Source organism: Quercus robur, chromosome 12 (genome assembly GCF_932294415.1).
Source record: "Quercus robur chromosome 12, dhQueRobu3.1, whole genome shotgun sequence".
NCBI classification, from domain to species: domain Eukaryota; kingdom Viridiplantae; phylum Streptophyta; class Magnoliopsida; order Fagales; family Fagaceae; genus Quercus; species Quercus robur.
The window spans coordinates 3,397,995-3,470,083 of NC_065545.1; the positions used below are offsets into that span (position 1 = coordinate 3,397,995).

General features: G+C 35.3%; 5 protein-coding genes across 5 annotated transcripts; all 5 read right to left on the minus strand.

The window, feature by feature from the left end:
- Positions 1-405: 405 nt before the first annotated feature.
- LOC126708612 (E3 ubiquitin-protein ligase WAV3) lies at positions 406-3,901 on the minus strand. The gene is made up of 2 exons (XM_050408423.1): positions 3,049-3,901; positions 406-2,851 (listed from the first exon to the last, which is right to left on the minus strand). Exons 1-2 carry the CDS (start codon positions 3,424-3,426, stop codon positions 893-895), a joined length of 2,337 nt encoding a protein of 778 aa, XP_050264380.1. The 5' UTR covers positions 3,427-3,901; the 3' UTR covers positions 406-892.
- A 20,014-nt stretch (positions 3,902-23,915) lies between these two features.
- Positions 23,916-28,703, minus strand: LOC126710489 (auxin-responsive protein IAA9-like). The gene is made up of 7 exons (XM_050410965.1): positions 28,509-28,703; positions 27,084-27,530; positions 26,799-26,998; positions 26,493-26,719; positions 26,202-26,343; positions 25,112-25,173; positions 23,916-24,338 (listed from the first exon to the last, which is right to left on the minus strand). The coding sequence occupies exons 2-7, from the start codon at positions 27,492-27,494 to the stop codon at positions 24,301-24,303; spliced, it is 1,080 nt and encodes a 359-aa protein (XP_050266922.1). The 5' UTR covers positions 27,495-27,530; positions 28,509-28,703; the 3' UTR covers positions 23,916-24,300.
- A 16,537-nt stretch (positions 28,704-45,240) lies between these two features.
- On the minus strand, positions 45,241-46,327 carry LOC126709981 (uncharacterized protein At5g65660-like). The gene is made up of 2 exons (XM_050410362.1): positions 45,998-46,327; positions 45,241-45,617 (listed from the first exon to the last, which is right to left on the minus strand). The coding sequence occupies exons 1-2, from the start codon at positions 46,202-46,204 to the stop codon at positions 45,462-45,464; spliced, it is 363 nt and encodes a 120-aa protein (XP_050266319.1). The 5' UTR covers positions 46,205-46,327; the 3' UTR covers positions 45,241-45,461.
- A 16,056-nt stretch (positions 46,328-62,383) lies between these two features.
- On the minus strand, positions 62,384-63,250 carry LOC126710246 (uncharacterized). Its single transcript, XM_050410626.1, has one exon. It carries the CDS (start codon positions 63,248-63,250, stop codon positions 62,384-62,386), a length of 867 nt encoding a protein of 288 aa, XP_050266583.1.
- A 3,571-nt stretch (positions 63,251-66,821) lies between these two features.
- LOC126709888 (transcription factor bHLH93-like) lies at positions 66,822-68,708 on the minus strand. The gene is made up of 4 exons (XM_050410253.1): positions 67,958-68,708; positions 67,669-67,827; positions 67,394-67,561; positions 66,822-67,249 (listed from the first exon to the last, which is right to left on the minus strand). Exons 1-4 carry the CDS (start codon positions 68,522-68,524, stop codon positions 67,163-67,165), a joined length of 981 nt encoding a protein of 326 aa, XP_050266210.1. The 5' UTR covers positions 68,525-68,708; the 3' UTR covers positions 66,822-67,162.
- Between the last annotated feature and the right edge of the window lie 3,381 nt (positions 68,709-72,089).

The window sequence follows — 72,089 nt, forward strand, 5'->3', positions numbered from 1 at the left end:
CTAAATGATGACTCAAAATAGGGTCCACTTTATGTTCCATGACCATGAGAGTGCCAATTCAATTGGGAGGAAGAAAAGATGGGTAAAGGGGACACATCATTTTTGTGTGGCAAGGGTCTACTCTAATAAGGTTCTTCGAAGTTCTCAAATTCTAACAAAAGTTGTCACGTTAAAGAGATTAAATAGAATAACACAAAAAAAGGAAATGATTTGGTCATCATTCATCTCGTACCTACTCATCATTCTGTTCTACACTTTTTCCAAATTTTTAGTAAACAAATCCTAACTCGCCACGCTCATCCCTGCTATACTCCAAACTACACCACGCACCTATCAAACTACAAGTACTTGATAACTGAATCAAATTTTAACTCATCACACACAAAATAAAAGTGAAAGAAAATATACAATCGAACAGAGTCATTTTTTTTTTCAATTTTCATTCAGGCACAACAACTCCATTACATTACAATTAGAGGTACACTAGCTAGCATTTTGCTCCATTTTTTTTTTAACCTTTTGATGTTCATCATGAAATTCCCTACAGAAGTACCAAACGGAGTCTCTCAAAAAAAGAGAGATCATGTGGGATTAATATTCCCATATTAAAAAAGCACAAGACAAAAAGACAAGCTTTAAAACAAGCCACCCATTCTGATCCAAAATCCAATCAATCACTAACTCTGATCTCATCAGAAAGGGCCGCGCCGTCTGCTACCATCTTGTCCCTATTTTTCAATTCATATCATCCATCCCCCAAAAACCAATGCAACCCTATTTTCTCTCTTCTTCTTTTTTTTTTTTCTTCTTTGTTTTTTTTTTTGTTTTTTTTTTTTTTTTCCAAATAAACATTGCTTTTTTATATTTATTTATTTCCCAAAAGTCAGAATTATTAAAATCTAGCATTTTCAAAGCCGTGCAAATCACTGACTCGATTCATCGACTTCTTCATAATAGCTACCTTAGCCAATTTCTCAGCCGCTCTCCAAGCCGATGTCGGTGTAAGCGGCTCACCATTCTCATCAACCAATCCACCACCACCCATCACATCCCTCTCGTGCCCTCTCCTCCGTTGGATCATCATCACTTGCTGTTGCTGCTGCTGCTGCTCCAGCTGATTCTGTCTCCTCCAATGCAAATCCGCCAGCTCAGCTTCCAATCCCCGAACGTATTCCTCAGCTGAACTCGAACTCGAACTCGAACTCGACTGCACTAACAAAGCTCGAGCCGAAGCGAGCAAGTGGTGAGCACTAGACAGCTCGTTGTGTTCCATTAACCGCCTCGATTCGGCTATGGCTCGAGTGGTCACGAACAAGTTCCTCAACCGTTCGATCTTAGGAGCCGAGGATCGAACGGTGTGAGGACGAGGTACTTGGAGTGCTTGTTCCTTCCCATACACAACTTCTTGAGTGGCAGGATCCTTGTAAAGGCATCGAACAGACATCACGTGGTGGGACCCAATTGCCGACGTGGGAACCTTAACCTCCACGAGCAATTCCCTCTCTTCCTCGGCGTACAACTCACCGAGCCGCACCGAGCCAGAGCCGTGCACTGTGGGCCGTCCGTTGCATGAATAAATAGCCGAAATCTCAGCCGTTGATGGAGGAAACCCAAGCTGAACCCTCAAATCCTGAGCCACCACACTCAGTAACCCACCGACGCATTTGGCAAACGCATCCTCAGCTGGCTCGTGGCTGTAGCCACCGTTTTCACCAAACCCAAAAGAATGAACAGGGATCTCAATGTGAGAAAAACGAGTAGCTGACACGTGGCTTGAACCCTGCCGTTGATTAGCTTTGATTGTATTGGCTCGATCATCTTGACCGTCCGATAAGAGCATGATACTCGCAACTGGGTTTCTCTCCCTCCTATCTTCCAACACCTTTGTAGCTTTTCTCAAGGCATCACCTACACTAGTGCCTTGACCACACACGAGCCGGTCAACGATGCGCCGAGCCGCGCGCTGACCTTGGATTGTCATTCTTTTGAGAGGCAATAATCTTTTGGAAACGGCAGAGAATGCCACAATAGAGAGCCGATCGGCTGAGCCGAGTGAGGAAATGACTAAACGCATAGCGCGCTTAAGCATGTACAGCTTGGCACCAGTCATGCTTCCACTCACATCAAGCACCGTCACCAAATCAATCGGAGCACGGTGTGTGGGGTCTAAGAGAGCGGAAGCCGCCGTGTTGCGCGCCGGAGGTGGCGGAGCTTTAATCCTCAGGGCCACCACGTAGCTCTCGTGGGTCTTACATGTTGCTACTACTGCTGATTCGGGTAATAATCTAACCCGAACCATGTTCTTCGAAGAATCCCTGGGATCATCTGAGTATTTGATTGAAGAAGAAGAGTTTGGATTGACGAAGAAGCCTTGAAACTCTTCAACGTCGTCGGTTTCTTCGTCTTCTTCAACATTCTCGTCTGCCTCTGGGATTGGAATAATCCTTGAACCAGTTGTGGGAGAAAGAAGAGGCTCATCGTCATTGTAGGATCTCAAATCGGACGGCTTTGGTTGCTGTTGGTGTTGCTGTATCTCTTGCTTCGGATTGAGGAATCTAGGAGATGATTCTATGATTGCTTTTTCTTCAATCTTGGTGTTAGTGTGCTTGTAGTCACTGTCCACAGCAGCGACGACGTCGTTTTGGTCGGGAAATTGCGAGCCGAGATTCTTGTGTATAGCGAGCAAAGGTACTTCTTTCCAGTTAGCGTTGCAAACTGGGCAAACCAGTTTGCCATGTTTGCGTACGTGTGCGGCTATGCAAGGAAAATGAAATGCGTGACTACATTCCGCTGTGTAAATCGCCGTGCCCTGACCTGTCTTCACGCTATTCAAACAAATTCCACAGCTACTCTGTAATACAAAATACAAAATACCAAAAAAAAAAAAAAAAAAAAACAATTCTTAATGATTTTGATTTGCTATTGATTGGAAAGAAAGTTATAGCTCAATTGATTATATCTTTTGATATTTCCAACAGAAACGTTGAGGATTCAAATCTTTCGTGTACAAGTATTTGATTATAAAAAACATAAAAATAAGGTACTTACTCTGAATTTGAAACTGTTCTTGAAGAGGGACAACTTGAGAGGAGAACGAGGAGAAGTTTGGGTTGAGGCAAGTAGTGTTCTTGGGCTCTTGGAGGTCTTGGGAGTGCTGGTATTGCATTGAAGTCTCGGACTTTCATTGACAATTTGTGCTTGAGCTGCCTCTGATGTGGTGCGGCAACGAAGGCTTGGGCTTGACACTGGCTGAGACTGCAAACGAGGTGTGGAAGGGTTGCTACTACCAGAGAAAAATCCCAACCTGGTACAGCTTCTTGGGCTTGGACTGGAACTAGGGCTTCTCTGTTGCTTGTCAGAGAGTGAAGAAGAACCTGAGTCTCGAGGGATTGTAGTGCAAAAGGCTCTTCTCCAACCAGTACCCATTTCTCAGACTAAAAAAAAGATCAGAAATCTAGTAGATACTTTTTTGTGTTTCTTTTCCTCTTTTCTCTCTATCTTATTTAGTATATCTCTCCACCTTTGTTTATCTTTTCCAGAGACGAAGTTGTGAGTGAAAAAGAAGTTTTGTTTTGATCGATCTGATGCTGGCACGGAAGACAAAAAGGCAGGATTCTATTTTGCGAGAAGATCATAGGGATTAAATGAAACCAAAACTATGTGACCAAAAAAAAAAAAAAGCACTGAGATTTTAAGATAGAGAGCGAGAGAGAGAGAGAGTGAGAGAAACCCAGAACCAAAAACCAGACCTTTCACTCTCTTTTTTTCTTTGTACACACACTGTTTCTTTTATCCTTTGGTTCTCTTTCTTCTATAGTTAGCCCCTAAAAAGGATCTGTGCAACAGAAAAGGCTTGAGAAGTTGAGATCTTATCTACCATCTATATTTCTTTCTGTGAGATACGGAGGAAATGCTTTTTCTCTTGCATTCAATATTTATATTCATTGGAAAATGTAAATTAGGAATTTACAGTGTAACCGACACGTGTCCACTAATTTTTGGATAACCAGTCAACGTTTTTACCTTCTTTAGAGAATCAGATTACAGCCACCGACCTGTAACCTGGTGACTGTGCCTTATATGACCCATGCTCTTAATGAATTTCTTCAAAATTTTCATCCACACGCGCGTGAATGTAACTCTATCTAAATTCTTCAAGTCAATACAGCGTGGCTACCAGTCTCCATTCCCTGCGAGTTAATTCGAATTGCACTGTGGATGGTTCAGTCTAGAGTGGGGACATATATATATATATATATATATATATATAGAGAGAGGATTTTACTCACGTGTATATAAAGGCACACAATAATATATCATTTTTTAGAAAAAAATTTTATTAAAAATTGAAAAAGTTTTGATAGTTTTTTTTAATTTTAGATAAAAATTTTTTCAAAAACAAATTTCTTAATATGTACCTTAAGACATATATTAATAAATTTATTTTTTGAAAAATTTTATTAAAAATTGAAAAAATTGTCAAATTTTTTTTTTAATTTTCGACCAACTTTTTTTTCAAAATTAGTTTACTGTTAGATGCGCTTATCGCATACATTAATAAAATTCATATATATATATACTGTGCACTATAAAGTAGCACTTGGATTCATTTATTGAGGTATCATTAGCCGTTGATTAGGTGGGTACTGTGTGGTGATGATGATGATAATCCCAAACACATGCAAATTCACGTGAACTTTATTGTACAAAAAGTGGGGCCAATACATTGAAGCACAAGTTGTACGGTGTGCACAGGTTAAACGAGCACCCAAATTTTCATGCACTAAGCAAAGTTGAGCAGGGTAGGAACCTAGGATTGCAGGCATGCTAGTGTGTTAAATTTTTGCAGTAAAAACATTGGGTCAGAATCCAGCTTTGCATATCTTGGAGTGTTAATTACCGTATCAGCGTGGAAAAGTAAAGGCCACTAATATGGCAATTAGAGGTCCAGGATATCAGAGGCTGAGAGGCTCAGACACCCACATGACCCGTCCCCTCTAGGGTTGTGTCAGTGGTTCGGAGTCCACCATGCACAAGTCCTCTATGTACAACCCCCATATATCATGTCCATATCAAGTTATCAAGAGGTACATGAATGGTGCAATGTCGACTTTGGAACCCATATTGGAAGTTAGCTAAATAAGGAGCCTAAAAATGATGAACTTTTCCATGGATAAATATGCGTTTAAAGCATTTCTTGGTGAGGATGGAATGGTGGGCATCCATGACAATTAATTTGTACCCACATATTATTTGTGACAAAGGCAACGTGAATATATTGGTTGTGCTCGTCTGGAAATATACATATAGCCAAGTTGTTTACCAAAAGAAAAAAAAACAAACAAACAAAGTTTGACTCTAAACATTAATACAAAAATAACATTATTTTACATGACTCATTTGCCATCTACTTATTGGAGGTTGGAGATTTGGAGTCCAAGACTTCAAACATGGTAAGAGCCAACTTAAAAAAAAAAAAAAATGGCTAGGTTGTTTACTAAAAAGAGAAACATAATTAGCTAAGTCATTTATTTAATTACTAAAAAAAAAAAAAAAATTGGCTGGTGAGGCATCTACATAAGCACACATTAAATGGTGACTCACCTGCCCATTATATTATTAATATATTTTTTTTTATTAGAGTACCATTAAAATAGCAGTGTAATAATACACAATCAGCATACATTTCCAATTACATTAGTATCAATTTAAACTCTGAATGTTTTCATTTTAAACACTAATTAGTATTATATAAGGAAAAATTAACGGATACTTTAATGGTATCGGTTTAATTAAAAAATATTTTAAGAAAATTTTTATTAGAAAATAAAAAGTAATTTTTTTAATGTGGTTAACAAGTGTCGTAATGACATTTGTTAATAGACCAATTTTTAAAAAATTTAATACAATTTTCATGGAAAATATAAAAAGTTGTCCAAAAAATCAATTACTTTTTTTCTGTAAAAAATTTCCTAAATCAATGCTCTTAGAGCATTTGTTAACTTCTTTTTTTTTTTTTTTTTTTTTTTTTTTTACAGGATTTTATATTTCTCATAAAATGATATCAAAATTTTCTTTAAATAGTTTATTTACAAATGTCATATTTCGTTCCGCTTGTTTCGATGGAAAATTTTGTGTTAAAATAGTTTTCTGTATTTTCCAGTATTTGGTAGCATCACAAAAAATGGGTCAAAGGAAAATTATTTTCAGTCAATAGAAATGGAATATGTGGCTTAATTTTAGAGATTGTTTTCCACTTTTTTTTTTTTTGAAAACAACTTTATCTCACAACAACCTAAATAGGGAAAGTTAAGAGATTTTTTTCAATTCATTTAAAGTTGTTAACAAGTATAGGAAAATGAGATAGTTTTATAGAAAATACTTTGACTTTTTTTGATGGAAAACTTTGTATTAAGATAGTTTTCTATATTTTCTAGTGTTTTGTAGCATCATAAACAATAGGTCAAAGAAAACTATCTTCAGTCAACATAAAATGTATGTATGACTTATTTTTAGAGATTGTTTTCTTTTTGTGAAAACAACTCTATCTCACAGCAACCCAAATAAGAAAAGTTAGAAGATTTGTTTCAAGTCATTTAAGATTGCTATCAAACATAGAAAAATAAGATTTTGAAAATTCAGTCATTTTCTTAAAAAAATTACTGCCAAAACAAATAGAGCTTAAATAATATATATATATATATATATATATATATATATATATATTTTATACAATATATAAATTCTACTTTAAAATAATCTAAGTGTATATGTGTATAAAACTCCTTTGTCGAGACTTGAATCTCACCCTTTGTCCCCACCACCCACAAGAATTTTGTATTTATAGAGTGACCATCACGCCAAAAGTGCGTAATGGTCAAAGTGTAAATAATATTAGTTATTTATAGTGTGGGGCCAGAGAACTTATGACCCGGCCCACTTTCTACTAGGGCCCGTGCCGAGGAGAGTAGTTGCCGAGGACAAGTAGTGAAAGATCAAATAGCCTATAGATGCAGCCGAGGATAACCTTGGCCTCGGCATCCCAAGACTTCGAAAGGAAGAGCGACATGTCGTCAAAGGCAACCTCCAAGGCGCCCTCAGAAGAAAATGTGAGTAGAATGAGACTCGCATGGGGGTACAGAGTGGGAGTGGTTCAAGGAAAAGACGTCACCTCCGCATTGAATGTGCCCACAAATGTCCTAGCCGTATTAATGGGAAAAGACTCCTAAATAGTATGGTTTCGGTTATTGCAACTAACAGAAAGTAGGGGGAGGCGGCCGATGGGACAGGTACTCAAGTAGGTACCTACCTGACCAACAAATGGAGGGTCAGGATCAACTGAGAAGGGCTATATAATGTGAAAGCTTATGCGCCAAAAAAAGGGGCTGGGAAAAAAGGCCAAGAACAAGAGCCTCCCAGGCCATGCCGAGGAGAAAGACTTCTTGAGCAAACATCTAGGAACATTAAGCTACATGGACCAGATCCATGGACAACTTTAGCTCGTCTCTACGTAACCGCCATGAGTACCACGACTAGTCTCGGTCCGGTGACCAAGGCCTAGCCTTTTAAGCCCACGCTCTACAAATTATATTGTTTGGGCCCTTAACGTGTGAACCCAATATCATTTTGGGGTCAATACAAATTGAGTCCTTACATATAGTTATTACAAGCTTTATTTATTTATTAGTAATTAGTAAGATAGGGGTACTAATATTTTTAAGGGGATCAAAAATATGGTGCAAATTCCTGGACATGAGACCTAGCTGGGAGTAATTCTTAGGTATTATTTCTTAAGTATGGAAAATGGTTCTTCATCTTCTCACATTCATAATGAGGTCCACACATTAAATTTATGGTAGAGTTTACCATGAATATAAGAAGAAGTAACACCATTTTTTCGTACTCCAAAAATACCTAAGAATTTTCTCAAGCTGGGCCATATATGAGTTCTTTTAATTTATTAGTCATACTATTAAGTGCCCTTAGAGTATTGATTAACAATTTATTTTAAAAAAATTATGACATCACTTTTATGAAAAATAAAAAAATTATTAAAATATTAATTATTTTTTTCCATTAAAAATTTCTTTAAACAAATTATTAAGAATATTCGTTAGAATTTTTTTTTAATTTATTTATTACTTGGCCAACTCGGTTATTGAAAATCTAAACCCAAGCATCCGTAGTAAACGACTGAGAGTTATAATAGATTGAATTTAGCAACCCAATGCAACAGGAGGAATGGAGAGGTTCACACGGCTATGGTACCTTCCCGAAAAAGAGAATCACAGCGTGCATATGATTTTGACAGCAAACAAAGATCGAGGCCTTGAGTGAGTACTGTGACATCAACAGTCAATAATTCCGACACTCACGTGGGTCCCTGTTTTAGGTCTCTGATTCTAACGCCGTTAGCCTATCTCCCATGCATGCTGACGTTTTTTTTTTAATAAATTATTTTAAGAACAGCCACTGCCGAACTGGGTTTGTCAAATGTCAACTCCTTCCGGGAATAAAGTATGAGCAAAAATCTTACTCTAATCATTATTTAATTACTAGCTCCCTTATTTTTATTTTAAAGTTAGGCAGAGTAAAGCCACTTTAACTTGTTTTTCTATGCACTTTACTTGGTTTTCTTCTAGAGGAAGGTCAAAAATTTCTGAATAGAACGACTTTGATTTTGTTCCTTTGGAGGATGTGCTGGTAGAAGAAGAAGCCTACTACAAAGCTAGGTTTACTGCTGTTTCACCAATTTATTTTAATGCTTTTATGCTTTGGAAGACAACACTCAACCCCTTAAAAAAGACTCACGGGAAGGAACGAGTTTTTATGTAAATTGAAATTGGCCAAACAACTGGTCTATCACTCTTTCTCCATATTTTTCATTTTCGGGCTCATAACTGTCCTGTCTGTCCATATAATAAACTTGAATTTTCATTCAAAAGTGCATGTATTAAGAAAAATTTGTGCTTGCATTTTATTATATTTAGGACATTTAGTCCATCTCAACACAAGGACCGAAAACTCGTAAGTGTATTCTGAGTTTCCAAATAAGTTCCATGGTTGATGTCATGGGACATGGGCCATGATTATCGTTTAATTGTGGGCGATCTGTGAGAGCATGCATATCATTTGTTTGCAAGTTATGTCAGTTGCTTTGGGGATTAAACTCACGTGCTTTGGGAGTTGAGGTTCGCCTCATTAAAGTTAGTTCGTTCATCAATGGTGACTATGAACGAAAATACTTGACGATTCCTTGATCTTTAATCAACCATCTTTTTTAGGAGGGAGGAAAAAATAAACCCAATTGTGTTTTCCTTTTAAGTTTTAAGATAATTTTTTGGCTAGCTAAGTGTTCATGGTATCAACAATGCTACTACTTATCACCATTGGATTATGGCTCTCTACAAACGAATATAAGAAAACTTAAAAATTGATATATATAATCTTTAAGCGTTCATGATATATACAATTAGTCAATAATAAGATTGTGAATCTCTAGAAATGAATATAAGAAAACTTAAACTTATAGAAATTATAAAAGAATACTTACTTTAGTGTCATTCTATTCTATGCTATCAACAATGTTTTTGAAGAATTAGATACCCATTGTAGAGTACCGTTTAGAGAATGTTACATGAAGTTTCTATGTACGATTGTGATTTTCTTATTTTCTTTGTAAAATGGCCAAAAGAAAGAAGAAATTTAAAATAAAGAAACATAGAGTTATCATGTAACATGATAGAACGTATAATTTAATTTAAGGTAGATATTGTCTTTACTTAGCCCTATCACATTTTAATATGACAATAATACAATATTAAAATACAGTAAAGTTATATTGTGACAATGTGACTATCATCTGTTAAGAGAGAGAGAGAGGTAACCAAATATGGACTACTTTCTAAAATAAAATTCAGTAGGTATGAAGTATATATCTTATTTTGGATTGTTATAGAAGTGTAAAATTGTACTATAAGATTAAAATTATGGAGCCTTCTCCATTTGGGGCTTTTAAGCAATTGTTTAAATGACCAAAATTAAGAGTCCATCCTGAAAATTGGATTAACTCTTTTCTTCTAAAATAATTTGCATAATGATCCTCATAAAGGTAAACGTTCAACCTCAGCTAGTGATTTGTTTGATTCATCAAAATCCAAAAAATACAAGTGATTTATTTCCTCTTGTAGTTCAATTATATGTTTAAGATTTTGGATGTTGAAAATGAAATGGCTACCAATTAGATGTAGATTCGTAATCTCATGACTCATTTAAGATTGCGTGTGCTAAAGTAAGTTATAGAAAACTAATTAATGTATGAATGTATAAGAATCAAGGTTCATCTTTATATTCCCTCAAAAAAAAAAAGAAAAAAAAAAGAGATTCATCTTTATATGTGTGGGGCCCAATAGTTTGCGGCCCTGGCCCATTTATTCATTGAGGCCTAAAGGCCCGAGCCGAGAAGGGTTATAGCCCAAGATCGGTAATACAAGTACAAAATAGCTTTGGGACACAGCCGAGGATAATTCAGTCCTCGGCATGCCCGAGGTCTCACAAGAAGGAAGGGAAAAAATGGTATAGAAAAAGCTCGGGAAAAAATCTAAAATATCTGTGTCAATAGAAAAGGGTACGCTGGAAAGTATAACGACCAAGGAAAGCTGCCCTTACTGCCATTCAATACTCTGCACCTGACAAAACCATACTCTCCAGCTTTTACAACCACCCCCAACCACTCTGGGTATGGGCTGATGGGACAAGTATCAGTCTTGGAATGCCGATCCTACACGTGGACGAAGGATAAGGAACACAGGCTAGTATAAAAGGAAAAGTAAGCAATCCAGAGAAGGGGCTGGGAAAAATGGCCAAAAACCAGAGCCTCTCAGCCCGCCTCCAGGAGAAAGATTCCTAGGGCGAAAACGACTTAATCATGTATGAACACCACGAGAAACCCACCGTCTGATGATCGAGGCGTAGCCTTTCAAACCCACGTTCTACAAATGATATTGTTTGAGCCTTTTTACGTGCGAACCCAACACTGTTACGGTTCGTCACAAATCGTGTCCTTACAATATGTATAATTTTTTATATTTTATTATATTGAAAAATTGTAATTGAAATAATATCACTTTTACAAAAATTTATTATTTTTCACATATTTATTATACTTCATATATGATTGATAAAAAATTTGTAAAAAAAAAAAAAAAAAAATTATGAAGATTTTATGTCACAAAATTTATTTGGCATTTATTTCCCAATGTGGTGCTAACATTCCACTTGTGATGCCCAAGTTATCAAACATTACGTGGACCTACCACCACGTCGTTTAGTTAAAACATGTTGACTAAGGGGAAAAAAAAAATCTCCTAACCTTAAAATAATAATAATAATCTTATAAGAAATATAAACAGTTTGAATTTAAATATTTATTTTTAATAAGATTATCCAAAAGTTACTCAACATTTACTGCATGGGCGCAAGGGTTCATGAGAAAATCTTTTCGTTAGTGTTTAGCGGAAGCTTTTATAAGATTTTGATGTCTTATATATTGAAATCGAAATTCAAAGAAGATGGGCCACTTAAAAAGTTTCAAAAAAACGTACTCATGGTTTATTTTAATGATACCATATTTTTTATATAAAAAAAATACAAATTAAGAGAAATTACGTAATTGATTGTCTTGAATATAGAATGACATATAGTATTGGCTTTGACGTAAAATATGTTAGAAAGTGTTCAAATGAAAGTAGTGCCTCTCTATAGTCTATAGTCTATAGTCTATGGTCTATAGCACTCCTTCTATAATGAATGATGGCATCACACTCTATAGCCTCATGCGCATCCACGTGAACGATTTCCAAACTTCCCATCTCACTTCTGTTAATGTATGCGCATACATTAACAAATTTGTTTTCGATAAAAAAATTTTTTTCAATTTTTGATAAATTTTTTTCTAAAAATGGTATACTATTGTGTATCCTTAGGGCACATGTTAGTAAAATCCAATTTATTACAACTAATAAGTACCCAAAAAAAAAAAAAAAAACCCATCTCATAATATTTAATATCTGTGTAAATTTCTTCACAAAAAGGAAACGATCATATGAGGGACACCCACATTATGTAGCTAAAAAAATTCTTGATGGAAATCAATTTGACTTAAATAAAAAGCATGATTGCTGTTGATGTGGCACGAAGATGATTTTCAATGATTGAACTGAGGCAAGTTCCCATTATGATACAATGGGTAAGGCCCCATCTAATCAAAACTTCAAAGAGGCACACCCATATCACCCTAGGAGGACGTTAGGAAGCATGAATGATTGTCAATAATGGAGCGGTTTTATAAGCGGGACCCAATAAGTGAACATTAAAAAATCATAAATCATAGTGATTGCAATTGGTATATAACTATATATATATATGATCGGGACCCACCAACATTTGGGTGATTTAGTTGGTAAGATACCGAGCTAATAAGTTTCAGGACTTAAGTTTAAGCCTCAACAATTAACTTTGTGTTAATGCACTTTATATTATATTTCCATCGCAAACAGTCCAAAGAATATCTATAAAAAAAAATAAAAAAATAAAAAAGATCAGGACCCCACAATATTAGACCCTACGTTCATCGTTTTGTATTTAGATTCCCCATTTCCAATTTTCAGTTTCGAGAGATTGTTTATATGATATGCAAAAGTTTTAGGGTCCGCTTAATGTATGCCCTTAGGGCACACATTAATAAATCCAGTTTTGAAAAAGTTTTATTGGGAATTGAAAAAACTGTCAAAACTTTTTTAATTTCTGATAAACTTTTTCCAAAATTGGTTTACTATTATGTGCCCTTAAAGCACACATTAGTAAAATCCAAAGTTTTAATATTGCCAAGAGATCATCATAGTCCTTACTCAAAACAATGCATAATGATTGATTAAAGTTTGTGCAATATACATAGTATTTTCCCTTGGTGATTATTTTAATAGGCTTGGCAGAGACAGATGCATCTGCTTGTGGAAGAAAACCCCCCATTTTTCATCATTATACGGCTATTTATTTATTGTTTTCTCTTTGGCAGTACCATTTATATGATTCAAAGGGGCTTGTTTCTCACATATAAAAAAGAAACTATATAATATATAGTTTTATATCATTATATTTATCTGACAAATGACCAATCGTTATACAGATAACATGACCAACCCTACCACCCCTTTTTGACCATCAATGAGACAGCACCAGAAATTTTGGCACTTAGTAGGTTGAGATGAAGAAACACCTGATTGTTTATTTTGTTTTTGCAAAAACAAATTAGAGGGAGCTAGCCCTTGAGTGTGTTTTAAAAGTTTAAGACACATACCCTCACTGATTGACACCTGCGCTAACAGTAGATTAATCCCATCAATCAAGAAAGATGATCTATATTGTCAAGGGGAAAAACAAGAAAGAAAGAGAAGCAGATTTTTTGGGTAGAAAGAGAAGCAGATTTGTTTGCCAAAGAAAGCAGCAAAAGGATATTATATTTGGAGTTTTTTAGGAGTCCAATTGAGCAAGTACAGGTTTGTTAATAGTGATGCTTTTTCTTAATGACTTTGATTTTGGAGTCTATATAGGTCCTAGGAGATGCCCACAGAGCACATGACAAAAATTGGACACCCCATATGGGAGAGATCCGATCACAATGCAAACAACAAGATGAAGATTGTTGCAGCAATATTTGATAGTATTTAAGATTTCACATCCAATTGTATATATGCAACTATCTATTTGTCTCTTAACCACTCTAATTCAGTCACCATATGGGCACGTAGTGCCATCACATGATGATACTTGATGAACTTACATTTTTTTTTCTTTTTATTAAAAAAATAAATACATGTATTGTAGTCATTATTTAATTGAGTTTTATATGGGATCCTAAATCTCTTAACCCATTAGATAATTAAGATTACTTAGATTTGGTGATGTAATCAGGATTAGAAAAAACTTGACATTCCTTTTTCTCCATTGACCATGAGGAGAATCATATTCCTAGACTTCAAGAAGAACTCTAGGAAAGTCACTATTGTCCAAAGATCAATTTCAATATTAATTAACTCCCACTCAAAATTAAAAAATTGAAAATTAATTAATAATAGTTAGTTGAATGAATGAAGATAATAACGTGATGATAAGAGGTTTGAGAAGATGGAGATCAACATTTTGTGATAGAATGGTTTGTTTAAACTAACATAAATTGGTGGGTGGCCTTACATGGTCACATGGGTGATGAGGCTAGCTTAAATAGAAAGGGATCAATTGGTTCCAAAGAGAATATCCTTATAAACAAGCTTAATTAAAATATTAATGGAGGAAGACATTAATGGGTTCGAAAATGAAATTTTTTCTTCCAAATGGTTGTTGAGTTGTTGCCATTATTGGGGCGATTCTCATGAACTGATAACTGCTAGCTAGTCTGCTACAAAACCCTAACGACCATATAATAATTTTTTTTTTGAAAGTCAATATAAAAATATTTAATCATATTATAACTTACAATCTGACATGGATCTTTTACTTACATATAATTTTATTATTTATTTGTGTCAAAGAGAAGATTTCATTTAATGTACATAGAGGATGGATACGTATACAAATTGGGCTCAGATAAGAGATGTATTTAGGGTATTTGTTAATAATTTTATGAAAGTTTTAATACTATTTTTATGATAAATATATAAAATTGTAAAAAAATAAATAAATTACTTTTTTTCCCATAAAAAATTTCTAAAAATATTTTATAAGCCAATGCTTTTAGACCCTGTTTGGGATGTGATGCAAGCTTGAGCCTATTTGAGTTTTTAGCTTCTTTTTTGGTATTATTCATGTGTCTTATTACACTTTTTGGTACTATTTATGAGTATTATTGTACTATTTAACTAGCTTTTAATTTTTTTTAATTTTTTATTTTTTCCTATAGTACTTTTAGCCAAAAAAAAATAGTTTTAAATAAATAAACTGTTCCCAAACAGACCCTTAAAGTATTTATTAACTTTTTCAATACAAATCAACTTGACTGCTTTAGCCCTCACTACTAAAAAACGGGTCTACAACAGCGTTTTTTTTATGCCGATCCCTTATTTTTAAAATTGAGATCAATCATCCATGCAATGCATAATTGCTCTAGAGGACTTTTGTAAATAATCAATCTTTATTTAGTCGAGTAACGTTAATGTAGGCTTGCTCATACACAAGATCAAATTGATCTGACTAATTCAAAAAAAAATGATGAAATTCTACACACAACAATTGCATGCAACTGTTAGTGAAAAACTATATGATTTCGCTGTGAGTTATAGCCTTATTGATAAAGTATCCAGTGTACTAGAGCATTGAACGGGATATAAAGCCAACATGTGATTAATTTTGAACAAATGTAGTATATTTGAATGTCTAAGTGTGTCAATGCATTGAACATGAACCAAACTTCTCAATAAAAATTAGGTTGATGAAAAAGACGTTCATATATGGTTCTTGTTTGAATCAGAATATGTGTCTATCATAGTGTGACAATGCCTAGCTAGTGTCAATTTGTAATAAGAATTTTAGTTCAAATAATCTCACTATCATTATGGTTTTTTTAATTTTCAATTGATATTATGAATGCTGCATTTCCCTAAATATTTTTTCTTCTTTGAGTGCGCTTCTTCAAAATATTTTTCTGGGAAAGGAAATAATTCTAAATGTAAAGGCAAACTAAAAATTGCAGTAAAGAATGAGAAGTGAGATTAAATAATTTTGGTAGAGTCTAACATCTTTGTATTTTATTCAATATTTGCGATAGGATCTGAAATTTTATAGGTTCTATTCTATAATGGTTATTTTTTACCATCATGCTTAAGGCACCAATGAATTTCTTTTTTTATTTAGCCGAAATTTGAATTTAGATCTCTAATTCAACAACCAAAGATTTTACTAATTGAAATAACCGAAACTCACAAAGTCCATTATTTTATACAAATGTCGACTATGAATTATACGATGATACACTTGAAGCAATCATATTTTATACCAAAGTCTAGACACAACTTTTGTTTACAACTATTCACATGAATTGTTGTAATCAATTTATAATAAAGGTGGTTTCAATGGTCAAAAAATCTTGTACCACAAATTTGGTCACAATTTTTGCTGTAACTCTTCCATATGACAAGTCGTAAATGGTGAATCTATGTAAAAATAATAAGCCGTCAATTATAGTCTGTTACTTAAAAGAGTTGTAGCTAAGTTTGTGGTACTAGAAGTCTAGAACAACTCTTCAATAATAAACCCAGTTAAAAGTACGTAACGTGTGCTCCAATCCAAAAACCATGTTAGCATAGCAGTTGTAAAAATTGTGGTGCTCTAGCATTACTAATATACATAGAGGGCGACCTGGGGGTTGGTTATTACCGTGTGCAAAAACTTCTGAAATTTACGGCCAATTCATAGTGTTATGTTATGCACTTCTAGATTTCATCCTCTGTGATTTTAAAAAAGTAAAAAACCATGGTGATGATGAAATCTGGTGACACCTAAAATTAATAAATGAAGTGGCAATTTATATATATAGCTCGGTATTAGGGTATCTGAAATCTGAATTTGACAATCGCACACCTTTGGTGTAATGATCATTCTACAAGGATAAGTACTTGTGGGGTGTGAAGGTAAGAGTCGGAGTTTAAGTTTCCAGGAACTACCTTCACGCACATATACAATTAGATTAAGTTAAAGTAAAATTTATATATTGTTTAAAAAAAATTAAAATTAAAAAAAAAAATTCTGAATATGCGTTCAAAAAATTTAAAGCTTGCAGAGAATTTTTGGCCCACTAATTATTATGTTAGCCGGACCTGACATTAGCTCTGGCAATGATCGGACACTGCAAGAAATTGCAACGTGCGGAGGATTGAATTATCATCATGAGTTGAAAATTCCCATTGAATTATGAAAGCCAGGTTTTTGCCTACGCACCCCAACTGGCTAAAGAATTTATAAATCCCTAGATAGGTCAACAATGTTGCTAGGTAGGTATAGAATAGAATAGTAAGGGATAAGATTGTAAGAACCAGTACTTGTTCTACATGTGATGTGATTGATTTTAAGTAAAGAAAAATAAATGGAAGAAAAAGTGGGACTCTAATAATACCAATCTACTACTGGAGGCGGAGGGTAACATATATATATGTTAAAAAACTATCGTGTTCTTCCCAACTTTCTTTTGGATAAGAATATTTGAGCTAGAAATTGGATTAAGATAATAGAGACATTTAAAGTCTCTCTTTGAATGTCAATCTTTAAACTTAGATGTAGAAATTAAATAAGATAATTGTATTATTAGAATAACAGGTGGGATGATAGATATTTGTTCATTAAAACTAACTCATTTATCATTATCATTGGTTTGCCCTCTATTTTTATTTATTTTTTTGCTAAGTCATTGATTTGCCTTCATTGTACTTATAATGTCAATTTCTGGCTCCACTACTGAAGGTACTTGGCAATTGAAAATTCAGAAGAAATGTTACATTTTTTGTTGTTGCACGCAATTCTATATGTTTGATTTGTATAAAAAAGCAACTCGATCGGTTTATAATTGACCTCTGCAGCAAGTATTGTTGAACATTCTCATAGCTTTTACTTTTAGCATACCTACCACATAATTTCACTTTTTTTGACACTTTTTCCCCCCAATCTAAAAGGATTTCCTTTGTTGAAGTGCAATTTAGATATATTCCTCTCTTAACCTAAACACATGCTTAATTAGGTGATGAAAAAAACAGATAGTCACAGGTGCTTTATGGTTCGAAAAGATTTGAACAAATTGTATTCAAGGGGTCAACTCATGTTTCGCATGACATGAACCCATTAACCTAACCTGTGGGACAAAGCGGGGAAGGTTAGAACAGGTCATGTGGAATGTTTTTGAAGACTGATTAGGACATATTGCACAAAACAATTCATGATCCCATGTACATTGCCAGGTTTGGAAAACCATTCATTTGTGCTGAAAGCTTGGGTGAAGCTCATTGCAATTTCTCCGTCTAGCTAGCGAAGTCTAAATATACGAAAAGCCTTACAAGACTCCAAAATCTAGTACCTCTTGACAGACATGCAAAGTGCAAGATGCATTGTGCCTTCTAATTAATTAAAAGAGTTTAAACCTATTATGGAATAGAAGAAGTTGATGGTAATGTTATAATGAGTAATGCTCATGGTAGAATTAAGAGGTTGTGATTAGAATAATATAACTTTTTATACTGACCCACCAATAACATCGCTTTATTATACCTTAATCACAATATTTTATATTAATAATTGTAAAAAATCACGGAATATTTTTGTGTCATTGTTTTATACTTCATGATAAGATTAGTAATTTTGTAGTTCATGGTGAGAAAAAGAACTTCATTAAACGGCCTACGTTTCATGAACTTCAAATCCTCCTAACTTATTAACCACTCCAACTATATTCAAATCTATTAATTTATTGAGAAAAGGAAGACCAAATTAAAAAGGTACGTAGTTGCGTATCAGAAGAGAGACGAGAGTTGGATTTCCACAAAGCTAAATGATTTGCCAATTACCAAACATTATTGTTTATTAGCTAAATTAAAAAGGTCAAATCATTCAACAAAATAATGTTCCCCCATTGGTTTTTCCAAAGATTGTTATCTATTTTCTGGTCACTGAACTTGTTGCAGTGATACTAGCTAGTTATCTTTAGCAAAAGTTCTTCCACTACTCTTGCTGACTTCTCATCCAGCAGAAAATGGGTTCTTTTAACTTAGCCATCCCTTGCTGCCAACTTTGTTATGAGCTCTCTATCTACTGCCACTTGTGCAGAAGATTTTTACTTTTTGAGAAAGAGTTAAAGGAATGGGCAATTGGGCTTAGATTTGGAGGCAGGTCATGGGTTTTGATCCCTGTGGATTCGATGCAGAGAAAAAATGTCACATTTGGCCGGGAAATTGCAGGCAGAAGAACAAAGACAAAGGCAAAACTCAAACAATAGATTCTATTTATATGGACAGAAATGAATCTCCAAATAACAGGCTAAGAACTGCAGTGCGTCCTTCCAAAAGCAACCCAACTAAAAGTGTTAGAACTTTTAGGTCCAAATTTGATTTTTACATTGATAAGTTGAACCGTGCAGTAATTTTTCTCTCAAGGATTGATTATTAGACCTTTTTTTTTACTATATATCGTCCATACAAATCACCTGTATCATAGATTAAACACAATTAAAAAATATGAACACGTGAAATTATAGACATTATGTGTATGTAATGTACACTAACAAGTCTATAAAGATATTTTTCCTTCTATTAAGCATGCGTTTACATTTCTCCATGACTTTAGTTCATACATATAATTCATTCAAACTATCACCAAGTCTAAAAGCAAAAGCATATCCATGGTTTCACATATTAGAAGTCATATTGACAAGCATGTAAGTGGGAAAGTTCATACTGAGTCCAAAAGTTTTACTAAGATTAATCATTCTAGTCAAGATAAATCTTGTAGAATTTGAAGGCTATATATTCTTTTAATCCGCACTAATTTCAAAGTAGTTGATCGAGCAAGCATTGTATCATAAAGATAAGAGACAAATGTCAACCTATAGGTGATATAAATTTCAAAAAGGCTAATTTTCTAATTTAACTCCCCCATTCCCGTGAATAAAATAGAGAACAGAAAAACTAAAAGAAGGTTAATTATGGATGAGGTATCAATTTATCAATGATTAATTATTTGATGATTGAAGCCATATGATAACGATGTTGACATACAAATGAGTAAAACAAAGTTTAAAATCATTGCTCTCACCTGCTAAGATTGCACTTTAGATTATAAGGTTTACAATAATACTGCATGCGCAAGAATATTGACTAAAAGAAGAGGCCTTAACACACGCTATTACACAACCCTTTTGGGACCATAGACTTTAATGTTCAAACTTCAAAGTTGATTCTTACTCATTAAGAGTGGAAGCTGATTCGTTCTCGCAAGGAAACACATCTGTAAGGACACACAAGAAAAGCAAACTTGCATTAGAAAAGTTAGGTCGTTTGCCACAAATATGAGCAATAATTATTAATTAAGCGGAGTAATGTTACAGACACAACAATTTTTACAATAAATTTTATATTTACTGAATTGACAGGTTATTATCGATTCTTATATGAGTCCACTACTGATAACACTTCAGACAAAAATGAAATTTGTTGTCAATTTTATTTAGCTTTAGACTTAGTGTCCTAAAAACATTCGCTAGGATTTTGACTTATTATATTAAACCAGTAACATGATTCTTGATTGGCAGTAAACAAAAGAAATGTCATTGTTTCGGCAATTCTAGGCAGAGGGTTACCTTGCTACCAATGGTGTCCACATATATCCACTGCCTCACCAAACATGTCTTTCATAGATGGATAATAATTAATACTGATATGATATAAAATTGTCGAACATTGATATGATACATGTAATGATCGTTAATGGTCGAAATTCATGCACTGACAACTGACTTCCCCGAAAAAGGCGTAAAATATCTTTTGTTTTCAGAAAGCCTTTTTTCCCGTTGTTAATGTGAAAATGTGAACCTTGCACGGTAGTAAATTTAAGTTATTCAATTTTCTCTATAAATCCTTCTGAAAAAAAAAAAAAATTATCTATATAAATCAACTGTCAATGCCAAATAACTATTTCAAAATATTTTTTGATTTTAGAAGATGTTTCTCCAATAAGTTGAGCAAACTATATCTCCAAGAAGACCCATCATGGGAGGCCCATAGGCCCATTATCACCCCGAATAGAGAAGAGCCCTGGGCCCATAATTTTATTTTAAGTGAAACTCTATTTCCAACATTTAAAAAAAAAAAAATAGATACTAAATAGTATAAAACTCAATTATCAAAAGTTTCAAGAGATTGGGAGGAGTTTTATTAGTTATTTTAAACTATTTTATAATCTATTATAATATTTGGTTTTTAATAAAAAATTTCTTCAATAAAATATGCATTTTTCATTTGCAGTAATTTTTCTTCTTATATTTTTACTATTTATTTATTATTCAATTTAATTATATTATCAAAAAATTCCCTTTAATTTTACATATAATTCTTGATTAAATGATGCATTACAAGGGTATAGTACAAGATAATAAATGTCGTGTTATACATGTTATGGTTGTGTTAAATGACTCAATGCAAGTATTACATGTGCTATGACGTGCTTTCATCATGTAGCACACTACAAGTACATTGAAATTATTAACATAGTTTGTTTAAAGTGAAACTTTTTTAGAATGGGTTTCAAGATGTATAGGAGAACTACTTTGATTAACCAAATGTGTAATGTATATAAATTTAAGAAAAGTTTCACTATTTAATTTAATTTAATAATTCATTATATTTGCTTTTATTTTAACAATAAACTTTGTCTATTGTGTTTGGTTTGATTGGGAATCTACTAAGATTTCAAGGATATAAGATTCCTATATTTGATTTATTTTTAAGAATCTTATAATAAATATTTATTATTTTGAAATATCCTTTTATTTATAAACACAATATCAAGTCACTATTTTAGTATCTTCCTACAAATAAATAATGAGAATATAAACTATAAGATAGTTCAAAGGGAAGAGAAAAACAAAAACAAAAAAAAATTGGAAAACATTCCAACTTGCACTTCTTCAATTACTTTTATAAATAAATTGTAAAGGGGCAAATTTGAAATTTCAAAAATAGATTTAAAAACTTTTGGTGGGGCCACAAGGGTAATTCCACCCCTTCGAACGAGAAATTATTCAGGCCTCAAAAGTTTTTTATTTTTTGGATCTAACTCAATTAATGTGCACAAATGACATTTTATTATTGAAATGGAAGACCACTAGGTATTGCTAATGTGATTTTCTATGAGGACTGAATAATTTCTCCCTTCCAAACCCTAACTCTGGCATGGTAGGGAAACTCAAACTTCACATCCCTACATCATTCAAGTTTTTTGGCTTTTGGTGAATCCTTTAAAATATTATATTTATATTCCAATAGTAGCATGTCATAACGTTAAGCTAACTAGAAATGATTGATATTTTTTTTAACCATTCACTTGTGAATAAGATCCATATGCTAGCCAAAATTTAGTATAAATCTTTCCCATAGGCCAATAATCAATAAACACGAACTTATTGGGAAAGAAAAAGAAAAGTAAAGTACACTTCTGAACTTTAATGCTGGGGATATTTTCAATTTCACTCTTAAAGTTTTTTAAAGTTTCATTTTGATCTTTTAATGTTTGGTGTCATATTCAAAAAGGCCTTGTCCATCTCTATAAGTCGTCTCACTATTACATAGGTGTCATTAAGACACGTCACTCATTTAATGACAAAGACAAAATATGGGGTCACTATTACCGAATCCACATAAAATCTCAAATTTCAGGCCCTAAATTTTTTTTTTTTAAATATTATTATATTAATAAGTACTAATTTTAACAAAATGACCCCCTAAATTAAAAAAAAAAAAATTATTATATTAATAGGTACTAATTTTAGCAATTTTGTTCTATAAAATTACACTTTGTCCCCTCTTAATAATGCCATCAATTCTTTTGAGAGTAATGTCATAGCCACAAACGGTTTTACAACCCTTGTACAAACTATTAAGATAGTAAATTCTTATTGGTTCGCACATTTGCGTCACTTTTTACTTATCAATAACTACTCACCATATTAGTAATTTGTAAAAAATTTGTAGTTCTAGCATTTTTTACCTTTTAAAGAATATAAAAAAATTAATAGATTAAATCTAAGTCAAAATATACAAGTCCAATAAAAATAGCCCAAAAACAAAAATTACCAATAATAAAACTAAAAAAATTAAGCCCAATCAATTTATTTTACCCAAAACAAACAACTGGGCCATTTAAAAAATTTTAAACAAAAATCCTTAGTAGTAAAGCAGTAGATTCAAAGGCCGGAGCAACCGCATACAGCTAGCAATAGAGTCACCTCCCTAAACTTCAAGTCTTGACTCCGCCCTGCATTAAGGAAGGTTAGTTAAGACTTGAGAGTGATCACAGATGTCTTAGCAGACTTTAGCTCCCTCTTAGTTTTGTTGGGTTTCCAGAGAGGCTAACTTAGCTGGCTCATGCACTTTGTAAATGGGCCATGTCTAACTTTTGTTGGCCTGTTGCCAAGCCCACACAAACATAAAAGACTCTTTTTAACTCAATAGTTAAAATGAAGAGAGTGAATTGAACTGTCTCTATTGCAAACGGCTTGATGCATCAACTAATTGAGCTATAAAACTGTTGACATCGCTAAATTTTATTACTAACCATACAGTTAATTTTGTTTCCTGTAGCCGTGGACGATTGGCTGGAATGTACTGCAGTACAATGTGGTACCAGCTCCTTTATTAAGGTCAATGGCTCACACTCACACACACTTGTGTCCCCCTCCCCCCAAAAAATAAAAAACCAACTGCACTGCTACAAATAATTTTTAAATAGCAAGCAAAAACATCAATGATGCAGCTAAGGATCAGAGCACCACATGCTTAGCTCAGGCTATCTCCGACAACCATATCCAAAGGCCTGGCAGTATCTTACTAGTTCAAGTATACACTTAATTAAAGGCACAAATAGTACTATCCACACTTTGTCACAACCTCAACAACTGATTCCCTTTCTTCAATTATGAATTTTGAGAAATGTGACATTTCAATTCAGCATAATCTATATATCATTTACTACTTGATTAAATAATATAACACATGCAACGCGTGTTAACTGTTAAGGTTAAATGTATGCTTTCAAAACATAAAATAACTTAAAATCAGAGGCAGAACAAAGCACTAGCTGCATATAAATACTTGAAAATGAAGTAAGGCTGACAGATAACTGGGTGGTCTTTTGCTCATACGCACACATACATAAACATTAAAAGTTCACCAGACAATGCACTTTTTACAAACTAAGGATCCTGTATATGAACAGGAACTTGCCTAGAAGTACACTCCCACATTTATAAGGTTTTAGGAGTCTTACAAATATAATAAAAGTAGAAACAGACCTTACCAGAACATTTAACTCCATGGCAATGAAAAACGTAAACATAGTAACATGATAAAAGTAGCCACACATAATTTCCTATCCAGTCCAAGCACCCTAGCACTCCTCACCCTTCAACTAAAATCTGGCTAATGTGCTTTCAGCCTCCTCATATTTTCCGTTAAGACTGCTGGAAGGATAGCGTTAATCATGTGCAGAGACGAACTAGTTCCTGTTCCTGCACTTCTCCACAGCCCTTGGAGCTGTTCACAAAAACGAAAAATTTCTCCATGAGAATTGAACATGACACATCTAAAAGCATATGATTCAAGTTATGAACATGCAAATGCACAAAGTATCTACATACATATCCTATTTATACAGACGAAAAGCATTAAGAGCCATGATCACCAGCGTGACACTTGCATAACTTTGCATAAGACCCAAATTTTGTTAGGCTCACTGTTCGGTTTCATGTCATTCATATACCTACTGTGCTTTGCCAATCAAGCTGAATGAATTTACAAGCTACTCTTTATTTTGAAGATTGAATTTTTGTTTAGTTTGAGATACTAAAAAATTCTAGAAAGGATGGCAACTGGCATTCCATTGACAAAAATTGTAAGGCGTAACATAGCTAGACCCTTTTTTTAAATAAGTCAGTTTTGGCCCCAATGAGAAGGGGAAGGGACATTCAAACTACTGCCTTCTCTGTATATTGCAATAAAATTACTATAAATCATTCATGTTTAATGCATTAACCATTAACTGTTTCAAATATTAAATTAATTGTTTGAGATGTTGAAAAGGAAGGAATTAGTTCTAAAGCTAAATAGATGTAAAGTTGTATGGTTGACATAATTATGATATCTTTTAGTTAATACTGACTCTGGTTTGGAGTTCCAACTTTTTTATTCATCATTTGGTTTTAAATGGTTTAATTAAAAGCAGCAGTGTTTCTAATAATGCACTAGCTCTTGCAGCCTGACGTGGGTGAAACATTAGAGATGGTTATATTGAAATATAATTTATGCACCTAGTCCAATGGCATCAGAGCTCTTCATGATTCTCATCCTTTTGCATGTCTCAATAAACATCCTGCAAAACATAAAAAAAATTGATTAGATTCCAATCCAGCAGACAATTACTCTAGTAATTCATAATTTACAAAATAAAGTGACTAAATTTTACATTAGCTAACTACTCTGGTAATAAATAAAATAATACGTCGAACTTCATATAAGTGAGTCTCTGAGGCAAATGGCTGTTAATTAGAGATGGCACCAATCAAGAGCATCATATATACTCCTCTAGTAAATAGAAAGTTCAAATTATGACCGACCAAATGACTGCATTTCAGAAATCTGTAATAGGACTATAGTATGTACCCATCAGAACATGGAAGATCAATACCAATAAAACTGGGGGGGGGGGGGTGTGGGGGGTGGGAACCAAGAAACCAATCATACAAATCATCAGCTCCTCCCATATCCAAGACAAACATCAACAGCAAGTCAGGTCATTGTTTAAAAGTTAAAATAAATGGGGAGCTGTCTTGATTATTTAAGTTGAATATCGAAGAGGAAAAGTGCAAATCACATCTTTGTGTCCAAAGCAATGTTATAATATGCAAATCATCAGCTCTCATCATTCCATATTTCTCCCATTAGAAAACAATGACATGGGAGTTAATTTTTCTATGTCATGCTCACAACAAGCAAACATTATTAGTCATGGTTAAAACATTATAACATCATGATTCACCTCCATCAATCACAGGTTCGTAGGTTTTACTGAAATATTCTTCAAGTTCAAACCATTGGGAATAATTTAAAAAAAAGTCCAAGACCAAAGTTCAGAAATATGAGCTCTTTGATAAAGCTTCTTTCTTCGAATACAGTACATATAATGCATACTTTTTAACTCACATTATCCACATAGATCACCACTTCTTTGGCTTCTTAGCATGTCTCAACCAATTCTCAACTCATTACCATCTACCCAACATGTCCATAGAATAATATCAAAACCCCAACAGATATGAATTTTAACCTAAAAAAGAGTTTATTATGGAACTGATGAAATTCAATTAGAGAAGTAAACAGTAAAAGTGAACCAGAGCTTACTCCCAGGGGACATCACCCACGAGCATCCAGTCGCCATCTTTATCTTCATATGTAAGAACATATTCTGAGCCATGAAGCAGATCCTTCAGCTTGCTCTCACTCAGCATCTCCCTGCCCAGAGTTCCATGAGAACCATATTGACCTGACATCATATCAAAACAGCAGTAACTTGATCCATGCAAACCAGGACATGTAGCTTTAAAGTGCAAAATATACTCTCCTGATAAATTACATTAAAAGTTACCTGACCAAGATCTTTTTGTATTAGATTGAAACTTTAGAGTAACTCACCAATGGTAAAGCAGCTGAACATCTTCTCGAGGGCAGACGAGAGTTCCTGGTACTTAGAGTAATTCTTTAAGTCCACTTTCCTCAAATAAGGAGCACCATCCATGCTGACCTTGACAAAGATAGCACCAGGCACTGCTTTTCCTTCTACTTCATCATTGTTCTTTGAAGTAGAAGCCAATGAGTTCTTCCTAAATGATCTGATAGGTGGCCAACCCACAACCTGCGCCCTGCCACACAAGGGATGTCAGAAACAATTTGCATGGTTATGCCCAAACATATCACCACAGCCGCCCACTTTGCACTCACTTGGTAGCAGGTGCACTGCTATTACCATTTGCAGAGCCATTATGATTTGGTCTGGGTTCATTAGCAGCACGAGGCCTTTCTTGTACTATCTTTGATGGTGCTACCTCTTTTGCATTAGTTGGTTCAGTTTTTAGTCCCAAGTTCGAAGAAGGCCTGGGGGACAGCATCGGAGCTACCTCCGACTTAGCAAGATATTTTTCCTGCACCAAACACAGCTTTGTATTTAGTACTAGATCGAACAGTAAACAAAATCCAAATCCTTTCAATAAAAGCAGTGATTTTGACCTTTGTGAATCCATCCATAGCATCTGAGAACCCTCTTTTGCTGCCCGAACCAACAGCCTTCTGTGAAGAAGGGTACTGACCATCATTCAAAGGATGCAGAGGGAAGAGGGGCTTTTCATCGAGTTGAGCCGAGCTTAGCAAGCGGCGTTCTGGATCTCTTTCGGGAGACTGGCATCCAGGAAGCCCAAGTCTCAGCTCTGTAGCTTTCAGATTCAGACTACTTTTATTCCCATCAGATACCATGGATACTCCTGAGCTGTCCACTGATGAACAATCAGATAATCCCATGTAGTTACGCTCTTTCAATTCAGAACTGTTACGGCATAAGCTATCAATGGAGGCAGGGGAAGCCAATAAAGTCACATTGCTCTGATCCTCCTCCTCCCCAACACCGAGCAGCGGTGGAGACATTAAAATTCACACTCAAAATTTCCAATTTTTTCTATCCTGCCAAAATTTACAAAACCGCAAAACAGCCAAATCCTTTTTAAAACTACCCTTTAACATTTCATCAAAAACCATGAAAAGTCAATGGATAAAGATGAAAATAGAAAGACATGGAAAAAGAAACAGCATGCCACTTTTATTGAGCAAAAATACATTACCCCCCCCCCCCCCCCCCCCAACACACACACACACACACACACACACACACACACACACATATATAATTTCCATTATCCAATTAAGCATCCTTGAATCACAAACCACAGTCCCTTTCTTACCTAAAATCCATGGCAACACCACAAACATGGGTAACAATAGTAAATCAAAGTTGAGCATGTATTTGAGAATCCCTAAAAAGTATACCAACCCTTTTGGCACAGGAGCTGAATAATATCAAAGAATAAAACCATATCCAAAAGCAAAAAAAAAAAAAAAAAAATCATAGACAGTTTATTGAACCACAACTAATATTTTCTCAGAAGACTTGAACTAATTATAGCTTTGCATGAAAAATCAAAAATAAAAAAACCAAACAAAACACAAAGCCAGGGAAACAAAAAGTAAGAGAAAGAAATTTAAGCATATACTTACCGTTTAAAGCAGTGGGGAAAAAATTTTCCCAGTATATGGGACTTGAAAAAAAAAAAAAAAGGAAACAAAAAAACAACCTCGACTAAACGAGAGTTCAAATGTAATATTCATTGTACGGAGAGACCAAAGTAAAAGCATCAACAACAACAAAATATATGACCTCAAAATTTGTAACTACTACTTTTAATTTATTCCTTCAATTTCACAGAAGCACCCAAAAAAAAAAAAAAAAACGAAAGCTAAAAATGAAACAACAAAAGTACAGTCACTAGAAAAATGAAGATACAACCAAAACTGGAAAAAAGAGAGTCAAATCACGAGGTTTTAACTCATGGAGTTGAAAGAGAGAAAATCTGGGAAGAATATGAAGAAGTTGAAGTGATATACCTGAATAAAGTAGTGTGGATCAGTGGCTGACGAAAAATATCGATTTTCACGGTTTGGTTTAGCAGAGAGAAGAAGGAGCTATGAGAGAGAATGAACTAAGGACCCTCCATTTGGCACAAAGTAACAAAAGCTTATTTGCTGTCCGATGTGAAACTCTATGCATTAAAATAAACACTTCTGAACAAAACAATGCCCCAAAAAAAAGTTTCTATAAAAAAAAAAGTATTTAAAAAAATATATATTGTTTTTTTTTTAATTTAACTAAATATTATTCTGTCTCCTTTTGTATAAATATTAAATAATATAATCCGCCGAACAACTTGATGGAACGCATATCAAGGGCTGAGTTTTTGTTTCAGATGGTTGAAGGCAGGCCATTGATTATCTTTCAGATCAGGTAAAAAGTTAGGTTTTTACTTCAGAGTGGAAATTTCCAACCGAGAAAGTTATAGATTAGATAAAAGTTTGTTTGGAATGTAACGAAAAGTTCAGTATATTTGAGATTTTAGCTTTTTTTTTTTTTAGTATTATTTATAGATTTTATTGTACTTTTTTATATTATTTATAGATTTTATTATACTATTTAGTTAATTTTTAACTTTTTTTTTTTCCCCCTACAGACAAAACTTAAGGATGGTAACTTAAATACTGTTCCTTAGATTCCCCTCTTAAGATTCAGTCATATAGCTAAGTAGCCACATAACTGAATCTTAAGAGTAGAACTTAAGGAACAGTATCTAAGTACTGTACTAAATCTTGCCATTTTTCTATATTTTCATTAAAAAAAAAAAAAAAAAAATCAGTTTCAACTAAATAAGCTGTTCCCAAACATACTATAAATTTAATAGTTTTTTATGTATCATATTGTTAGTGGCCGTAAAAAAAAAAAAAAGATTTAAGTGGTAAATTTAGTTGAGAATCATAAAAATTTGCCATATAAGAGTGTTAAAAAGTTGTCAACGTTTTATTTTTTATTTTTTTTAGATTAAACATTTGGTGTGTATTAAGTGCTTGATGATATTTTAAAAGTTTGAGAAATATTATTTTTCATTGAACCATAAAACAATTCATAGACTCCATTAGGCAGCTCAATAAAAGTATTCTGGGTTGTATTTATTTTGCTAAGGATAGTAGAACTAGCGGGTAAATTTGTTTTTTGTGAAGGAGATGCACTAAATGTGATTCAAGAATTTCAAATCACATAGACTTCCCCACAATGGGTCATTGAAAATAGTACTATTACTACTAGAAGTCTAGAACTATAATTGTTTTAGATTCTTTTGTTGAATGGTCATGTTAATCACATGCTATTTAGATAAAGCTAATTTTGTTGCCCATTGTATTGTGTAACTTTGAAGGAAAAATCCTCATACATTCCATCCCTTATTTTTCCCTAAGGATTCATGATTGGGATGATTTTGTCCCCTGCTTTTGTACTTTCTCTTGTAGGTTCCTTTTCTTTTAATGATAAGTCTTATTCACCGAAAATAAATGAATATATATATATATATATATTAAAGGATTGATATACTATAATTTTTGGTGTTTTCTTTTACTAGAGTTAGGTTAATTTTTGTTACTATTTTCAATTGTAGAAAACTAGCCTTAAAATTTATAATTTGTTATTAGTATTCAATTAAAAAGTATTAGTCTATTTATTAGTTGAGACTACCCAAATTTAATATTAGTCATAAATTTGATGGAAAGTGTCAATTAGGTGATATCCCACCTTCTCATAAACATAGCAGATTTTATAATGAATTTAATTAGTTAATTTTACTATAAAATGAGAGAAGAAAATAATTACTATGTCGTTATATAGCTAAAATACCAAATAATTACTACACTTTTGATAACTTTCTATGTTGATTCATTGAATGTAATCTGTTTATCTGATTTGAACTTTTTTGAATAGTTGATTTTAACTGTCGTGGTCTTCTAACTGTGCACTAGTACCATATCCCTTACTTTATAAGTCATCAATGTCAAAATTTGGCAGTTTGGTGACAAATTTGCATCATAGGACTAGTTTTGTTTTGTATTGTATTTTTGTTTTTTTTTTGTTTTTTAATCAAATATTACTAGTCTTGTTGTTTAACGGTGGGCTGCTTGAAAAGTATTAGATATAGCTTGAAATATGGGTTATAAGGAATAGGACAAAATTTAAGGATAGTACCTTAGGTACCGTTTTTTAGTTTTTTTTTTTAATTCGACTATATGACTTTTAGTTAATAGAATGGACGTGTATTTTTAGTTAAGTAGTTACATGATTGAATTTTAAGAGAATTTAAAAAACAACCTTGTAATTTGGAGTATAACTATTTTGGTCATTCGTTGGCTATAATTTGGATTGTCCAACATTTTTGTATTGCCCCTTCGTGAGCGCTCGATTATAAGATTAATAAATTTGAAGACTGTGTCCTAAATTTGGAGAAAATTTCATCCATTAAGTTATTTTGTAATCACAATTATTTTCACACTCATTTTCATAACTAACATATGTAACAAACTATAATTAAGTGTTTGTCATTTTCACATAAACTTACAATTTTTTCTAGTTATATATTTATATATTTTTGACCCTTTAGGGGATGTCATGTTTATGTTCACCCCTTTATTAATATAACTACATTATTTTATTTTATTTTTATTTAGCGGAATTCCTCTTTAGCAAAAAAAAAAAAAAATTGTAAATATATCATCCAAATTGTAGAAGAAAAATGGAGGAAAAAAAAACCAAAGCCTCTTTGTGCAAAAATCTGAATTTCAGTGCGTTGTAGGGAGGCTGGGTGCCTCAATTGCCGACACTAGCACATACTCTCGTTTTATTTGATGGAATCCACTATTACCAGAATCCTGGTGGCAATCCTGTCTTTTCAGCCTTACATCTCATCAATCAAAAACTAGGACGTTGTCCAAAACTCAAAAACCATTCATGCCCCTCACTGTCGTTTTTCCAACTAATTAGTTCAAGATAAGCTAAAGATAAGAATCATACTTATGTCCTAATCTTTTTGGGCAGTGATTACTGTTTTGTCATAAATTGTGTAAGCACACGAAAAGACCATGTTACCCAAATTAACCACAGTTTGACTTTATTGACAATGCGCATTACAAATATAATCATGGTACTATTTCTCTTTCTATCTCTCTCTTTCAAATTTTTTTTTCTTTTTTAAAAGGTTTTTTGTTCGACACTACAAAATAGTCTATATTTTGTTAATTTTTTTTTATAGCACTATAGGACAATGTCCAATAAATAAAAAGGAAGCAATGTGATTATGAGAAGCATAGAAAATAAGTTATTGTTCATCCAAATATATCAAATTCAACCACCCCACTCATTACACTAGTAGTATTATTTTACAGGGGAGATTCCCTCTTCATTGCCCCATGTTACATGCAAATTCCTATTCTATATTGCCATAAAATGCCCCCACATTCACATGTGCATGACTAAAATCGGATCCCACCAACTACTTTTACATGCCGTAGGGCATCAAAATTTGGGTCCACCAATTGCAAAGGAAGTCTAGAAGGGCAAGTATATGAAATAGGAACACACCAATAGATTTAGTCAAAAAATACATACACCAACACAATTTCCTAAAGCATTAGTATTGTATTCAATAATAAAACACTCAAAATACTATTTTAACACACCAAATGGGAAACAAATTAAAATAAAAATAAAAATAAAAACAATCAAGTGTGTTATTTGGGAAATAAATTGCAAAATTTTTTAGTAACAAATCATTGTAACAATGCATCTTTCTTTTTTAATATTTTTTTCTCTCTCTCATTTGCGATGCTATCACAAAAATGGTAGTTGAAGGTTGTTTATATGGGCGGTGGGTGGATGATGGCTTTGAGTGACGACAATGATGGTGGGTTGTGATCACAATGGCAGCGGTGGTTGGGCTGTGTTTTGGTTAAGGCTAGGTTGATTTGGGTTTCGTAGTGCTGGCATTGGTAGTAGTGGTTGGGTTGCGATTTCAATTTCGATTTGGTTGATATGAGTTTCGGTGATAGTTGGATTGGTTGTTAGTGGTAGTGGTGAGTTTTTCTAGGTTACCTTTAAAGTGTAATATGTTAAAATACTATATGGGATATAGGGTGTATTATTAAATGTTGTGCTAAAATGGTAAAATTTGTTATTTATTTATTTATTTATTTTTTTAGTGTATTAAAATGATTTTATTTAATACACTGAATGATCCTTCATCTCCCTACCTTGAAGGAAATGACATATACATCTAAAACACGAAATACCATCTTCTTGTGAAAGAAAAATTATATAATGTTTCAGGTTTATATGATATCTCACTCACAACAGTCCTATTTGCTATGAGGAAAATGACATATACACGTGAAATACAAAATACCATCTATTTGTTAAGGTTCTTCGAATTGAATTTGAAAGAAAGATTTGCACTATATGACCGAAAATATTGAAAAAAGAAAAGTGAAAAAAAAAGAAGGGTTTGGGTTGGAAAAACAAAAAGGAGGAGTAGGGAGGGGATAGAGTGCAAGTTACGTAGAGGAAGAGCATTAGTGGGTATATGAGGTTAAAGGGGGACAAAGAAAAACAGGGCCAAGCGATATGATTTGTTGGGAGACAAGAAAGCGGCTTTTTATTTTGGTTTGCCGGGTTCAGACTCTGACACCTAACCCCCTTCACTACCTTCTTTTCCACGCGCACTTGATCGCGCATGAATTACCCTATTCAATCACATTTTGGTATTTTATTGGGTCCGACTGTCCTACACACAATTGGCAATGATTGTGTTAGATAAGGGTATGAAGTGTGTGCACGCGCGATATTGTGGTTGTGGGTGTGATTTTGTTGAGATATTTTGCCTTTGTGAAGGGGATTTACTAACCATCATTAACTGTCACCACCTTCGCACGCTTTGCCCGATAAAACCATGCATGCATACATACATAGCATCATATGCATGCTTTGTTGTGATTTGGCATCATCATCATCATCATCATCATCGTCATCCCATTCCTATCTTCGCATACGTCATGAACACGCTATCACTTTCTTTTCTTTTTTTTTAATTTCTTTTTTTGGTCAGACTCAAGTAGTCACTCAACTTAGACTTTTTTGACCAACGGGTGGCTTTTCAAACATTTTCGGCCAGTTCTTAACTAGTTACCCTCCATCCAAAACGAAAGTGACCTTACATGAAAAAAAAAATATATAAAAAAGGAGGAGTAACTCTAACAACAATAAGGGTTTGTTTGAATATCGCTTATTATTAAAAGTTAAAAACATTATAGCAAAATAATTTTTAAATGTGTAAATAGTGCCATGGAACCTAATTTTAAAGAAAAATTTGTTGAAATCCGTACTTGTGGGTCTTATGAACAGTGCACGGAATCCATAGAAAAAACGTAGATGCACATTTTTTTTCCTTTTCATCGCAATCCAAACCCAGCCTAAGTCTAACATTTCATTTGGAAGTAAGACTGTAAATGAATTAAGCCGTTTATAAGCATGCACAGTTAGGGCTTGAATCGATAAAAAGTTTGTTTGTTTATAAATAAGCCAAATTTAAACTTTAGTTTTAGGCACATTTAATAAACAAGTCAAACCCAAATAATAAAAATTGTTCATGGATAAGCTCATGAACATTAGGACTCAATACAAAATATGTTGAGCCTAGACTTATTTATGAGTTTGCTAACAAGATTGATATAAGTTTTGACAAATAAACTCATATCTTTCTAAGAATTTAACTAATTAAGAGTTGAGACCATTCACCAAAACCAAATAAGCTAAATAATAAGCTTGATATGAGCTTGATAATATACTTGTATTGAATCTCAAACTCAAAGTATGATATTGAGCTCAAGTTTGAGCTTGATATTGAGCTCGAATCTGGCTTGATTTATTAATCAAGCCAAGCCAAGTCGAGCTCAAACTTTTATACCTTATAACAAACTCAACCTTGAACATTATTTGTAGGCTTGATTCAAGCTCAAGCCAAGCTTAAACATTCTAGTTTTATTGTCAAGCTGAGACATTTAATACTCGACAAAGCTTATCTTATTTACAACCATTTTTGAAAGTTCATAAACTAAGACAGTATTACACATGTTTAATGTTGTCTAACATTTCATTTGGGAATTCAAACTTCTATTCTAGCTGATTCGTGAAAATTAGGTATTCAAGTAATAACCTACCACATATGTATTTTGAATCATATATCTATTCTCTCCCATCATTTATCTATAAAAAAAAATAGTGAAAATTACAATAGTAGTCTATGTTGTATATATAGGTATATACAATGATAGGTTGTAATAATAATGTTATTTGAGTTTGGAAAATATTGTTTCATAAAGTTGTTGAAGTGAAAATTCAAGTTTTGGAATTTTCTAAGTAAAAATTCGAAGTTAAGCATTTTCGATCGATCGAAACTTTGGCTCGATCGATTGAAATGGTAAGAAAATAATCTTGGAGTTTCTGGATGTCTCGATCGCTACTCAATTTTTGTTCAACCGATCGAAAAGAGCACTCGATCGATCGAAGTGAATTTTCGACCAATCGAAAGTCAAAAATCAAGAATTTTTTGCAAATTTTTCTAGTGACTGTTCAGTGTGTTTGAAGAGGTTTTAAGCCTTGTGAGCGGTTTTATGAAACATTTTAACTCTCTCTATGTGCCTTTTGATGAAATATAACCCTATGGGTATAAATAGAGGCTTATGTTCACTTGATGAAATATAACTTCACAAAATAGTAAGTTAGAGAAAAACACAAGAAATCTTGTGGTTATTATTTGGAATTGCTATCTGTAGAATCCAACATCTTGGTTGTATTCTGAAGACAAATTTGCGATAACCTTTTAACAACAATAGTGTGAGGGGTAAATATTGTCTAAAGAAAACGATATTGTACCTCCAAGTTATCTATTTTTTATTTGTCTTTTGTGTTAACCTTGTTCTTCCATTATTACTTTGTATAATATCCCCAACAATCTTAGATAATATTTCATACGATGGACGGAATAAGTGATGTTTCAACGTTGAAGATGTTGAATCATGAGTTGGTGAAATTTGATTGTTTTAATGGAACCAATTTTTCTCGATGGAAAGACAAGATGAAATTCCTACTTATTGCACTGATACTTTTCTATGTCTTGGACCCGAATTTGGTATCTTTTCCTATTGCGAGTGATAAAGACACTGATGAGATAAAGGTACAAAGAAAGAAATGGGAGGAAGACGAACTGATTTGCAGAGGGCACATTCTCAATACTCTTTTCAGATCATCTCTATGATCTCCACATCAATGAAGTTACCGAAGGAGATTTGGAATGCTTTGGAGGCAAATTACAAAACTGAGAAAATAGGTATGAATAAGTTTATTATTCAAAAGTAGTTTGATTATAAAATGCTGGATAATGTCTCAGTTTTGGATCAAGTACATGAATTACAGATTTTGGTCAATAAATTCCGTGATTTGTCAATCAATATTCCTGAATCATTTCAAGTGGGTGCAATCATTGTGAAATTTCCACCAAGTTGGAATAATTTTAAGAAGAAGCTTTTGCATATGTTAGAAGATCTCACTTTAGAACAATTCAAACAACATCTCTGAACTGAAGAGGAAAGTCAAATTAGAGATGGAACTAACACTAATTCTAAAGTGAATGTGAACAATATGAGCAAAATTCAAAGTGGGAGCAAAATTCAAAGTGGGAGTTTGAGTAAGACCAATAAGTACTTGAAAGTGAACAAAAGTGGGAGTGGTTTCAAGAAGAACAACTCCAATAAGGACAAAAAGAACCGGGCGTGTTTCCATTGTGGATGGAAAGAAATGCCCTTACATTCGTGAATGTAAACTCTTAAAGAACAAGAAAAATGATGAAGAAGGTAATGCCATTGAAACAAATGTCATTGAGGGCGTTGTTTCTATGGTGAGTGGCATACATATTAATATGATCACTGAAGTTCATATGGTTGTGATTGCAAATCCTTTTGATTAGTGGTTCAATTTGAGTGCAATGGTGCATGTGTGCAACAACAAAGAGCAATTCAAGACTTATGATGAGTCTTCCATAGAACAATAAGTGCTGATGGGCAACTACAATAAAGTAAATGTTTTTGGAAAAGGCACCGTTGAAGTGAAAATGAGTTTCAGCAAGATGCTGATCTTGACCAATGTTTTTCATGTACCCGATATCAAGAAGAATCTTATGTTTGCCAATTTGTTATGTAAGAGTAGTGTAAAGGCTGTACTTGAATCAGACAAGTTAATCTTGTCTAAGAATGAGATATTTGTAGGAAATGGATATGCTATTGAGTTTCAGTGGCATATCCATTTCCGACAAATGGCATGTACAAACTAAATATTATTAATAAAAAAGTTTATGGTTATGCTTATTTTGTTGATTCTTCATATTTGTTACATGCTAGATCGAGACATTTAAATTTCAAAAACTTGAAGTTTATGTCAAAGTATAGTATGATTTCATATAAGCATGATGATGAAAAGAAATGTGAAATTTGTATTCAAGCAAAGATGACAAAGAAACCATTTTCTAAGTCAGATCTAAATTCTATTATGCTTAAACTTGTACATTTTGATATATTTGAGTTGAATAGTGTGTGGTGAATATTTTCCTAATGATTTTTCTACGTTTTGTGAGAAATATGGTATAATACACCAAATTTCAACCCCTTATACACCCCAACAAAATGGTTTGGCTGAAAGGAAAAATAGGACTCTTGTATACATTGTAAATGCCATGATTTTAAGTGCAAAGCTCCCATTTACTTTATGGGGAGAGGTATTGCTTAAAGCATGTTATGTGCACAATAGAGTACTTTCCAAGAAGATTAAAGTATCTCCATATGAGTTATGGAATGGAAGGAAACCAAACCTTGATTATATCAAAGTGTAGGGGTGTTTAGCCTTTTATAGAGTGGTTGATAAAAAAAAAAAACAAAATTATTATCTAAGAAAAATGATATTGTACCTCTAAATTATCTATTTTCTATTTATTTTTTGTATTAATTTTGTTATTCCATTATTACTTTGTATAATATTCCAACAGTCTACAGGGTTGTCATTTTCAGGTTCGGTTGCAATAATGCAAAATGCAGGTTGAAAAGTATGTGCATTTTGGAAATAATCATACTATGGATGAAAACAAAGAAAATTAAAAAATTGGGGTATCTTTGTTTTCAAAGTACAGATAACGCGGGTTTTGCGAAGGCAGTGGGTCCAATTTCTGGAAGTCCTTTGCTTCTGGCGGTTAGCTTAAGTTTTAAGTACAGTGTGGATTTGGAGCCAATGGGCAATGAAATTGTTTAGGATTATTGGGCCCTCTCATTGTGGGCCTTCACCTCCATAAAAATGTTTTTTATATTTATATTTATATATATATATCTCACTTAAAACAGATCTCGATCCAGAGTGATTTGGTTTTTCCAATAATAGAATTGCATTTGCACGTCATAAAAAACCATCATGCCCGACCAAAGATAAATATAGACCCATATGTCTGCCATGTGATATGCCTAGCTTACTCGAACAACCTACCTAGCTCGATGGGTTCAAGAGGTTCACGCCCATCTTATCAAACCATCAAGCCCTCGTGTGAAATAAGATTTAGTGAAAGCTACATTTGACCAGACCATAAGGGTGGGGATTAAAAAAAGCTACATCCTAATTAATGGGAAAAAATTATTAATACCATGAATGACATAAAGCCACATTTCTACGATACCAATGGCTAATTAGCATTGGTTAAGACATCGTTGTTTGATTTGAGAGTTTATAGAAGATATTTATTTAATCATTTCTTTTTTTTTGACAAGATTGTGTTTAAAGTTTTTATTTATTTAATCTTTCCTTTTTTTGACAAGATTGTACATGTTCATGTTCTTTACCAAACATGTTATTGTTGGAAGAAACTAAGTTTTACCAAATTGTTTGGACCATCATGTTCCTGAGTGTTAGACTTAAAGAGTTTTCAGAAATAACATGAAATAGTTGAAGATGCTGTCCGGTTACATTGGAGAGTGTTTTTTTTTTTTGAGATTGAAGGTACATTGGAGAGTGTTAAACCCAAAGTAAGGACTCTGCTGCGCTCCATTATTGCAATTGCACATGTTTGTGTATGGGCTGGGTTGTATATTATGCCTAAGCATTGCTTTTCTTGCCAAATTTTCTGACCTGGTCCAAACACTAAAAACAAGCTGAGATGAACCCGATTGAGTTGGGCTGATCTTCATTTTAGTCCAGTACGAAATGCCCCTCGGCCTCATGGTGGGACTACTCAGTACAAATTTCGACTGGCTGGTACCTGCGGTACTGACTATTTTAAGATTTGCTGTTAATAAATGTTAAACCAAACGAACTGTTTTAATAATTTTACAAATTTGCAAATCATTTTGTTATTAGCAATTGCAACTGGAACAGACCTCCTACAAGGTTTATGCTAAGTTAACATACAAGATAAATGGTTGGAAATTGTATTATCGTACATGTTCTTCTAGCGTCATAACAAAAATTCACGACAATATCATAATACTCTCAAATTTGACTATCACCTCACACATGAGTCATTAAAAAATTTGAAACTATAGATCATTATGATTAATTGACCCAAATATGAGGTGGTAGGCAAATTATGAGTTATTCTAAAATTGTTGTGAATTTTGTTAGGATTTAACTTTATTGTTATTGTATTCCAAATTAGGAGTTCTAAGCTTGGTTTGGCATGAATTTTTCTTTTTCCTAATTATCATAACAATACTATAGTCTTTATATGTGTCTTTAGATGATATATATACTTCAATGGTAAAGATGTAACATTTTGATTCTAAAAAAAAGGAAGATGTAGCCGATATATATATATATATATATATTGATTGTAAGGACTCAATTCGTGACGACCCCAAGATGGTATTGGGCTCGTATGTAGAGAGGGCCCAAACAATATCATTTATAGAGCGTGGGTTTGAAAGGCTAGGTCTTGGTCACTAGTTGGTGGATGACCATGGTGTTCATACAAAAGTAAGCCATGTTCGCTTCGTGGAGTCTTTCTCCTCAAAACAGTCTGGGAGGCTCTGGTTTTTGGCCTTCCCAGCCACCTTTCCGGATTGCTTGCTTCCCCTTTTATATTAGCCTGTATCCCTTATCCTACGTTTACGTGTAGGTTCAACTTTCCAGGACTGATACTTGTCCCATCAGCCCATACCCAAAGTGGTTGGGGGTGGTTGTAAAAGCTGAAGAACATGGCTCTGTCAGGTGCAGAGTATTCAATGGCAGTAATGGCAGCTTTCCTTTTGTCCTTGGTCGTTATACTATCCAGCATCCCCTTCTCTATCAACATAGATATTTTAGGTTTTTCCCAAAACTGTTCCTATACCGTTCTTGCCCTTTCTTTCAGGGGGACCTTGGATATGCCGAGGACAGAATTATCCTCGACTATGTCTCAAGACTACTTGGACTTTTATTGCACGTCCTCGGCTATACCCCTCCTCGGCTCGGGCCTTGAGCCCCAATGTAAAAATGGGCCAGGGCCACAAATTCTTGGGCCCCACAATAGCCCCTCAAAATCCTGCTGTCCGACCTCTTAGTCGGAGAGGAGGGTTTTGGTGATGCCAAGCCTTTATTACAGTTCGTTTAGCTTTGACCTTCATTAATGTTGGTGTCCCTCCATCTATTTAGGAAATGCGCCGGGTTACGAGACATTCGTCTAGATTTTCACACGGGGCGCTCCTACCATTTCAGTGTACAAGGCGCATCTTTAATAGATTTACATTACGAGGCCGATCAAATCTGACGGTTATAGATGACATTGGGGAGTTGAACAGACGCTACCTCATTTGCAGATCTTCTTGGAAATCTGCACGGATTAAATGCCACTAAACTTACCTTCCATATAAGAAGCCAGACGAGAGGGTATTCCCTTCGCGTAAAGACCCTTTAACCATTCTAAAGCCTTAAACTTCAAGCTGTGTTCAAATTTTTCCTCATCAGCACAGTCAAAGCTTATAGTGTGACACGTTTGAGGTAGAAGCGGGGATGAAAAGATCACATCCTCCTCAGAAGCGTTATGCCCCTCCGAAACTTAAGATGGCTCGGTCAGGGTAGGGTTGGCAGAGACTCAAGATACTTTCCACCCTCTTTCAGCTAAAATCCGAAGCAGGTGCTAGTCGCATCAAGCTTTTGGTGCGATTGAGCTGGGGTTATCCATTATCAGTACCAGCCGCTCTCCTATGAGCATAGCTAATATGACACCAGCGTGTTAGGAGTCAGGGCTGACGCAAGGACTGAGTATCCCTGCTTCTTCCTCTGTTCCTTCACTGGTGCCTCCTTTTGCCTCCCCTTCTTCTTCTTTCCCATCACCAGATCCATCCTGGTGCTTTTACTTCTTCCTCTTCTTCTCCTCTTTCATCAAAAGGGGTCCTTCTTTCAATATGGTAGCTACTAGAGCAGAATTTAGAAAGACTTCTTTTTGTTGTTTGTTTTGTTGTTTTTTTTTTTTATTCTTGTTTTTGTAATTTGTTTCCTATATAGGCTTGTTTAAGCCCTTCATTGTACGCTGTACTACTTCTTTACATTAATAAAAGTTGCCATTGTTTCATTCTATGTATTCTTTCTTTCCTGCAATGGTTATGCCGTGAATGGACGTACTATCGTATGACTTCTTTTCATTTTTATACTCTAAACGATGCTTAGGGTCGAAATCCCTTATAAAAGATGTTATTATGAACTTATTAGAGTTGCCCGGCATAATAATGCCGACCTGAGAAAACGATACTTAGGGCCGAAACCCTTATAAAAGATGTTATTATAAACTTATTAGAGCTGCCCGGTATAATAATGCCGACCTGAGAAAACGATACTTAGGGCCGAAACCCTTATAAACGATGTTATTATGAACTTATTAGAGCTGCCCGGTATGATAATGTTGACTTGAGAAAACGATACTTAGGGCCGAAACCCTTATAAAAGATGTTATTATGAACTTATTAGAGCTGCCCGGCATAATAATGCCGACCTGAGAAAATGATACTTATGGCCGAAACCCTTATAAAAGATGTTATTATGAATTTATTAGAGCTGCCCGGCATAATAATGCCGACCTGAGAAAACGATACTTAGGGCCGAAACCCTTATAAAAGATGTTATTATGAACTTATTGAAGCTATCTTGCACAAACTGACCGAGATGATGGCTGAATGCTCGGTGCTGTGCAGGAGGTAATCATCTGAGGATATGTAACCTAAAATGAACAGCCCATGCAGGTCGCCGAGTACTAGGGTGTTTCGCCTTCTTCCCAATGACCTTCATAGCCTTAGTCTTTTCTGGTATTTGGTCCGAGGACTGAGCGACTTAAAATTCTCCTTAAGTGGCTGATTTTTCCATAGGTTTGAGTCGGAGGACCATGCAATACCTTGGTTCTGTCCAAAACTTAGCTTTTTTAAGTAGTTAGTTTCCCCATAGGTTTGAGTTCGAGGACCATGCAATACCTTGGTTCTGTCCAAAACTTGATTTTTAAGTAGTTGGTTTCCCTATAGGTTTGAGTCCGAGGACCATGCAATACCTTGATTCTGTCCAAAACGAGGACCATGCAATACCTTGGTTCTGTCCAAAACTTGATTTTTAAGTAGTTGGTTTCCCAATAGGTTTGAGTCCGAGGACCATGCAATACCTTGGTTCTGTCAAAAACTTGATTTTTAAGTAGTTGGTTTCCCCATAGGTTTGAGTCCGAGGACCATGCAATACCTTGGTTCTGTCCAAAACTTAATTTTTAAGTAGTTGGTTTCCCCATAGGTTTGAGTCCGAGGACCTTGCAATACCTTGGTTCTATCCAAAACTTGATTTTTAAGTAGTTGGTTTCTCTATAGGTTTGAGTTCGAGGATCATGTAATACCTTGGTTCTGTCCAAAACTTGATTTTTTTAAGTAGTTAGTTTCCCCATAGATTTGAGTCCGAGAACCATGCAATACCTTGGTTCTGTCCAAAACATGATTTTTTTAAGTAGTTGGTTTCCCCATAGGTTTGAGTCCGAGAACCATGCAATACCTTGGTTCTGTCCAAAACTTGATTTTTAAGTAGTTGGTTTCCTCATAGGATTGAGTCCGAGGACCATGCAATACCTTGGTTCTGTCCAAAACTTAGCTTTTTTAAGTAGTTGGAGGAATTAACCCCTCGGCTATGGCGTGGGACATTGGTTTAGGGGGATTAGCTCATCGGCCAAGCCTCTAGAACCATCCGCGCTACTGACGCTTAGAAGCGTAGCCCTTATTGAAGAAACGTAGCCCCTATTGAAGAAACGTAGCCCCTAGTGGAATTTTATGCTAGAACACTACAACTGGCTGTTGGAAATGATGGGGGAACTGTCTCAACCCACCGCCTGTGCCAACACACAAGCCCTTCCCACAGACGGCGCCAATTGTAAAGACTCAATTCGTGACGACCCCAAGATGATACTGGGCTCATACGTAGAGAGGGCCCAAACAATATCATTTGTAGAGCGTGGGTTTGAAAGGCTAGGCCTTGGTCACTGGTCGGTGGATGACCATGGTGTTCATACAAAAGTAAGCCATGTTTGCTTCGTGGAGTCTTTCTCCTCGAAACGGTCTGGGAGGCTCTGGTTCTTGGCCTTTTTTCCCAGCCACCTTTCCGAATTGCTTGCTTCCCCTTTTATATTAGCCTGTATCCCTTATCCTACGTCCATGTGTAGGTTCGACTTTCCAGGACTGATACTTGTCCCATCAGCCTATACCCAAAGTGGTTGGGGGTGGTTGTAAAAGCTGAAGAGCATGGCTCTGTCAGGTGCAGAGTATTCAATGGCAGTAATGACAGCTTTCCTTTTGTCCTTGGTCGTTATACTATCCAGCGTCCCCTTCTCTATCAACATAGATATTTTAGGTTTTTCCCAAAACTGTTCCTATACCGTTCTTGCCCTTTCTTTCAGGGGGACCTTGGATATGCCGAGGACAGAATTATCCTCGGCTATGTCTCAAGACTACTTGGACTTTTATTACACGTCCTCGGCTATACTCCTTCTCGGCTCGGGCCTTGAGCCCCAATGTAAAAATGGGACAGGGTCACAAATTCTTGGGCCCCACATATATATATATATATATATATATATATGTTCCAGTTCTTTGTCTGATAAAGTTTTTAACACTATTGTTGTCAACTTGTCATTGAACTAATACTAATAGTGCAAACCATCCTATATGTAATTTGTCCCAAGAAAAAAAAATGGTTATATGTTATATGTATATGTATTGCAATTTTAGGGTTACCTTACTCTATATAATCCTTTCAATGCGTGTATTATAATATAGATAGAGCTCAATAGTAAATAATTATTAGTCATTTAAGGCATTATGTTGTGGATGTAGGCCACTAATTAAGACCGAAATATAAAAATCCTTTATATTCTTTCCTTTTCATCTTGTCTTTTTTTTTTTTTTTTTTTTTTAATAATTTTATATTAATTGGTTCAGATTTTGATTTTCTTTTTTGATACGATAAGCTTCTAAATCAAGTATGGGGGAAGCTAGTAAAGGAGTATTGCCTAGAAAGTATGGTGAAAAATTGCTACGGTTTGCCGATTCTTTTAAGAAGGTATTTTTTCATTGCTTGGTTGACTATTCAAGGTAGACTTTTGGTTGATCAGGATATGGTAATTCAATGAGGGCATTATGGAGAGCTATTATGTAGTCTATGCAAAAACACTTTGGAGGCCCGGGTAGGAATTATTTGTATTACGAATGTGCTATGTAAACAAAAACATAAGATACCGGAATTTATGAATAGTTAATTTTGGGATAACGTCATTCCAATAGTAATGTTGGAGGTCTCCAAGTGAGGACATAATGTAACATATTACCACACTATTTAACCCATCTACTTAATTAAAAAAAAAAAAAAAAATTAGATTTAAGTATTTAGACCCAACTATATTATATTAATTTAAGAAGTTATTTTATTTTTACACAATACATGTGGGTGAGACTTTTCACTTACATTTATAGATCCAACAATCTTTCATTTATGTGTAAGTCATTATCTTTGTTAGTGTCAAGGCTTCTTTATAGATCAAATTGATACATATGCATCCAACAATCTCCTATTTATTTGTTAGTCATTTTCTTCTAGAGACTTTTGAGACCTCTATGTGAATTAAGACAAGTGTCCTACAAGCTTTTCTATGTGCCATTCTTCTAGACAGCTGGAAACCCTAATGAGAGAGAGTTAAGGTGAGAAGACACCTCATAATCCTATATCCAAATCCCTTCGTTGGGCCATATGCACTAACTCAAAAACCTTGATGTGAGAGAGAGAGAGAGAGAGAGATCAGCCATTCTCTCTTTTTTTTTTTTTTTTGGTATATTTTGTTTTTAAACAATATTGAATTTTAATATCTGTTAATCTGCATTTTTTTTTTTAAAAACATATATCATTCAATTGAACAAGTTGTCACATATGTGCGCTAATTTGACATTAAACAAACACATCACTGACGGAGATAGAAAATAGGATCACTTTGAAAACAAAATTGAACTTAATGAACTAAAATAAAAACAATCCCAAATTTGAGGGAGGAAAGTATAATTTCATCTTTTTAGATATGACTCTATGTTACAGAATGGTTTTGGCTTAACATGAAATTGTTCAATATACGTATATATTAAACTTTTCTCTCATATAATTAAAGGTAATTCCGACGTGTTGATCCCGGGAGATAAGATTTATATATATATATATGTATGTGAGTGGAATTAACATGTTTAATACAGGAATAATTACAATATGAGTCATCATTTGCTTTGAACGCTTTAAAATTTCATGGCACAAGAAATCCCATCCTGAGGAAATTAAAATCAATTCACTAACTCAATATTTGTAGTTGGAACACACTGTATACGTACACAGAAAGGTCCTGCCAATTGCCAAACTTATCATAGTGGCACGACAGACGTGGGAGGCTTGTGTACTTCGATTGTGACCTTTTCGGCTAGCGGAGGCCGACATGGACAGGCCATTGCTATGAACTTTGGAACCTGATCTCCGGGCATCAGTACTGAAAAGCTCTGGGACTCATCTCGTTTTATTGTCTGTGTTGAAAAAAATAAATAAAAGAGAGTAAGCAAAAGAAAGAAAGAAATCTGATTTGGGTTTCTTTTTCTTTTTCTTTACGTACATAATACAACAAGCACGAATATGATAGTGCAGCACTATCGTCTTAATTTGAAAGTTTATTTACCGAAAGTAAAGCATGGTTGTTAATACTATATAGAACCAAAAAAAAAAAAAAAAAAAAAAAGAAATTTGAAAACGCTGATCACAAAGGAACATACTTAAAAATTAAAAGAAAAAGCTGTTGGCAAAGGCACAGCTGGTAAAGTAATAAAAAAGAAGAAGAAAATTGTCTATAAAGAACAAATCTATGGCATGCAAAATTGGGAAAAGAAGAGAAATAAAGGTACGTACGTACCTTATGTGGAGATAGAGGTTTCCGTGGAGAGTTAGGGAGATCTGCTTCTATATCGGAAATATTATCATCCGGAGAAGATATGAAGAGTGATCGGAGCTTTTCCCATTGGAAGCAACAATAGAAGAAGGCACTCATGCAGAGCATCAAGATCAAAAGAAGAGCTAAACCTAGAGGAAACCCTATGAGTGGCCGAGTTGAGTCCTCCATAGTTGCTGCTTATCTCTCTTTCTTCTTCGATCTGATTATGTTAATGAACTATATCTTGAAAACTACAGGAATGGCAAAACTTAGTAGGTGGTGGACTTGGTTAGGTCTTGATGGGTGAGTGGGAATGGCAATTTATTGAGATTTCAATGACTGAGCGGCTCTCGGTTGGGTACAGGTGGAAGTACACTTTACGTTAAGTACGGAAAGCGTCTGGTCCTACTAATTAACATAGTATGTCTTTTATATTTATTATTTAGGAACAGATAAAATTTAATGGTGGGGCGGCTTCAAAAAAAAAAAAAAAAAAAAAAAAAAATTAAAGGTGGAGCTTTAGTCGATCACAAGTGCATATCACTAAAACCCATAAAAGTAAGAGACTTTGAGCATTGAATACTTGCATATTTATCTCCCAAGAGCACAATGTTTTATCATCAATTTGTTGTTGATGATTGGTGTTGAGAAAGATTTTCATAAGTAATTAAAAATTAAAATTCTAATCATGACAAAAATTTACAACAATCTTTAAAAATCTTCCAATTTGTATATCACCTCACACTTCAGTTCACTATAATTAATTATTTTAATTTTTTTTTTAATCATGCATGTACAGAGTGAAAGACAAATTAAAAGTTATGAATTTTTATTATGACTATATAAAAGAGCTTGAAATCAAAATGATGTTCACTCTTAAAAAAATAGTGCAATAATGCAAAAGCACGTTTGATTAAAAAAATATATATAAAGGACGTAAGTTAATCATGATGTATATGAAGTAATTAACATTAATTCGTTCTTGAAAATTTTACAAGATTTCTTTGTTAAAATAATCTTTTGCTTTAAGCTTTAAAAAACATTCTCTTACTTTAATTTGTAGCTATTGTCTAGTGTCACAATTTATTTTGTCTTGTTGAATGATTGATGAATTCTTTCATACTCTCTCTCTCTAAACTAGGAGGGGTGAGCTACCCCAAAATCATCCTTTTTTTTTTTTTTTTTTTGGTTTCAATGTTGTGCGAAAAAACCCATTAAAAGCAAAATCAATTTAATTAATGCAAGTTATCAATCTCTCATCAGATTATTTCTTCTTATTTTTTTCATCAAAAAGATTATTTCCTATATAAAATTAGGACTTCTCAAGAAGCCATAGGCTAAAATGTTTGAAAATCGAGAACAAATGAATCATACACAGTATTGCTCCTCTTTCCTAACTTTACTGTGCAATTCGATGTTTATGTGCTCTCCCACCAGTACCACAGCCCACCCACGAAGCAAAAAATTCTTCAATCCTGTGATGATAGTACACTCATCACAGTCACAGCTCCCCCCTTGTTCAAGTTGTTTTGACACTTTTGAGGCTCTTATATATTCTCTTCTTAGTTCTTACGTAATGATGATGTTAAGCACGGGTGCTTATAAAGAGTTTTCCAGAACTGTTCCCTCTGTCAAACATACACACGGACGGTGCACAAAGGTCGCATGATCTGCGTTTTAAGGAAGTGTATGATTAGCTAGCTAGCTACTCGATCGTGTTCGATCACAGTTACGTTTGCACAGTAATTTTGAATATATGGTTCATGTACTTAACTTCAAAACCATTGAATAAGGTTGTTCCAGCATTTTGAAATCGAACTATTTCAATATGCACAACTTTTTAAAATCACATTTTTTTATATGGAAATGTGTTTAATTAAATTAGGAATGTTTGACAATAAATTGATCTTTTACGAGGAGCATAGCATAATTATCCCTTAAGCTAGTGAGAAACAAACCATACGAATTCAGCCATCAAATAAATGGACATATAAATATAATATTATATATATGCCCTCAAAAAAAATAAAGATCTTAAATATTTAATGGACAAAAAATATGGTGCAGCTTGAATTGCGCTTATCCAAAACAGATAGATGCATAACGACGCGACATTTTTTGTCTCAAAACTCAAAAGTGATCCTCAAATGTTACTTCAAATATTAGGTCCGGGTCGTTTTCAATATCCACGTAATTCCACTTACTACACAAAGTGGAAAGCATTATAATTTTAGAGCCTAACAACGCTCTAAGAGAGATCAGGAAAACTGCCATGTGCAAAGGGCCAATAGATTGCTCGGTTTAGAGCTTTAAGAGTTCCATACGGAGTTGGCTTCATTGTAATGCATTCCCTGCAAGTTGCTCCTTATCTCTCTCTCTTTGTCTCTTTGCATGATGAACATGTGTGAACTGCTAAAGGGTTTGTCTCTTTACCTAGCTACGGTTTTTTTGGGAGTCATGATTGTAACCCAATAACCTTCCAAATAAAGATATGGTCCGTTTGGTTAGGTTTTTTGCGATATTAAAATAACGTTTTTAAAACTTAAAATTTTGTTTTGCAACAACAATTTTTTATAGTTTTTTACAAATGCTTGTTTTAAATTCAAAAAACAATTTTCCAATAGTTTATACAAACGTATCTATAAATGTCTATCAGTGCACTTTTCTTCTCCACAAAAAAGAAGAAGATAATAATAATAATATAAGTCCAAAATTGAAGAGAGAAAGTATGAACAATAAGTGAAGAGTAAAATAGTATGTATGTCTAATACTAAAATGAAAACATGATGATGGATGGCCAACAATAAGTTATAACGAAATAACGTACTTCCAACAGTGAGTTAAAAGTGAACCAAAACAATTCTAACAGTTAGTACGGTCTTGAGTCAATTAACAAAATATGAATAAACAAGGATAAGTTCTTTTTATGATATTTTCGGATCAAAGAGGCAAAATTACTAATCCCAAAAGAGATAGAAGTCTAGTAATAGTGGAAATCACATACATAGAGTTTCTCTCGAAATGAGAGGAACATAAATTAAATGGTTTGAAGACTTAAGGTCTATTTATAGACACCCTTGTACCCTTTCATGAAGAGTTTCATCCTCTTAAAGGTTTGTAACTCTAAAAACAAATACAACCCCTTGTAACAGTCACATTCAAGTATGACAGTGTGCACCATTGTTAATTTGTTATGGTGTGATCACCTCTATTATGCTAACACCTCCCATGTCATCACACTAAAATAATAGGTGATAACCTATATTTAGTTAGCATAATAAAACATTAGTACTAATTACAGACCACATGCTAACTCCCATCTATGACTCCTATCCCCCACTGGTACAATATTGCATACTCTCACTCCCACTATGCTCAACATCTGATACTAGCTCTAACAATTTACCAGAATTTCCTTTTCCTCCAACTATTATGAACTTGTTCCTCAATTCTTGTACTATCTGTGGGAGCTAGATGTTAAGTTTGTTTACTTTGTGTACCTCTTTTTGTTCCAGTGGAGCTACTTTGGTTAATATATATTTACTTTCAAGAAATATAGCTTCTATACTTTCTATCAATTTCAATATATATCATGGAAGAATAGATACCCTCCACTCTTGTATTGCACATTATCTAGGTATCATATGAACCTGCACTCTCATTTCGTATTGATTCGCTTATTTATTACGTGATCATATTCTTTTACATGCAATTCCTAACTTGAGATTCACTAGTTTGAATCTTTAGGATAACACATAGGACTTCTAGGATTTTCTTGCATTTATGGTAGTGACATATATGGCATAAAATTTATGGGATTTAATTATGTGAGAGTCAATCCACAATCCACATCTGTCTCGAAATTAGACTTTGCCATGTCCACAGCATACAGTCAAAAAGGCTTAGATTTAGCTCTAGCATGGGAGAATTGCACCAAAAATCCCACTTTTTTTAAAAAAAAGAATCTTTGTAATTCTATCAACCATAGACAACGTTAAACTCTTGGGTCTTGTCACTTCTTTATAAAGTTTGATAAAAAGGCACCTGGTAATGGTTTAGACTTTTGACACCATATTCTTTTATGACTTGGTCAAGGAAAATAAATTCCATTATTTAATAACATTACAGCTTAAAAGTTATAGAAAAATACTAAAAGATGCTCTTAGGATAATAGTTAATAATTTATTTTAAAAAAATTTTTATGAAAAAAGGAAAAAAATAATTAATGTTTTGACAGTTATTTTCATTTTCCATAAAAGTAGTGTCAAAACTTTCTTAAAATAAATTGTTAACTATTGCCCTTAAGACACCCATTAGCAGACCCAAATTAATACCAACAAATCTACTTATATGCCAACTTAAATAAATTAATATTTTTTTAGAATACTACGTATTTTTAACACACACACATGGAGAGTGGGGGAGAAGGTTTTTTCTTTTCTTTTTTTTAAATTTTTTTATAAAGAAACTTACAGTGGTGTATATCTAAAAATGCCTAACTCTTATTAGACCCAAATTCCTAATGGTCCTTGTGATGGTCCCTTTAATAAACACATATTCCAGTTTGCATGAGTGAAGTGCTACAAGATAGGCCCATGAACTTCCATCTTAAACCATGGATTCAAAAAATGGGTTGGTTCAAAATGAACCCTTTTATATATATATATATATATATATATATATATATATATATATATATATATATATATGGCCCAACAACTTAAAGCATGACTCATTGGGAAAAAAAAAGTTAGGCTGTGTTAAGGTCCAAAATATCACAATGATGTATCAAAGTCCAAAACAATACAAATGATTGAAATTTAGAAAACATTTGGGCTTTCAATAAAAAAAAGGAAGGCCTAAATCCATTAAGAGTCCATAGGAAGGGACCCAAGCTCATGAATGGGCAAGCTTTGGACCTCACAAAACAAAGGAAAGAAGAGGTCCAGCCCAACCCTCAAAGGTAAGAAAATCGTTGAGGAGCCCAGGGAGAAAACCGAACTAAGATACTTGGGGATTCCCAGAGGCCTAGGATCCTCAAGATGTGCAACAAGGCCAGGTTAGGACTGAGACAGTTCAAGGGGGCATGCCTAGAAACACAAAGAACGAGGGTAGATATGTCCCATCAGCCACCCAATGATGCAGAAAAGGATCAGAAGACTTGGGAACCAACAACTCATAAATAGGGGTCTGGTACCTTGGAGAACCCAGAAAGATGGACCATGAAGGAAGGAGGCTGAGGATCTTTCAGCCTGATAGAAAGAAATCAGCCCATTTAGGAAAAATGACAAAAGGAAAAATAGCCAAAACGTGGATTTGAAAAGGTGGAGTCTAGAAGCCTTGGAAAAATAAATATCAAAGGTTAGCCCTCTAGGATCCCCCAGAACAGGAAAGTTAGTTAGGAGCTTTTGAAGAACGAACCTCAAAAGAAGGAAATAGTGAAGAATGAGGAAGGGACCAGCCATTAATGTTGCTAACACAACATTGGTTCTAGTACCTAGGGTAGCAAATGGAGGGAATTAATGGTACCCCAAAAACCCTAGGATGACACTATAAAAGAAGGGGCAGCCAATAGTGAAGGGTATGCAGCAACAGTGAATTAGAGGAAAAGATTCTGGAGAAAAGGCTGTTAGAATTCAAAAAGAGAAAAGAGAGGGAAAACAATGTCCGAGATCCTGAAAATAGCCACTAGAGAATACACTTGGATTCAAAGGATTTAAACTTCGCAAGTCTTAGAGGCCTGATGAGTCATCTAAGTCTGTGATTTTTGAACTTATTTAGACATTGTAACATATCCTAGTGAGCGCAATGTATTAAAAACTTAAGAAAATAATGAAACATTCCATATTATCCTAAGGATCTTTAACGTTTATTCAATTTTTTCTCTTATATCACTTCTTTATTGTTTCCTTGCTGTACAATACGTATATGTTTTCTATGCGTTAGTATGTATGTGTTGTAGGATCCGCGATTTGTGCACAACTTGGTTCGAAATTAGCCCAACTTAGCTGCGGTGAATCAAGCCCAGTCCCTTTAACATAAAGCATTGGGCCCAGGATCCTTACTTTCTACTTGGGCCTGTGTGCTGTTTTACCAAAACAAAAGGAACCCACACAGGTTGTTTAACAATTTTTTATTTATTCTTAAAAAAAATTTATTTTAATTTTATAATTTGATAATTAATGAGATGAGATTTGGACTTTTTTTTCCTTAAAAAAATGTTAATTACAACAGCAAATGAGAGATTTGAATCCTAAATGTCGTCAATGACTCCTGATATAGTACTCGCATCTCTTGAAAACATCAAGAAATATTAGTATAATTATTGCCCATTTAAACTTTTTTTTTAGAAACATTAAAACTAATTTGAATCCAACTATAAAAGCTTAGAGTTGATCACACCATTATTACTATGACTTTGTTACATGATAACACCTCCCCCCTCCCAAAAAAAAAAAAACCTCTATAACGTCGAAAAAGTATTTTGTATCAAATGATATCACATCATCTATATCAAAATTAAATAAATGAGAGACATGTGTGTAAAATAATTACCCACTAATACATGTCTTTCAATTGTTAGTGGGTTAGTTATTTTTTGCCGACATCTCTCACAGTTATTGGACTTTGATATCACTGACATAGTATAATTTAATACCAAATACCTTCTCCTATAACCTCATATAATTAAAAAAAAAAAAAAATTAAAACCAAAACCTACGTGCAAATAATTTAAAACCAAATTAAAATAGCATATATATCTTGCTCAACTTGCAAGGTTGAAATTTCTTATCAGTAGAATTGTGGGAATTAATAAAAATAAGCAGCTTTTGCTAGCAATTGCTCATGAGATAATCCATATAGCGGTGTCCTAGTCAGAGTCAGATTGTTGTATTAGGCAAAGCTAGGGTGGTTGATTATTAGAAGATGGAAAAGTTGAGGTACGCTCAAGGAAATTACTTTTTCTGAGTTGTTCAGGATCAACAATAGTACATATCACTGGTCTGAGAAGACAATTATTATCATTCTTCTTTGTCTTTAGGTGTGACAAAAGAGCACAACTCACCTCTTCTTCGAGTTCTTGAGTCTTCTTTCTCGTACATCAATGCAATTACTAGATGATTGAAAGATAGGTATTAGGAAGTTAAACTAAGTAACAAATGTATTGATTATTTGATTTCCTCCTCAAGCATTAACTTGAAAGTTTATAGCCCAGTGGCCAACATGTTAAACTGTTATGCATGGCCTCATCATTTAGGTTGAGACTTGAGAGGAATCGCATTAATGGCCTTCTCATCCAACTTTTTCCTGTAATTGTAACAAATCTCTCTAGTTTTCTTGTCTTTCCAAGTAATGCTTTACAGACTCGTTGAATTAGGAGAAAAAAAAAGAAAAAGAAGAGCAAAACTATCTCTCACAAATACTTGGCAGCTTGTACTAGCTATTGTACTGGTATTAACTCTAGTGTGTCATTAGATGAGACGGCATTCTAGCAAAAGAATAAATTATGGCCAAAATACCAGGTATATAAGCAGTTTTGATTTTATATTGCGGCTTGCACTCTCTTACACAAACTAACAAACATGTCAAATATAGATAAATTTTTTTTTTCCAAACTAGTTCAAAGGAATTTTGTCCAATTCGTGACAATTCTTAAGATCCTCCACATATATCAATTAAACAAGTTACATGATTTATTAAAAAAGTCATGTGACAACTAAAATTACATATAAATTGTGTTTTCAACCATCACATATTAGGTTCAAAGAATTTTCCTACAATCCAATTTGAATGTAAACTTTTTCTACTAAATATATGTTGTCCCAACAAATTTTAAGGGTTCAAACTTCAAATATACATCTACACAAGCGGCTAAATGGTGAAAACGGTTTTCACAATGTTATTGTTATTGCCACATAGCGGCATACGGAAACGTCTGATATCAACCAAACCAACCTCAACAAAGAAGTAATATGTGCACCTTTATTCTAAAATACAAGCCAGACGTCACAACAATACGTAATAAACTAGTTTGGGAAAAAATCTTTTTTTCACTCATTTTACATCTACTATTTCATATCAATATTCACAATTGATACAAAGATGTCCACATTTTAACATATGAAAGTGGATGTGAAAATATAAATGTGAAAAAGGAGAACCCCTAATAGTTAGTATCTAATCTTATCTCTTACAAAGGTAACAAGCAAGCGTCCAATTATTGCAAGATTTGTAAAAGCTTTTGCAAATCTTGAATCAAAGAGATGTATAATTTGATCGAAGTATAAAAAGGCAATTGAGGCTTATGAGTTTAATGTCATTTTGTTGACAATATATATATATATATATATATATATATATATATATATATATATATATATGATGAAGTGCAAATCGTCAGTCTTTGTAAGTGCGTCCAGATGGAGTTGAGTCCTCGTCCATATCTCTGCAAATATGGTAAGATGACTCCCTCAAGGTGGTCACCGGTGTGGTGCTTGCCACAACGTTTCCGATGCCAAAGTCAGTATAAGGAAGCTTTTAGAGAATAACACAAAATGTCAGAGTAACTATGAGTGCTTTTAGGTGTGTTTCTGTACCTTGTGTTGGTGCTGTGAGGGGTTTATATATGTTTCCACACCTCCTAGCCGTTGTGGTTGTTATTGTGGTTTTAATGCCTATCTTGGTAACGTTTTATGCTCAGTAATATAGGTTTTGATGGGCCTCCAACGGTCTGTAAAGCTGGTCTTGTAACCGTTCGAGGCATATTGGCTGCATTGAATGGCTTCCCTACCTTCGTCAGTAACATGGATTTTTTGACGGAGATATTTGATTAGCTCATCTAAGAAAAAAGGCTCATCAGTCCCATCAGCTGCCTCCCAGGCTCTGTGGTCGTCCCTGTGGTGATGGCCACCAAAAGGTGAAAGGGTTTTTTTTTTTTTTTTTTTTTTTTGGGATTTCCCTCCGCATTCATTGTGTAGTGGCGGCGCTGGGTGTGTTGTGGCCACGTGGCGTGACCTGAGGGGTGAATTTAATGCTCCACTTCGTGTGACTCTCGGTTTTCCCGCTGTTTTCAGTTTTCTGTGCCTAGCTTTTTAAACTTCCTTTCTCCTCTTTCTTCCTCACTTTTCACTTTCCTTTTTGCTACCATTGCTGTTTTGTGCTTCCGAGCTGCCATTGTTGTTGTGAATCTTTGCGTTTTGCACTCTCTCTCTTTTGCGCTTTTAAGGTATGGCCTCTTCCTCCCGCTACTTTTCTTTTTCTTTAAGTAGATAATTTTGTAGAAATTTCTGATTTTTCTTTTTATTTTCTGTGTTTTTGGTCTTTCTAGGACTTTGTCCTTTTTTTTTTTTTTTTTTTTTTTTTTTTTTTTTTTTTGAGTCCTATGTTTAGTAGCTTTGAGGTTAGGGCCCTTTGTCCCTCTGTCTCTGCATGTTTAGGGGGATCTTTAGGTGTTTTCCTGTACCTTGAGAATTTTGTATTTAAGGGTAGTAGTTTGAGCATTGCATTGGGTGATTTGCTACCCTTGCTCCGTCAATCAATTGATTGGTTTGAGGATTTAGTAAGGGAGCAATAAGTAATGTCAAAGGTGAGGTCAAGTGAGTTAGAGATCGGGTTATCGTCCAGTGACAAACTCGTGGAGGGGGATACCGCCGTCTCCGTCCCTCGAGAGATTAGGGCTTTCCATGCCCTTGAGGAGGTGTGCGGTTTGGACGGCGAGACACTTTCTAGGTTTAAGGATAGATTCCAGTTCCCAGAGAGGGTTAGGGTTCATCTACCCCGTGAGGAGGAATGGGCTTGTCACTTCTTCCCTGAGGAGGTATGCTTCTACAAGGCTGCTTTCTTGTGTGGCTTAGATTCCCTGTCCACCCATTTCTTATGGAGCTTTTAGGCCATTTTGGTATTGCTCCTGGGCAACTTATGCCCAATTTATGGAGGATAGTGGTCAGTTGTATGGGGATATGGCTGACTACTACGGACAGAGACATGATTAAAATGGACGAGCTCGTCTACTTGTACCGTTTAAAGGAGCCTAAAGAGCATGAGTATTATGAGCTGGTGCCTTGGGAGAGGAGGATTAGGATCGTCCGGGACTTGCCTTCGTCCTTCAGATACTGGAAGTCCTAGTTCTTTTTTTGTGTCCGGGAATGACTGGGAGACTCCCTCTAATGAGGTTTGGGGTGATCTCCCAAGGTTGCTCAGTCGGTGGAGAACCTCAAACTTAGGTGCGTCATTATTTCTCTTAGTTCCTTAATTTTCATCATGTTTATTTTATCGTCACTAACTCCTTTGCCCATTGTCTTGTGTAGTTAAGAGATGGCCTAAGCTTAAAAGCAGGTACAAGGGACGCGTTAAGAAGGCCATTGAGTACGCGAGGACGATTGAGGATTTTGACGATCTGGTGGATCTGCGAACTCTTCCCTTTTATTGCCTTGGTCCAGAATCGTTTGCCTTCGTCCTGCGAAATATTGAGATTGAGGAAAAAAAGAGTAAGTGTTAGGCTCGTCCATGTTGATTCTCTTGCCCTTTTTTTTTTTTTTTTTTTTTCTTCAAGTGTTTTCCTCTTGCAGGAATGATGATCAAATTTAACCAAGGAATGTATGCCTGGATGAGGGCTAAGAAGAACGAGCCCCTATCTAATCTTGGGGCCAGGACTGTATGAGTGAGGGAGAAGGGGACCCCCGTCACTACAGCGACTCCATTTACTCCTGGCATCGAGACAGTGAGGACTGCTTCCCCAGCCACTTTGGTTGAGGAGATTACTCCTCAACAGAATAAAAGGCAGCGAACCGGGGATAAGCAGAAAGAGAAGGCTGACTCTCGATCATCCATCGTCTGGGATGATGCTGGGGTTACGCTAGCTCGGGCGCAAGATACCTTTACTACCAAGGAGATGAAAGTGCGCTCGGGGGTATCTGCCAATGAGGTTGTGGGTCATCATCTCCACAAGCTCGTCCAAGTACTTGTGCAAACTCATCTATTTCCCCTTTGTTTGTTTTTGTTTTTTTTTTCTTTTTTTTTGGTTATGAGGTTTGGTTCCTTCTTTTAGGTGCTGGGAGAGAGCCTTCACATTACCTCTGAGTATCTTGCTTAGGAGGTTAAGGTCGTGTCGCGGTGTCCAAGGTGGAGGCCTTGGAGGCAGAGAACTCAAAGCTGAAGAAGGACTTGATCACCGCCATGGGCGAGGCCAACTGATGGTGGAGAAAGACCTCAGAGCTGAGCACCAACTGACGGTGGAGAAAGACGAATAGCTCCAAATGGCCAAGGAGAAGATCAAGACCATTGTTGCTAAGGTCGTTGAGGCCTTTTAGCAGACTTAAGAGTACAATACTATGTTCTTCAGTTGGTACTTCAAAGGATTCGAGCTCCTGAGGCGCTATCTCGTCAAGCACCCAATTGGAGTGGATATGGAGAACCTTGATCTTGAGGAGGTTGATAAAGAGATGGCTACTGACGAGGCTTCCCAGTCCGTGGCTCTTGAAGGTGATGCCCCCGAGAATGCTCCCTCGAACGCTGCTGATGACGATGTGGCTGTTGATACATGAACCTGTTACTTTTTATTTTTTTGTTTTTCTTGGTGCCCGTTGTGCTTTGGGCCTTTTTAATTTTAATTCGAGAACAATATTTTCACTCTATTTTAAGAACAATGTTTTTGGCCCAGTGTTCATGGGCTTTTAAACTCCAATTGAAACAATGATGGGTGCTCGTGGTTTTTGGGCTTTTAATTGCATTTATAATCATATACTTACTTGTTTATCCTTTTGCATTATCTCTATTTGCTTCGTTCCTTTAATCATTTCTTCCATGTTAGTGCTTTGTACTTAGTTAAACTTTCTGTGATGGCTTGCACCTTTGTTGAAGGGTAGTGACTTGTCAGTGACTTACTCCCATCCAGGAGGAGTCTCGTTTGCTTAACCAATTTTTGACCTGTCAGTAACTTACATTCGTGTAGGTGGAATTTTGTTACTTAGTTGATTTTTGGCTTATACCCATTTGAGGGATTCGTCAGTAACTTACATCCGTCTAGGCGGAATCTTGTTACTTAGCCAATTTTTTGGCTTAGACTCATTTAAGGGATTCGTCAGTAACTTAACATCCATCTAGGCAGAATCTTGTTACTTAGCCAATTTTTTGGCTTATACCTATTTAAGGGATTCGTCGGTAACTTACATCTGTCTAGGCGGAATCTTGTTATTTAGCCAATTTTTTGGCTTGCACCCATTTAAGGGATTCGTCAGTAACTTATATCCGTCTAGGCAGAATCTTGTTACTTAGCCATTTTTTTGGCTTTTAAGTTGCTGGGTTTGCTAGTATTGAGTCGTTGGCTGAATAGTTCTTTTATTGCTTTAAAAAATGAATACAATTGTCTGTTATATCTATTGGTGGTACATCTTCAAGTGCTCAATATTCCATGGTTGTGAAAGTCTCCGCCCGTCCAAGGTCTCCAGGTGATAACTGCCTTGTTTGGAATAACGGACGACTCGGTAGGGTCCTTCCCAGGTTAGGCCGAGTTTCCCTTGGGCAGGGTCTTTGGTAGCCGGGGTGACTTTGCACAGGACAAGGTCCTCTATGTCAAGTCGTCTGAGCTTCACTCTTTTGTTGTAGTAATCGGCCATCTTCTGCTGGTACTTCGTCATCTTATTAGAGGCCCCGTCTCTGACTTCGTCCAGGCAATCCAGGTTGACTCTTAGTTCATCGTCGTTGATGTCCTTGCGGAACATCTCTCGTTTGATACTGCTCATTCCCACTTCGACCGGGATTACAGCCTCAGTGCCGTAAGTGAGTCTGAAGGGGGTTTTTCCTGTTGGGGTTCTTGCTGTAGTCTTGTAGGCCCACAAGATATTAGGTAATTCTTTTGGCCAGACCCCCTTAGCATCGTCCAACCTGGCTTTGATAATCTTGAGTAGTGTTTGATTAGTCACCTTCGTCTATTTGTTTGCCTGTGGATGTCCCGGGGATGAGAACTGGTTCTTGATCCCTAGACTTGAACAAAAATCTCTAAAGCCTTGACTGTCGAACTGCTGCCCATTATCTGATATGATCATCCATGGAATTCCGAACCTGCAAATTATGTTCTTTCATACAAAGTTCTGGATTCTTGCTTCAGTGATAGTTGTTAATGCCTCTACTTCAACCCATTTTGTGAAGTAATTAATAGCGACTAGTAGAAACTTTACCTGTCTTTTACCTTGTGGTAATGGGCCGATGATGTCGATTGCCCATTGTGGAAATGGCCAAGGGGAGGCTATCGTCGTCAGTTTCTCGCCTGGAAGGCGTTGGACATTCCCAAACCTCTGGTACTTGTCGCACTTCTTGATGAGCTCCCTTGCGTCTACCTGCATAGTAGGCTAGAAGTAACTTGTTTTGACAACTTTACTTACCAAGGATCTGGGGCCTGCATGGTCTCCACAAACGCCTTTATGAATCTCTTCCAGAATATACTTGGCTTCCTCTTCATTTACACACTTCAGGTAGGACATGGAAAAGCCTCTCTTGTATAGGGTGTCATCCAAGATTGTGAATTTGGCTGCTCTCTTCCTAACCTTCCTAGCCTCCTCGACGTCTTGTGGGAGGTGACCATCTTGGAGGAATGATATGATCGGGGTCATCCAGCTAACTGTGCTCTGAATTGCAAATGTAGAGATTTCTTTAATGCTAGGGCGTTTCTGGACTTCCATCTTTGAGCCCATGCTTGTTGATCCTTCTTCTAACGATGCTAGTTTCGCGATTTCGTCTGCTATCATGTTCTGGCTCCTAGGTATTTGCACGAATTCCACCCTATCAAACTCCCGTGTCAAATGCTTCGTCAGCCTGAGGTATTTTTGCATTCTTTCCTCCTTTACTTCATACTCCTCTTTTATCTGCCCTATTACCAGCTTAGAATCACTCTGGAGGAGCAAGTTTTTAGCTCTTAGTACTTTTTCGACCCTTAACCCCGTCAATATTCCTTCGTACTCGGCTTCATTATTGGTAGTTTGGAATTTTAGCTGAACTCCATATTTAAGCATTTCTCTGTCTGGGGTGGTGATGACGACCTCTACTTCTCCCCTCCTTTGGGCTGACGAATTATCGGTTTGTATCGTCCACCGTTCTGTCTCGTCGGTGGGGTTGTCCTCGTCTAGAAGAGTGAACTCGGCAATGAAGTCCGCCAAAGCTTGCGCCTTAATGGCTATCCTGGGGTGGTACTTAATGTTGAACTGGCTATGCTCGATTGCCCATTGAACCATTCTTCCTGCTACCTCGGGCTTGTTCATGGACTTCTTGATGGGTTGGTCTGTCATTACCAAGATGGGGTTCGCCTGAAAAGTAAGGTCGCAGCTTGTGCGAAGCTATTATCAATGAAAACACAATCTTTTCAATCCTTGGGTACTTGGCTTTTGCCCCTTGGAAAGCTTAATTGACGTAGTAAATTAGGAGCTGTTTCCTATCTTCTTCTCAAATTAAGGCTGCGCTCACGGCTGTGACTGATACTGCCAGATATAGATACAGATCCCCTTCCTTGGACAGACTTAGGAGGGGGGGGGGGGATTGCTCAGGTAACGCTTAAGTTCTTGAAATGCCGCCTCACATTCGTCGGTCCAGGTAAAAGCTTGCTTCAATGTCTTGAAGAAGGGTAAGTATTTGTCCATTGCTTTAGAGGAGAACTTGTTGAGTGCTGCTATCCTTCCTGTGAGCTTCTGGACTTTTTTGATGGTCTTTGGTGACATCATGTCGAGTATGGCTCGCACTTTCTCCAGGTTTGCCTCTATCCCCTTTTGGGACACCATGAACCCCAAGAACTTCCCCGAGGCTACTCCAAAGGCACACTTACTGAGGTTTAATTTCATCTGGTACTGTCTGAGTGTGGTAAATGTTTTCTTGAGGTCGTCTAGATGAGCAAGCTCTTCTTTATTCTTGACGAGCATGTTATCCACATATTTCTCCCGATCTCCTTGTTGAACATTTTATTCACTAACTTTTGGTAGGTTGTTCCTGCATTTTTCAGTCCGTAGGGCATTATCTTATAGCAATACAGTCCTTGGCTTGTGATGAAAGTAATTTTCTCCTGGTCTTTTTCTGCCATTTTTATTTGATTGTAGCCCAAGAATGCATCCATGAACGTTAGTAGCTTATGCCCTGCTATAGAATCCACTAGCTGGTCTATCCTTGGCAGAAGGAAACTGTCTTTTGGGCAAGCTTTGCTCAGGTCCATGAAGTCTATGCACATTCTCTATTTCCCATTCGCTTTCTTCACTAGGACAACATTGGCGAGCCAATCTGGGTAGTAAACTTCTCGAATAAAGCCTGCTAACAACAACTTGTTAACTTCATCTGTGATTGCTTGATTCCGTTCTGGAGTGAAGACCTTTCGTCTCTGCTGGACGGGCTTCTTCTCGAGGTCCACGTTTAGCCTGTGTTGGATGACCTTCGTGGATATACCCGGCATGTCCCGTGACTCTATGCGAAGACGTCCAGGTTCTCTTTGAGGAACTGGACGAGTCTTGTCCTCATCTCGGGACTCAATGTCGTCCCTATTCTGGTCGTCCTTGCTGTTTCCCCTTCAACCAGCTCCACTATCTTCAAGGCTTCCACTTTATCTTCTTCCTTCTCCTCGATCATCCATGTATGGTTTTCTTTGGCAGCTAGCACTGCCTGGTAGCATTCCCTGGCCAGTACTTGATCTCCTTTTACCTCGCTCACACCGTTCTCTATTGGAAACTTTACCTTCAAGCAATAGGTGGACGTGGCTGCTTTCCAATGGTTAAGCGTGGGTCTCCCGATGATCACATTGTAAGATGAAGGACAGTCTACCACCAAGAAGTCCAATTGACAAGTCAGCTGCCTCGAGTGAGTCCCCACTGTAACCGTCAGTGTTACTATGCCCTTGGGATACACCTTGTCTCCACTGAAACTGATGAGGGGGGAGTCGAATGGGCGCAACCTTCCTGGACCTAGCTTCAGCTGCTGAAAAGCGGAGAGGTAGATGATGTCCACAGAGCTGCCATTGTCCATGAGGATTCTCCTGGTATTGAATCCTTCTATTGTGAGCATTATGACCAGGGGGTCGTTATGAGGCTGCTTCACTCTTCTAATGTCCTCTTCCGAGAAAAATATGTCACGGTCTATTTGTCTTTTCTTAAATGGGGGCATTTTGTGGACATTATTCACCTACCTCTGGCATGTTTTCTTGAGGGATTTGAATAACCCACCCGTGGATAGGCCACCTGTGATCATCTTTATTTCCCCAATCACACTTGGCGGACGCTGGGACGTGTGATCCTCGTCCCTAGGTGAAGATTCGCACTGGTTTTGGTTGTCGCCTCTAAACCTACTAGATTTCCCATTTTTCACATACTTCTGCAGTTTCCCTTTTCGTATAAGCTCCCCTATCTACTCATTTAGGTCCCTACAATCATATGTGTAATGGCCGTGATCCTTGTGGAACCGGTAATACTTCTTTTTGTCACACACATTGGGCGACGAATGTAATAGCCTTGGCCATTTAAGGTAGTGCTCATCCTTAATCTGCGCCAAAATTTTGTCAACAGGCATAACTAAAAGAGTGAATTTTACCGTTCGAGGAGTTTTTTTGTCTTTCCTTTTACTCCTGTCACTAGTCTGACGACCTGAGCACTCCCTTTTTCGTCCTCTACGATCGTCTTCCTTCCTTCCCTTGTCTCTTGCCTTTTCCTTGCCCTTTATGGCAGCTAAAGCATCTTCAGCGTTCATGTACTTTTGTACCTTCAGGAGCATCTCTACCATCGTCTTAGGAGTATTCTTCGTGAGTGAAACCACGAACTCTTTGGACTTTAATCCCGCTTTAAAGGTCGTCAACTGCACCTTGTCGTCAGCTTCGTCTACCTCCAGAGTCTTCTGAGTAAAGTGTTTCACGTACGACCTTAGGATTTCTTTCTCCCCTTGTCTAATGGTGAGTAAGTGGTCTGCTAGCCTCTTCGGGCGTTGTCCCTCGACGAAGTGGCGCAAAAAGGCGTTGCTCAACTGCTCGAAGTTGTCGATGGACGATGTTGGTAACTTTGTGAACCACTCCCTTGCAGCTCCTTTGAGAGTAGTGGGGAAGGAACGACACAGTATTTTGTTAGGAGGCTGTTGAAAGCCTAGTGTCGTCTTGAAGGTATTGAGGTGGTCTAGGGGGTCCTTAAGTCCGTCAAATGGCTCAAGCTGAGGCAATTGAAATTTTGACGGCATATGGCATTCCAAGACTGCTGTAGTGAAAGGCAAATCCGTTGTCCTGACCATTTTATCCAGGTTTCGGTCTATTTTCCCCCTAATGGCGTTCCTCAGCTCATCCATCTCCTTTCTCATCTCCCGGAGAAGATCTGAGTTTGGTTCATCTGGAGTAGTCGGTCCTCAATAGTCGCTCCTTCTATGGCTATCTCCCTCATCCTCTTGATTGGCTCTAGATCGGTTCTCCTCCTATTGAAGCTATAGCCTCATTTCTTGATTTTGTCTGCTGAGCTCTTCGACGCTAGCCGCAAGAGCTTGGACTTGCAGAGTTAATGTTGTAGAATCTTGGTTGGACTCCATCTAAATGTAGAAGTTAATTGGAAACTACGCTTTCGAACCTAAGTACGAAAATGTCGTCTCCACAGACGACGCCAAACTGATGAAGTGCAAATCATCGGTCTTTGTAAGTGCATCTAGATGGAGCTGAGTCCTCGTCCGTGTCTTTGCAAATATGGTAAGATAGCTCCTTTAAGGTGGTCACCGGTGTGGTACTTGCCACAACATTTCCGATGCCAAAGTCAGTATAAGGAAGCCTTTAGAGAATAACACAAAATATCAGAGTAACTATAAGTGCTTTTAGGTGTGTCTTTGTACCTTGTGTTGGTGCTGTGAGGGGTTTATATATGTTTCCACACCATCTAGCTGTTGTGGCTGTTATTGTGGTTTTAATACCTATCTTGGTAACGCTTTATGCTCAGTAATATAGGCTTTGATGGGCCTCCAACGGTCTGTATAGCTGGTCTTGTAACCGTCCAGGGCATTATTGGCTGCATTGAATGACTTCCCTACCTTTGTCAGTGACATGGATTTATTGACGAAGATATTTGAATAGCTCGTCTGAGAAAAGGGCTCATCGGTCCCATCAATATATATATATATATATATATATATATATATATGTGTGTGTGTGTGTGTTTTGATATTGTGAAGATCCGGAGTTGTATTGTTTGTACTTCTAAGTCCCATCCCAAGTTTGAGGCCGAGTTGTATTTGGCTTTGCAAATTTGTAATATATATGGTCCCTCACCATGATATGAAAATTGTATTGTTTCGAAAAAGTAGAACCCAAGTAGACAACAATCATTTAAAATCTATGTGACACCAATCTGGGAAAAGAGCTAATTTGAATACCTGCACCTGCAGTACTTTGTATGCAAAAAAAAATTACTCCTGGTGGGTCTTTGGTGCTAACAGATCTTGTACTCTAGAAGAAATGCTTTATTTTAGTCATTTATTAATTGATTGATTTTTATGTAATAAAAGTAAAACAACATAAAGCTAGGCAGCTCATAAAACTGGGCATTTCGTATGTATTGTAAATTCAAGTTTGGATACATTTGCAAAGTTTGTCTTTCCGTGTTAGTAGTCAGTTGGATCCTGTTAAAAGGAAATATCTCAAGCATTTTCTTGGATGCCTTTTGGAAATGTCTCAGCTTCTTCCTTCTGTTTGGGGGACTTGGCATGGATGTTCAAATAATTGTCTTCTGCCAAAAAGTGAGGCCAATTTTTGGTCTTATCATAAGATTCTCACCGATTAGCCAATGAGAGAGAGCAAAGTGAGTTATGGATCGTGTAATGTTGTGAATGAGACTTCCCCATGAGACAAAAATGAGTGTTGTAGGATATGACCATGATTTAACAATAGAAGAAAAAGTTAAGCGTATCATATTCTAAGAATCTATGTGTAGCTTCCTTTTTTTTGTGTGTATCTTTTAGGCGTGTGCTGGTTGAACAACTGAGGATAAAATGTCATTGAATTATGCATTTAGCTTTATTTATACTAACCCATATTGCTTCTTTTGCTTAACAAAAAAACATTTATAATAAGTGGCAATTTGGCTGCACGAATGTGTTTTCGAGGAGGATATGTGACTGGACATTAGTTTTAATAATGTACATGTTAAAAGTATTGTACAGATTGTGATATGGAAAGAAGTAGAGTGAGTTTGTGCTTTCAGACTTGTCCCACTGATAAAGTTTAATACGAAAAACAATTAAACCAATAAAATAATTGAGAAAATGTATGAACATGTGGCTCTAGAACATGTCTGATCATTGTTTCCTACTAATTTTCCTCGACAGTGTATGTCAATATTGCTGGTTACTAGTACTGCCACACGCCCACGCCACTAAAGTTGCCATGTTTATAGCTCTCTGTTGCTTAAAAAACACCATTAAAGTATCAGATGGAACTGTACGGAGTACAGAACTTTTGAGAGTATTATAACTGAATCATTGTATTGAATTTTCTAGGCCTTTTGCAAATCCTAGAAAATGTGGCAAATTAATACCATTAGCAAATACCATTAGCAAAAACAACGGCTTTTTTTTGTTTATTATGATGATTGTGATCGAAGCTGATGCAAGGTGACAATTGACCATTTGGATCTTACTGAGTTGTTACATTTTTTGTGTATGATTAAGACTACTTAGTGCTTATATTGAGACACAAAAGCAAACAAACAAACTGGTTAGAGGTTAGAACTTATGCATCGATAGAACATCCTCTTTTACTACAAGATGGAGAGTCTGTGGACATTGTTGTGAAATAACTGTCAATTGTATTTTCTGAATGTAAATCATGTAAAACTAGCTTTTTGGCAATTGCGTCTCTCTTTTTTTATGCTAACATTTTGGAAAAATTCCGTCTGTCTAGTCTACAAGTGAAAACTTTTATTGTTTTTCCCCTACAAGTAAAACATGTACTAGATTAGCTTTGCATTAGCAACAAAATAAACTACTTTTTGGTCCACTAGGCTTGTTTTACACCTCCGAATGCTTCTGAAGCTTCTTTTGATTGATAAACCTTTAAATTCTGTGCCATAGTTTGTGTGTAGGCTGTGTGCTTTCTAGTTCAAATTCCCGAAGTTGAAATTAGTAGTAGCTATAATCATTTTGCTTTTACTACGAGACACTGCCAGAAAAATTATGAAAACCATGACTGATCTGACTCCCCCCGGGGGGGAGCCCCCCCTTTCTCTTTTTTTCTTCCTTTCCAAAGCACAAAATAGATAACCCCACAGTACTTTTTTTAAAAAAAAATTATGACACTTGTCATAAAAGAAAGGAAAAAAAACCAAAGAAATTACATCGAGATGGAACTCTCTTCTAAAACCCCAAGCGCAAAGATGAATCTTTTCGATACTATTACTCAAAAGGGTCCATCTAGTTATATTGTGGCCTTGTTGGTGATAAAATTGACTTCTCAAAAGAGCATGAACTATAGTCCAATTAGCAAAAGAATTCAACAGACCAATGAAGGGTGGTATTAGAGTTCTGGAGTGGATGGACCAACTTTGGAGTGTCTCCTTCACAAATTACATGCTTGTGACTTATTCAGGCTTCTGCCTTTTTCTTTTTTTCTGTGTCCATATCATCTCCTGCTGATAATTTATTGACGGAAGTCTTGGAAGATATAGGAGCAACAATTATCTTCTTTCTTTTTATATTTTGTTACACGATAATTATTAGGAAAATCAACATCCACCAGATGAAAGTTGGTTTTGTGGTAGTGGTAAAACACTAGTCACTATTGAGATATAGCCTTTAAAAATGGCTTAGATTGGGCTTTAAAGTTCCGAGAGAATCCAAAAACATTCCCACTGCATTATTTGGTATTTGAATGTAGCAGACTTTTACTTTCCTTGGGCATGTGGGGAGCAAAAAAACAATTTTGCATTAAACAGACGTCTTCATTCTTCAATTGAAGCAAAAATTACATAGCTCTCAAGGAATTACCCCTTATTGAAATCTGAAAAAAAAAAAAAAAAAACAAAACAAAAAACAAAAAACAAAAAAGAAGAAGAAGAAGAAGAAAACTTCAACTCTCACTTGCAAACCTCATTGAAAATACAGAGATTTGAAAACCCATCTCTTAAAGCTTCACCCAACTTTACCCCTTTTCCTCTTCCTCTCTTTTTATCTTCAAAGACATCGTCCTCCATATCCTGCATTTCTAAACAATGCTTGCTTTATGTCTTCAGAACCTAGTAGTGTTCTCTGCTCCAATTCCTATTGCCATGACAAGATGAAAGACAAGAAAACATTAACTTCACTTGCTTAGCAAAAAGTCAAAAAGATAATAAAAGTAAAACAAAAACAAAAAACAAAAAAAAAGGCACCAAAGAGCAATTGCCAGAGAGTTATTTCAAGTACCTCTGAGCAAGAAGCTTGCATTGCAAAGTCATTGAAGCAACTAATGACACATTGTTGAATCTCAAGGCCTAATGCTTCTAGGGTATTCACAGTTGATAGCAACAACCCTGGCTTCCCTGCACAACAAATCTCAACCCTTGTATCCACATTCCTCCTCTCCACATCAAACTGAAAAGACAACATGGATAATTACCTCATTAAGTTTTCTGTTAATTCAATTAAGTAGTACTTAGTTTTAAGGGTTACTAATCAAGCAGTGTGGATAAAGTCCTTACCTTTGGTGAATTTCTAACCACAACCTCATTTGGTTTTACATCCTTGAAAATGCCAATCACGTTTGAATTCACTTCAATTTCTTGTTGCAAGTGGTTGATTTTGTCTAGGAGTTCTTTCATGTAATCTATAGTGTCTCCAAGTATAGATGTCCTGTCCATCTGCTAAATCAAAATCCAAACAAACCAAATTAGCCTCCACATATAAACTTAATGAACCACGTTCATGCTCAGAGTGTGAGTAAGGAATAGTTAAAAATAATTATATAAGAAGTGAGTCTTCCTACTTTACCTTGCTTATCTTGGGAACAATGGATCTTAGCATTGAAAGGCGATCATTTAATCTCTTTCTTCTCCTTCTCTCAGCCATTAGATTCTTTGATGGCTGGCCCTGTATCTTCTTAGCTCGATTCTTTCCCTGTAGGCACGTATCCATGTTGAAAACTGGGACTTCTGGAGACTGAATTGGCTCTACTTTGCAAGAAGCTTGCACCTCCAAGTTGTGAATCTCATCCCCGAGAATGCCCAGTTCTTCTTCCATCATGGACAATGGATAGTCTTCTTGAACAGGGAAAGGTGGTGTATCAAGTGTGGTGAGTGAAGAATCAGTGAGCTGTGGAGCTGAGAATTCATTGCCATATGGGCAATACACTTCATTGAAAGCGTAGGAGGTACTATCCAAGTTCTGTTCATAGCAAGAGTTTGGAAACACAATGGCTGATGGGTTTTGATCAAAGTAATCAAAACTCCAGCCACTATTGAATAGCTCATTCATTTCTGTTGGGGTTGTTTCAAAAGTGTCTCTTCTCAGAGCTAGTAATTCCTCTAAGAAGACATTCTCATTGAGTTCCATATCCATAGGTGTTGCTCTCTTGTGTGTGGATAGAGTCTATAATGTTAAAAATACTTTGACAATATGAAGTTGCACTAAGTTGATGAATATATATATAGGAGCACAAACAAAAGGCTTCTACTTAGACTATAATATAATATGCATTATACATTATAGTATGTGTAATGTTGTATCTATTGCCACCTAAAACCTAAAGATTAAATTGGAATCTGCTTTTCTCTCTCTCTCATATTTCTCTCTACGGGTGATTTCATGTCTTTTTCACCGAAATCTCTGCAATCGAACAAACTAAATATTTAATTGGCATATTCAGAAAAACTTTGACCCAAGCATCTGTCTGAACCGAAAAGGGTGCAGTTAGCATCATAGACCATGCCAGGTTCTTTGTATGCCTAAGCCTCTGTAATATTAATTGGCCATGAACAGAAAAAAACAACCCCACCCCCCACCCCCTGTGAAAATTTTTGCTTAGTTGGGTCCCATACCTCAATGCCTCCAAAATTGAGCTTAGCTCACAAATTCAAATGAGTTGGTGGGCCTCTTTTGTTCCTTCTTCCTTTTCTTCTACTAGTACTAGTATTTTTTTTTTTTAACTGGTGATATTACGCATAAAAAAAGAAATTCCAAATGTTTGTCTTAAATTGTTTTCAATTATTCCATATAGCCATACAACTTCAGGCTATATATAAATGTGTATATACTAATGCACACATATTTACTACTAGCAGTTTTTTCTTTCATATTCTTGTATGGGGATTAAGTTTATACAACGTATAAATTAATATCTTTCATTTACATTGTTTCATAGAGCAAATAAAATCTTATTTGCAAAATTAATTTTCTTAATTTTAAGTAAAGTGGAGAGAGTCATATTCCCTGTAAAAAACAGGAATATCTATTATTTTCTTACGCTGGAATACTAGTAACATATTACTACAACATATATACATGAATATAGCCTATAACTATACTTGTGTTGGTTTGATATGGCTTTATGGTTTTCCTATTTTGTTTGTTACTTATTTTATTGAGAAAAGTTAACGGATGCCCTAAATGCATTGATTTAAAAAATATTTTTACTTTTTAAAGAACTTTTTATGAGAAAATAAAAAAGTAATTAATTTTTTGACAACTTTTTATATTTTTCCATAAAAATAATATTAAAACTTTTCTAAAATTGTCCATTAACAAATGAATAATGCTAAAGATACAAACTATTTTACAAATTTTTTTACATTAATGTGGTGAGTAATTTTTGGTAAATAAAAAAATGATATTAATGATGGGCCTAGATATAAAACTAATAAGAGGTTGACCACATCAACATTTTGTAAAAATGTTGTAAAATACTTTGTGGTTATAGTATTACTCTTAATAAATACCCTAAGGATACACATTAACCAGACCATATTCTATTTATAGTTTTTAAAAACATCATTGTTTGTTTTTTTTTTTTTTTTTTCCAAATATAACAGTATGCTATTGTCCCAACTTATTTTTAAATACAAAATAAACAAGAGCAAATAAGCTATAATAAAATAACATTATTTTTGTAACTATCAAATTATTAAAAAATGATTGTGCATATGAAATCACTATTTCAATGTATTTTATGGATGTATATAAGCTTGTGTGTAACAAGATGTGTGTAGTAATATTTACTTTTTTTTTTTTTTTTTTAATAACACTATTTTTTTTAAATGTCAATTTGCTTGATCTATAGTACTGGTTATGAAGCACAGTCATCTTTAACTACTGTAGCTGATGATTTGGTCGGTTACCATTTGCTTACATATTAACCATGATGAATTTTTTGTCCTTGTAGGAGTTAAAGTCCATTTTCTCTAGTGGTTTCATGGCCCAAGTTGATTTAACAAGATGACAATGTGTTAATAATCATAGTCGTTACCATAATCTATTATATCATCACCACTGTTTGCTACATAAATATATATATATATATTTTTGGGTAGGAAAGCTCGAATCAAATAAAAAGCTATGATTTGAAGGTCACGACATGGAGCTCCATCCAATTGTGGAGGTACATGTTTGACTCATCAGTCGCCTTTAATGTATATCAAATAATTGGATGAATATACATTTAGCCGTACACATAAACGATATGCTACGACCCAAAGGAAAAACAATTCCTCAAAAACATTAAATATTTTATTTATATAAGAAAAAAAAAAAAGGAAAATCAATTTGTTTTGTACAGCAAGTGAAAATTTATGCAAATGTATAAAGATGAGGAAACTTTGACGTGAAAACGTTGGCTAAAATACAGTCAGTACTTTTGAAATTTAGGTTAAGAAATTTGATATCTAAATCATGCTCTCTTAGAGATGAAATTGATTGTATTTAGCATATGGTTGAAGGACCAAATTAGTTAGTTCTAAAATGTCTTGAACCTATTTGATATTAATCCAAACCACAAGACTGCCGACTGTATTTTACCCAAAAAAACATATTATGAAAAGACTAAATTGTAAATTACACTCTTAAAGTTTGGAGGTGTTTGGATTATACACCCTGAAGTTTCAGAATTTGAATTTCACCATTTGAAGTTTGGAGTGTTTAGATTTTATATATCTAATGTTTCAAAATTTTGATTTTACCCCCCTAAAGTTTGGAAGTGTTTGGATTTAACACCCCCAAATTCTAAAACTTTAGGGTGTAAAATTCAAACACCCCTAATATTTAGGGGGTAAATTTCAAATTTTGAAATACTAGAATATAAAATCTAAATACTCTCAAATTTCAATAAGTAAAATCTAAATTCTGAAATTTCAGACACCCCAAAATTTTAGGAGTGTAATTTGTAATTTATCCTTTAATTTTTACCTAGTAATTAATTTGGGTAAAAAAGGAGAGTGAAATACTAAAATCCATAGGAGTAAGACCCCAACCCCAAGTCGACTTCAAGAATAGTATCTGACTCTTTAAGGTAGTTTTGGTAGAATTGTTTAAGCACTTGAAAACTATTATTTATATATCCTTCACTTTTAACAATATGGAATTCACCCAATAAAAGCACTCGAAATTGATGCTGCATTGTATTATATTCTATTACTTACAATCCAGTCCTGTCATTATCCACCAACCACATCTGTGGCTACTGTTCATTAGTATTAAAAGATGGAACGATAAGAGGCCACTTGCCAGTTGCCACTATATACCAGGGGCTATTTTTTTGCACTCGGACCTTCTAAGAAAATACAATTCAATATAAATGTTAAAAGGTATCATTGTAAAGCTGATTTACTTTTTTTTTTTTCTTTCTTTATTTAAGGTAAGCAGAATAAAACTTAAAACCTCATATTTGAATATTTATCTTTTTTTTGATGAAAAACATAAATATTCGAATATGAGGTTTTAAGTTTTATTTATGTTATTACTAGGCTACGAAGCCCTTAGCATTGTTTTATTGCCTAAACAAAGAAATGAGAGAAACTTTTTACTCTATTTGGATGAACTTGATAGTGAAATGAGAACACAAAATATGCGTGAGAAGACTAATTGTCATGAAGGACAAGTTTTGAATTGTCTTATTAAAAAAAAAGGACAATTT

Excerpts from the sequence above, each read along its gene's own strand:
- LOC126710246 (XM_050410626.1), bottom strand. The coding sequence starts at position 63,250 with ATGGTCAGGACAACGGATTTGCCTTTCACTACAGCAGTCTTGGAATGC.
- LOC126709888 (XM_050410253.1), bottom strand. The coding sequence starts at position 68,524 with ATGGATATGGAACTCAATGAGAATGTCTTCTTAGAGGAATTACTAGCT. Across the intron at positions 67,828-67,957 it reads TTGTTCCCAAGATAAGCAAG|ATGGACAGGACATCTATACT; the intron begins GTAAAGTAGGAA and ends TTGATTTAGCAG. Across the intron at positions 67,250-67,393 it reads TGCAAGCTTCTTGCTCAGAG|GAATTGGAGCAGAGAACACT; the intron begins GTACTTGAAATA and ends TCATGGCAATAG.
- LOC126709981 (XM_050410362.1), bottom strand. The coding sequence starts at position 46,204 with ATGGAGGACTCAACTCGGCCACTCATAGGGTTTCCTCTAGGTTTAGCT. Across the intron at positions 45,618-45,997 it reads AACCTCTATCTCCACATAAG|ACAATAAAACGAGATGAGTC; the intron begins GTACGTACGTAC and ends TTTTCAACACAG.
- LOC126708612 (XM_050408423.1), bottom strand. The coding sequence starts at position 3,426 with ATGGGTACTGGTTGGAGAAGAGCCTTTTGCACTACAATCCCTCGAGAC. Across the intron at positions 2,852-3,048 it reads AGAACAGTTTCAAATTCAGA|AGTAGCTGTGGAATTTGTTT; the intron begins GTAAGTACCTTA and ends TTTGTATTACAG.
- LOC126710489 (XM_050410965.1), bottom strand. The coding sequence starts at position 27,494 with ATGTCTCCACCGCTGCTCGGTGTTGGGGAGGAGGAGGATCAGAGCAAT. Across the intron at positions 26,344-26,492 it reads GTTCAGCTGCTTTACCATTG|GTCAATATGGTTCTCATGGA; the intron begins GTGAGTTACTCT and ends ATATGATGTCAG. Across the intron at positions 25,174-26,201 it reads GTGGGTGATGTCCCCTGGGA|GATGTTTATTGAGACATGCA; the intron begins GTAAGCTCTGGT and ends TATGTTTTGCAG.